Genomic DNA, 72089 nt, shown 5'->3' on the forward strand with positions numbered 1-72089 from the left:
TGCAACTCTCTAGCACAGTTTGCGTTACGCAGGCAGGTGAGTGAGCTGACTATGAAAAACATTTAGCCAAATTTATTGGCATAAGTTTGTTGGCATAATTCTGCCATTCATCTGATTTATGCATTTAAAGTAAACATGTACAGAATCCAGAAGATGAACATAGGATGGTTGTTGGGCCCCGGTTTATCCTTCAAACTAATTCAATGAATTATGAATAACTGATAATAGAAATAATCAACAACTAATTTAGAAAGGATCAGATGAGATACAGATTTAGATTTAATTTAAAATAAATCATTTGTGCTATAGAGTTCACACATTTTGCTTCTCAGTAGGTGTAACTAACCAGTGTTAATCCAAGACAATGAAGAACAATGATACATTGGAACAGTTAAATGATGAGTGGTTGTAAGAAAAGACAGTAAAGACTCTAGCACCTCTGACATGCTGCCTTTTGTTTTGTGATGGGGACAAAATAGAATGTAATCACTGAGAGTGTGTGCCCTTCGCTCTCTGAGAGTAAGTTCACTACACATCAGGGCAGAGGCCTCCTCGGAGCACATAATAGTGTTTCATTTTATTAAGACGTGGCTATCTGCACATGGCACGAGAGCTCACCTGTGACTGGGGCTGGGTTGGTTACTGGTTTCACTACGCTCAATACAACTAATGGAGTCCAGCTCAATATTTAATCTGTGTAATGCAGAGATGGGAACATATATCTTGTCACTGAGGATGAAATCGCTCAATCTCATTAGTGAATTAGGTTGAGAGGTTCAGTCCAATTAGACTTTAATGTAATGCTTTATTTATGATATCAAAGCGAGCCACTAAGAGGCCACTTTGCTGAGTAAATCCAAAGCTGCAAACCATTCACCAGTCTGCTTTTGTCTCAGAAATTAAGTCTCACATTTGCATATTCCCTTTCCTGTATGAACAGAGTCAGGGCTAAGGGAGCCTTGAGAATATAAAAGTCTGTATACATTTCTTAAAAGGATCACTGTCACTGCCAACCTGCTCACATTCATAAATCTGAACAAGTCTGGAAGTTAAAGCAGCATGATATATCATCAAAGAATATGTCAAAGAAATACTGTAATTGTGAAAACACACTTGAGGTTAGGCCAAGCAGGACCTAACCTCAGAATCTGTGACCCGACAAAAGGACCAAAGAGCCATAGTGCAGTGCAGACAGACACAGTATAGTGTGGTCTTTAGGAGACTTAGTGCAGTGGCCCTTGTAGACTGTACGTCCAGTGAAAACAGTGAGCTCACCGCCCAGTGCTGTTATCTGACTCCAGTCTGGAGTCTCAGGTACGGACCCATTTCACTGTGCCGTATCTTTGACCAAACATGCCACCTGCCAAGTCTGCCCCATGCACTTGCTCTGCACCACACATAGCCACACTATTTTATCTTTTCTGCAGATTGTAGGATTTAATTTTGTGTGACCATGAAACATCAGCGCTCTCTTTTATCACCACAAGTACACATCAAAGACAGAACAGGCCCAAAGCAGTGGAGTTTTAAAGAACTCAGCAGATCTGTCATCACAAGGTACAGCAATGGCAGCATTAAAAAAAGCCCCTTGGCTAATGAATTTTATAAGTTTCAGACCAAAATACAAGATTAACTATCCTATAAAAAGAAATGCAAAATGTTTCCAATAGTAAATATCACACAATACCACACCAATGTCAGTTAAGTGATAGTAAAAAGTGTTCTCCATGGATTTTTAGACACATCATATAATTTTAAAATAGTATATGCCTAGTGTATTGAAGAATGCAGTAAAACTAAAAACTTTGACAGCACCTACGATGGTAGTCAAATCAATACTGCACTTTTGACATACATCAATACAACAACATGTCGCCATCTAAACACACAACTAAGGGATTGTGGAAGTTTATGTCCAAAGAAAAAGGTCAACGCATCAACTATATCATTAAGTACAATGTGCTTGGTGCACTTAATATCACACTCTGACAATGATGCCTCAATGTCACAAGTGGAGCTGACTTGAACCTCTTTTCTCTACTCACACTGAAGTACAAGTCACTGTTTGCCAACACAGCAAACTCAACTAAAAACTCTGAAAAATCCTTTTGGGATTTTGGCCAGCTGTCAACAACAAAAGACGTCACTGGAACTGAATGAGGATAGTAACATTTCAAGGAGAAAAAGACAACGCTTCAGCAGCCAAGGCCACATCAGTATGTACAGAAGGGGATTGGAGCGTTTATCCTAATTGTAGATGCTGGAACAAATCTAAGGACATACTTGGCCTCCCTGTTAATGTGCTTTGCTCCGCAGGTCATCCGCTGATGTTGCCCCAAACAATTCAAATGACAGCTGGGCTACTCTGTTTCTGCTGGGTGACCTGACCCTGTAAATGCCCATAAGAAACAAAAAGCCGCATTTGAGCAACTTTGACTAGTAAATCATTTTAAAGGACTGAAGTGAAAGGAAATATTTCATCAGGGTGACTTCTGCTACAGCATCTGACAGGCATCTGTGAGTACACATAGAAGTGCATGCATAATCTATTACCCCACAGGAGCCGCATTCCCACTTGGAAACTGCAGCTTGAGAAGAGAGCTGTTACAAGCTTTTGCAGAGAGTATAGAAAACCTTCAGTTGATTGGGATATAATAGTGCATTTGAACAAAAAATAAACATACATTTTCAGAAATAAAATATATAATAATTTACAACTGTGCAATGTCTTCAAGTGTCACTGAAAGAAAATACTCCAATATTAATCTACATTAATTAAGTAATATTAACATAATTGTGACCATACTTGAGAATACCTAATCTCGAAAGCAAATACATTTTTAAGTGTTAAGTCTCTGTGTCCCCATGTATCATTTCAGAAATTGCATTATATCCTAGATAAATACATCTCACAAAACTTTGCATGCACAATTTTATTCAATTTGTGGATCTGGCTTTAAATTTTAAATTTCAATATTAATATAGGCAAATATTGCCAGCAAACCACACTGCAACACAACTATCAGATATGTCTCTGAAACAAACAAATATGACCACTCCCCAGTTCAAACCAATAATGTTCTGAGTGAAGATGAAATTGTAGAACCCCATAAATTGTGCGTTCTTCATTTATTATTATTATTTTTTTATTAATTTATCATTGCATTTATATAGCACCTTTCAAGACACCCAATTCATTCTATACTATAGTAGAAACTATAGTAGCCACAACTGCCCTGAGGCAGACTGATGGAAGCAAGGCTACCAATCTGCGCCATCAGCTCCACTGACTACCAACACTCCAGGTTCATACTAAACAATGTGAGTGAAGTGTCTTGCCTAAGGACACAACAACAGTTTTTGCCCCTGGCGCCTCATTGTGGCACCTGGAATTCCCACTGGTCTCCTGTGCAAGTACTACAGGCCCAGCCTTACTTAGCCTCTGAGATTTGAGGAGATCAGGCTTTGACAAGCCGGTATGGCCACTTTTGTTTTGCTTTTGTTTTACACTTATATTTGTGTTAATGATTGGATTACAATTAAATATACTGATATAGGAACACAAATTCAAACACTGAAAATACAAAAAGGCAGCATTCACAAGGTTTGGGCATTTAGGTTTTAAAAGCATATAATTCATTACACACACAAACACATCCACACTGGATAAACATTGCCAGGTTAATTAGGCAGTCTGCTATCTAAACACTACTTTCTGAACAGTAACTACAGCAAGGGGTGTTCTACTTCACTCAGTTTGACCATTGAATTCACAGTCACATGCTTATCTTTTTATTGTCTCTGAATGTGTGCTAAACTCCAGCTTCCTCCAGTGTCACCACTAAGACAAATCTCTATTTAATTTGTCTGTGAGAATGCATCCCTGTGCATGCACATTTATGGAATGCTTGTGGAAGCTACCAGCTACTCAAGAGAAACAGGCTGCTAAGACTGGACAATTTCAGAAAAATATCTAATTGCATTTTTTTTCTGAACAAGCACTGTGATTAGATTTGTAATATATGTTTTAATAATAGGATTCTGTTCAGAATAATGGACAAAAACGCAAATAATATGTATAATAGAAATACAAACTGATTAAGAACATTTATACAGATCTAAAATGCAGGGTTAGCAGTTTTTATCCAGAATGAGATATCATATTTTGTTGTTTGTGGAGAAAATTATGGTACTTGAAAAACTGCAGCCTTTGCGATTTGCTCATTATGTCCATTCACATTGCAATTTCAATTCAATTGTGATTAATTTTGCAGCCCTACAGCCTGCTGTACAAATAATAGTTTAAATGTCACTCTAACTAATACTAATGTTATATAATTATCAGATTACTGCAATAACTAGAAGAGGCGAACTCATCCATGTGTTGTAAATGCTTTAAGCAGTGCTTTTCTAAATCCACTCAACGCGTCAAGGAATCACCCATTCACACGTAGGCCTCTCTCAATAACACGTTTTGAAGTGCTACAGAAAATACCATGATAAAAAAATAATAGAACTATCTTGTGTATCTTGGATATATTATGTCTTCACAATAAACCGAAGATACACAAGCTAACCCTTTTCTAAATGTACAATATTTTTAAGAAAAACTTGAGCTGCAGTACATGAATAATAAAATGAAACAATTTAGTACAATGACTCCAATACTCTGACAACAAGTACCACCTAAGGAAATTTTGCTTTCCAAGTACTGTCAGATCAGTGATTAAACCAGACGTTGCCGGAACAAAACTTGGGGACTGGTGGCCATTTTATTTGTTTGAGCACATTTCTGTACATATGTTGTACTGGGATGTTCATTCATTCTGACTCAAGTCATAGATGGGCAACTGACTACCAACTGAGCCACTGTCACCAATAAGTTAGTTTTCCAGTAAAAGTATTATGTGAGTGAACTGTTTGTACAGGGTGACCAGACGTCCCTATTAACCCTGGACAGTCCCAGTTTTGAGCCCTGTGTCCCCTGTCCCAGCAGATTTCTCCAAAACCACTGATTTGTCCCAGTTTTATACAAAATATTTCCCAGTAGCCTTTTGTCATTTGTTAAGTAAAAATTTTGAAAACTGTAACTGAAAATTGTACAGACAGAAGTCAAGAATGGATAATTTTATGTGTTCTTTTCACAATTTTATTCACATCAACCATCCCAACCCGAGTGTGTCCCAGTTTTGAATTTTGAAAATCTTGTCACCCTATACTTGTATTCAGTTACGCTGTGTTTGCTATAAACTGGTTAAAATCACAAAGGTCTGGTTTAAAATGGGAGATTTTGTGCTTTCTAGATTACTTCATAAATCGGGTAAAGGGCCATAGTATGGAAGTGTGAAGTGAAGTGACAACGTTTGTCATGCCTGTATTCATTTTGGCCTGTTCTGTGTAAATCCCATCAAGAGGGGGCTATGTGGTGAAAAGTGCATTACCTTAATCAACTCTGAAGCCAACAGCAGTCTTAATAATGTTTTCTAGGTCAGCAAAAGGAAAGGAAACATCTTGGCAGTAAAGACAAAAGTAGCAGACTTGAAAAATGTTGAGGGATATTGATGTGACTGTCACTGGATCAAACAACAGCCTTCCTGAGGGCTGAATGTGCAGCTATTCACAGTTAAAAAAACAAAACAAAAAACAAGTCTACAATAGCTTATTTGAGCTCAAATTAGCATTCCACTTTCTACAAGAGGAAAGAGGCCAATGCTTTTACTAGTTCAAAAAGCACCCCTCTCCTTTGATAGTTGTTTTGTAAAACTAGGGAAATGTAACTGTAGCTGTGTGTAGTGATATTTACCAAAAATATGCATAAATCCAGGGGTGGAAAGAAACAAGCAAATGCTCATATTACTGTAATTGAAAAGATTCTTTTCAGATAATTGTACGTTTTTGAGCATATTTTTAAACAGGTACTTTTTATTTTTACTTAAGTACAAATTTGGCAGCAGTATTTGTAGATACTCTTTCCACTACTACATATATCACAACAGCAGAACAGTTTTAGAGTGAGTTAAGTAAGCTTCTTCTTTTTTTTTTTTTTTCATTATGAATCATGCACAAAAGAAAGGACATACTATGTCCCAAACCTCTAAGGCTCAAAGTGAGCATGTATATAGAGCACAGAATACTACATCACAAACAGGAACAGAAAACTTGATTTTGAAGGCATACCAAATTATTACAAGCTTCATTGTCATAAATTGCAAATTCATCATATCACAATTTTCCTAGAGTTAGATCACAGTTTTGATTTCTATCACAATTCATGTACACAGTCAGTATCTTCATAATGCCTTGAAAAGGTAATTAAAGTCATAATGTTCTTATTAAAGTAATTAATCACACTCAATTGTTATTGGTTAGATTAGGTCCCTGACCCAGAACATCACTGAGGCTGACCTATAGAAGTTGTGGGCGGGTCTTTGAGCACAAGACTTTGAGCACAGTGCTGCAATCAAGAGAAAATGAGTAAATCATGACATATATATATACAACTAAATGATAAATTACATTTGACATCATCACCCACCTCTAATTGCTCGCTATTAAGAACAATAATAATCTAGCCTAAGATAGATCTTCCCATTAACACAAAATGGAAATTTGCTTTCTTTGCAAGTTTTGAAAACATGCTGTGGAAATAGTTCTATATCAGGAAAGAATCTTTTCACCCTTTACAAACAAATACCAGTCTTATTTATCTGCCTAAAAAAATAAGTAAGTAGAATGAAACTGGGTGATTGGGATATGGTTGTGGTAAAAAGTAGTAAGACTGAATGAAAGTAGAATAAATATGATTTTGTGCAAAATTGTACTATGTGCTGTAATTTATCCAAGCTGTTGGAAGTGTCTGCAGGGGAATGAAATGGCTCCTATTTTGTGTTGAAATATGGTAATGGCGCTGGTATTTCGATCATCACTCATAAAGAAGGGTTTACAATGTGATATTTGAACAGGCCTGCAGGTTCGTACTGTTGGGCTGTTTAAATGACTGATCCTCTCTTGGGACGGAGTGCACCAATGAACCACTGCTACACTAAGGCTAATAGCTGGAATCTTATGGAATATTATGTATTAAGATGAAATAAGATTCTTACTGACTTATAACTAACTTAATTAAATACGAGGCTAGTCCTCTTTAAAAGAAAAATAAACCAAGACAGAAAAAAAGCCACTTAAACCGCTAACCAGTAGTTCCTAAATAGATACAACCTGAAACACAAGGCATAGTAGACTAAGGGTAAGCTCAGCTGGCCGCACAAGTGGAACAAGCACACATAACTCCATACAGTCATGTCTTGTCCATGGTAGGCATCAGTATTTGGGCCAGGTTCATACTTGATATTTAGATATTCTGTCCAAGTAAACAGCTTTATATGTGTCAGTGATCCAAGACACCACATAGAATCTGTTTGTACGTCTTTTAATGTTTATGAGACTGTCCTTATTACTTTGCTAAGTTGGATTCAGTGCCTAACTTAGTAGTAATTTATACAAAGGCCAAACTTTGTTTGATATATGAGAATCATATGGAAATAACTATCCAAGGTGGGTGTTTCTTTTATGGTTCAATGCTTCAACAGTTCACTGTCAAACATTTTAGAATTTAGTATAAGTCCTTTAAATTAGTGAATTAGTTAAAAGCATCTGTGGTTTCATGTACAAGGACGTATCTGCTGACTAAACAACTGCCTCAGCATTTTTTGGTCTAACATGTTCTTACATTTTTCAAAAATATATTCTAGGAACCATAAGTATGATTAAAGACAGCATCTGAGAGTGGCTGAAAAATACCAGAGATGTGTTTCTTTGCCCAGTGGATTTAATGAAGACATACAGATACATGAAGCCATTCTTGCAGCATACCAACCCAATATGATGTTAATTTATTAGTGGGTAAATAAAGAGAGGTGTGCTCAGAAACTGTAAGTACTACAATAATGCTTCAGGTCCAGGTTGCAAAACTGTGCTAGTGTATGGGCACATCTCACGGGAAATGGACAATCTATATTCAGCCCAATGGTAGTCACTAAATCTTATCAAAATCACACAATGAGCTGTATTGGACTTTGAAAAGACAATAAAGTGATATCTGCAGCTGTCAAAGTATCTCAGCTATGCACATTCAGAATCAAATAAATTTGCATTATATACAAGATGTCTACAAGGCAAAGGGAGCTCCCAGAGTCAGTGCAAAAACAGCATTTTGTTTTCTAGAAACAGAAACAGTTTTCCACCAAGAGGACAGATGGCATAATTAGTGACCTGCTGTTCCCTCTGTTCTAAGACATTACAATTTGTGGGGCTGCTTTATAGGGCCATTTCAAAAATATTATAAGAAGAAAAAAAACAAAAAACAAAAAAAAAAACAAAAAAACAGGCTAAACCAAAATCACAAAACTGCAAGGGCACTATTTCTTATGTTGTACTTTGTACCACTAGATGGAGTTATGAGCTACTGTATGACAGTCTTGCATTGCTAAACAGTTTTTGATCATTGTTGTTGATTGCCTGGTTTGTAGGAGAACACACAACAATATGGTTACATTTTTTTAGCTAATACCTAGCTGTTAACATAAACTGCATGATCAAATATTTCTCAACAAGCAGCCTCTGGTAGGTCAAGAGAATATATGCATTAGATGTTTAGCTGCTATAATCTGCTAATCAATACTTGGGCCAAAGGTATCAGTAGATGCTGAAAAATTGCATTTATTTCCTTAAAACATAAGGCACATAGGATATAACAAGACTGCATAATCTTTCCTATTTCAAAAATCCCACAATATTAGCACATAACTGAAACAAGACACAGTAATGTGAGTGTTGGCCCCAACTAATATCTTCTATGATTACTTAGATTCCATTTTGGTAGATAAGTAAACTTTGCTTTGCAATGTTATATCATTTATAAAAATTAATAACAAAAGCTATATTATGAAATAGAGATGCACCAGTCCGACTTTTCCAGTTCCAAGGCCAGTCAATACTTGGCCTGAATGTATATGCAGATACTGAACAATTGTATTTATTTCCTTAAAACACATTTCACATAGAATATAACAAGACTGATCCAACTGTCATGTAACTGTAATTTGTTCTTTAAGTAACTACTGAACCGTTTTTCACATATCAAACATTATGAAATGCATTGGATCAACATTGGCGAGACAAGCACAATGCCTGATACCAGTAATGGTACTGGTGCATCCCTAATATAATGCCCCAGTGGTTAACACAGGCCTAGTGGCTGACCACCTAATGTGTTCATGTGTATAGCTCACACAGGTAAACATGAAAAGAACAGGTTGAGTGTAGACCATTACCTGTATCTCCCTGGCGTGGTATATGATAATCAGCCCCAGGAGAATGATTGTAGAAAGGCTTATCAGGCATTTTAGGGCTAATGAATACAGGGACTCCTGGAAAAGAACAACAAACACTAAAGCAAGCGCCACAACAACAAAATACAATGTACCTTTAAAAGAACCTGGCATTAGAACAGTGACAAACACATGGTACATTAATAAAGTTGTAATAACTATTCTTGTTAGATGTAAATTCTAGCAATGTAGACAACTGTGTGTTTATAATGTAGTAGATGGCCAATTAAGTTCTTATTAACTATTAGGGCACGTGCTAGTAGGCCTATAATAACGCACATGCAGTGGTTCTGCACTCAGTGAGGGCGAGGCACGTGTGGTGGTGTGTGTAATGTAGTAGTTCTACCCTGGTCCTGTACTGGGACTGTGAGCCTTCATGCAGGACCCCGGCCTCTAAGGCTGTGTGGAGCTGTGGGGCACGCAGCTGCACCCTGTCTGACTCATTGTTCCTGACATTCGCGCATGAAGTTTCTCATTTAACATGCTCACCGAGACAAGTCCCTACATTCACTGTGACAGTGGAGCTTAGAGTCGATACGCACCTTTCCATAGGCTCCCCACGAGAGTTCAGTCTCTATTACCATAACTACGATCCCAAACATTCCAAAAATTAAAGCATAATCGCTGAGTCGTTTTCTTTTTTCAAACAAGGCCCTTCTGTGTCCAAGCTTTTCCCCAATGTTTTGGTTCTTCTTTTTGCCCGATTTGCCGCTGCTGTGGCCGCAGCCTCCCCCTCCGTCCCCCGCTCCGTATGGCATCAGAGTGCTCGAATTGTTCTCCGGCTTGGATCCCAGAGTGTCCGACGCATCTGCAGCTGAGATGGGCTGCAGCGGCTGCGACTCAGAATCAAACTCGTGTATGTTTCTACGGGACGAGCTCAAGTTGCTCAGCGGCCGCATCACGCCGCCGTTATATCTGCAGCTGCTCATAGCGATGTCATTGTAGGAGTTGGTGTCTTTGTGGCTACTGCCCAGGCTGCCCCGCTGCTGCTGCTGCTGCTGCTGCTGCTGGAGGAGGTGCTGGTGCTGGGGATGGTGGTGTCTGAATGAACTACCATGACTGGAAGGGGTGAACTCACACGCGCTGTACTGGCCGCCTTGTCTCGAGGACGTCTCTGAAGGCGTCCTCAGTAAAGTTCCAACAGTGGTCGGCGATGTCCCGCGACAAACGAGGCTTTTCCTGGCGTCACAGGTGCAGCTAATGCAGGTGCAGTGCTCGTGCGGCTTGCCGTAGTGCTGCTGGTACTTACAGTGCTGCTGGAAGTGGCGCTCTGCTGGAAACAAGTCGTTCTGCAGCTGCAATGGGGTTTCCATGTCAGGGGTGCCTTGTGCAATAGCAGTCGGGTAGCGCACAGCACCCGGCCAAGGGCGTCCTGCTTCTCACCGCAGGACGACACGCTGGCTGCATGAAGAGAGCCATGTCGGCTCCGATAGAATGACAGCTAGCCTCCGATTGGGCAGCCGGGACCACAACAACTGGACGTACGTCATGGTAAGGGTGCAACAACGGGACACGCTCAGCCCTACCGTGTCAGCACCTTCTGAGGCCATTAAAGGACGTTTTTATTTAAACGTAAATGCTGTATTTTTGGCCTGCTCAATTGGTTTAACTCAATTCAGGTAAATAATTCAGTCTATATTTTAGTGTATTATGTGTATATAATGTACCATATAACTTGGCAAACATGTTTAAGTCTACAGACTGAAGTTATATTTGAAACAAGTCAAAAACCACTAAGCCTGAATAGACATGCCATGTTCTTCACGGTCCGAAAAAGTCAGAGCTTCTCTTGCTGCAGTAGCCTGTACACACTGACTAGATGGGGGTTGATGTATCCCATTACACACATGTAATTACGTTCAATGCACCAACACACACACTGACTGGGACAACTTACACAGGAATGAGCTGCATATTGTTGTATAGCACACTTTTTGATTTCATGACCCTAGTGTAATTAGTCGCCATTTATTCAAAAGGGGGAGATGTGCTGACCACAGAAATAACACTATCTGCTATTGGAGTTATATTACTCATGAAATCTATAGGTACTTTTTATGCAAATTCGGGAGCGAAGTTGTTAGCTATTGATACTCTAGGTCCGAACAGCAAGAAATGAAACCTTTGGAATATCAAAACTGGAACATTATAACAACAATTAAACAATTATCATAGAAAGAAAATGGTCACGGCATGCAAACAATTGAGACAAGAACCCTTTATGTGAATATGCTCACAATGTAAACTCAAATGCATGGCCATTGCTCAAAAATAATTATTTTTCATGTATTGACTTCACTTGAAAGATGCATATTTTTCTGTCATAGCTTTATTTACTGTGGCCTGGTTGCACTGACCCTAATGACCACTATGCTGTGCAGCTGAGGCCTATAATGTACCTATAGAGAGGGGCTTTTCCTGTCGGCTGGCTGCCACCAAATGAACTGCCACTGGTGGCTGTCTAGTTAATGGACTTGAAGAGTTATGGCACTCTGAAGAGATGGTACAGCTGAAGATTGAGTCTGCACATGGACAGACATAAACCAAAGCCCCAGAACCAATCATCCCACCTCTTCTGGACATGCTGCAGTCTCCACATTCTTATGTTCGGGAGAAGAAAACTAATTCAGTTGCTGAGGTTGTGAAGACAGTCTTGATTATCAGGATCCCTGTGGGATTTCAGAAGTTTTCATTATATCATACTGAAAATGATTGTGCATTGTAAATATACATCTGAGAAGTAAAAGCATCCCAAGTGTAGGCCTATATGAGCTATACTGCAGGGTAAGCACACACTTTTGGGCATTTTTGGTAGGCTTTAACAAAGTATGCTTCTCAAGAATAGTGAAATATTTTAGCAATAAACATGTTTCGTGCCCATATACCTTCTTATACATTACTGTTTAACTGTCACCACAGTCTAGGTGCAGATAAAAGCGCTGCAAGAGGGTGACGCTGGGACCTTTGGTGAAGGCTCTACCACCATTGCCCTGTTGATGTTATCACTTTATTCAATTAGATGATAGCAATTAGGCCACAGGATAAATCTTGTGTTGGTGAACAAGACATATAGTCTAGCCTACAAATCTTTATTTTAACACCGAGAGATATAGTCTGTGTGATTATTTAAAGACACTGTTCCCATTGTCTATAGGCAATGTGAACCTGAAGCTGTGATCCCACCCTCACTCTAATCACTACAACAGTCACTGCACAGGATCGCAATGCACACTACCTCCTGATTGGCTGTGTTTGTTCACCACGTGGCGCCTCCCGCTGTCTAGTGGCGGAAGTACTCTCTCTCCATATGGTCGTGTGGATGGATGAATGGACCGATGCATAATTTTACAGACCGCTCGGCACAGTAACAGTGTGACTGGACCCATTGTGGAGCATAATCTGGAAACAGCTTTAATTCTAGCTGTGGTGCACTAAAGTTAAACTATAGTACACTATTGACTTAACCCGTGTTGCTGTAAACTGTCGTCCTGAGACAGTGTAAGCAGTTAGTATAGTTTAGTTTACAAATATTTGACATTTAGTCTTTATCTGGGCATGCAATGTATCAAATATGATATTTAATAGCCTATTATCCTTCTAATGATACAAAAAAAATCCAGTGGTTTATTCTGGTGAACAACATAAATGATGATGAACAGTGAGACCAAGAGAAGTTCTGTCATAAGACTCAGGTCAGATGGGCATTCATGTTAATGGCGTCAGTGGTGCCTTATAACTTGGGGTCATCTGCCCCATTAAGATGGATTTATTACGTAGTAGGCCTAGCCTATGCGAACAGCCAGAGGATATACACACATTGTATGATGTATGATGTATATAATGTGTGCTGTCTGCAATTCTGAAATTCGGGACATAAAGGGGATACACATACACACATGCGTCCATGACAGATGTGCACACATACGCCCACTTCCATAGTCAAAAAAGTCCTATTCGATATTGCTGTCATGGCATACAAACGTCTTCCGTTGTTGCCTTATTTTCCTTTTACATAGGCTACGTCAGGCCAATTTCATGCATAATTTCTTATCAGGTAATTTCATGACTCCATTGACACTGGCTCCAGTTGACTTTACATTGTAGAACTGTCTCTCTCTATCTGTAACTGCTACAGTGATCCTTGTCATTTTGGTATTAAAATGCTTGTATTAACCCGCTCTACATGATTCTGGTGTTTTTATTCCACTATTTTGTCCGTAAATAAATTCCTATTCTTAATTTGGAACTTCATTTCAACCATTTTGACCAAGTTAACTGAAAAAAACAAAACAAAAGAACAAACAAACAAAAAACGTTAATGGAGCTGGATGTGCGCCCATGTTTACTTATGTGGAGTGTGGTAGCTAGCTATGTCCATTTATATAGCTAAGGCCTATACAGACTATGCTGCTAGCCTTGTGACCTTCATTTGACTGGAACTGGATGCTATGGGTGACGTCACACTCCCATAGTTCACTTCTTTATACAGTGATGACCAAAATTATCAGTAACTATAATGATGAGTGTCACAGGGGTCTGCTGCTATGTAATGTTGCACTATGTGTTATGTGCTGAAAACAGAAGCAGTAGTACTTGTAAAACATGTAAGGACGAGGTAATAACACTGCATGAACAACAGAATTATAAAATATAATTTATTTAAAATAAGCCTCATTCTTCAACAAGAACACAAACACAATATGGTACACAGCAAAAACTGGAGGGTTAAAATTTCAGGGTGCAATATTGTTTTTTAGTACAAAAAGTGTTATTTTAACTATTTGAAAGTTAAATGGGGGTGTTAATATGGTTTTCGTTAATTCAATTTCCCTTGGTGTTAATTTGGCACCTCACACCCACCACTTCAAACTCCTGTGAGAGAAGACCAGTTTGAATCAGAAAAACCCTACAAAATGTTATCCATTTACTCTCAAAATGTTAAGATATCTTTAGATTTTAGGGTTAAACAGGAACTTTGGTCCAGTGTTACTTAATTAACATTTCCAAAAAATGTTAAATTAACTCTAGAACAGATTGGACTCATATAAACTCTGAGAAAATGTTAAAATTGATTCTGTGAGAGTCAGTTTTAACACTCCACTTTTTGCTGTGTACCAGGAGTAAACTGAGTAAGTTGAGCAAACAACCAAGAAGCTGAAATGGATTTATTTATTTTATTTTATTTTATTTATTTATTTTGCACATAAAACATGACAATAAAAAGAAACAGACTACATAAAAAGTAGGTGCCGGAAGAGGCAAAAAACCCAGTAGGGCTTATATTAAAGCCTCCACCTTATGAATACATTAAAAATTTTACATTATCACTGTGCATTAAATATATATATATATATATATATATATATATATATATATATATATATATATATATATATATATATATAGAGAGAGAGAGAGAGAGAGAGAGAGAGAGAGAGAGAGAGAGAGAGAGAGAGAGAGAGATTAAAAAATAAAAAAATTACATTAAAACACCATGGATTAAATTCTTTTGATTCAAACATGGATTAAAAAAAACTGAATGAAATAGTTTTTTAAAACAGCCAAAGAACTTGAAATTCAAGGTTAATATTGACAAAAATTGGCATGCCTCAGGCAGCAGTTTAACAGCCATGGAACTAGAAACAAAACCAGACATGAAGGAAGGTAGCACTTTTGCTAATTTTGGAAGGGCCACAGGCCACTGAAGTGTACAACATGTTTGTGTTTGAGCTGAAGCTGGACGTTGTTCTTGCAAAGTCTGAAGCATATTCAACAGTTTTCTGACAACGCTGCTTTTAAAGGCATAGTCCTGCGGCTTTGGGACATTGAAAGACTCGACAGTCAGGAACCAAATAATTTTCAGTGTCGAGGACAAAAAGTTAAGAGAGAGACTTCTTCACAAAACAGATTTGACTCTATATACCATGGGAAGAATAATCAGTGTTTCTACAAAAAGAACGAGTGAAAGAAAGGCAGAAATGTTGTGGATGACAGTCTTGACACAGATTTAATTGACAGATTCTTTGCTGGCCTTGTGAACTGTGAAAGTGACCAAGAAAAGGCTAACTGTTACAATGGGGACATTCATCTACAGGTAAATGGGACTATTGTTACTATGAGACTGGACAGTGGTGCAAAAGCTAATCTTATAAGCATGTCTGACATTAGAGAAATGCAGGCACAACCACAAATACACAAAAAAGAGCAGATCTGAAAGATTACAATGAGCAGCCAATAGAGTGCTGAGGCACTCGCAGCCTCTATTTTTCCTGGTCAATGCAGCGGTCTGGAGTAGTTTTCATGTCATTATACATGTGTTATCACTTGAATCCACGTGAAACCTTGTTGCTTTGGTTAAATATTCACCACAGTCATAGTTGGTGCAACAGGAAATCTGCAAGTAACCAGCCGTCAGATGGCAACAATTAGTCAACAACATGGTTAAAAGCTGATTTTTAACAAAAAAGTAGGCATACCATATACTACTATGCTGTATATCAAAACCTGCTTTAATAGGTGAGGGGTTTATTTTCAGCACATTTGAGCAAACAAGATACAAATAAAAGCGCCTAGAAAAATTAAGAAATAGACTGAAATGTTTCTGTGGAAAAAAAAAATCATCAAAATTGATTAAATAAATCAATGACAAGCACATGTGCACTGTAGATTTGTTTTCAGTTACCATGCTTTTTTAGTACTGAGAATTTGTTTAGTTAAATTTTGTTTCTTGATTGTTCTACCACTCGTGTTGTGAGTGTGATTAAAAGTAGACATGTGGCTGCCGCTGCCTTATACTATTTCTGAGTCAGCAGCTCTCTTGTGTATCCACTGGCCAGTGTTTTGATCATAGTGACATTAGGTGGAGACATGGGAGAGGCATACAAAAGTGTGTTATTTGCTTAGTAGACAGAAACAGTAACTGCACTTGTTTTCCAGTTTTGCCCCCAGGACATAGTGATTAGGAGGATTCATCCATGTTGCCATTTTTTGTACTGTGTTTTGTAGGGTTGGGTTTGGTGAATAATTTTGAAGTTTAAATAATAAGACCTGGGTTAAATTCCAAAGCCAGGATCAAGCTCTTAATATTCTGTATTTAAGTGTCTCGTCACTCATCACCCCTCCCATACCCCGGCACACAGGCTATGGCAGGGCAATCAGGTTTGTTTATATGGTTTGTTATTTCTCACATTTTCTGTAGAAAATAGACAGGTTTCATAATTGCTCTTAATCTCTTGTTCATAACAGTCAGCCTTAACCCACTCTGTCGAAGCAGACTGAACAACTGCCTAGGACCCCAAAGCCAGGAGGCCTCTATGAGCATGTAAGTGCAAAAGATATAAATTGTGGGGTTTAACTTTTCAAACACAGGGATATCTTGTTTGGCTCACAGCTGATCCATTCAAGTCCATACATCTTTTGGTGTGGAGCAGAAAGAATATTTTGAGACCAAAACCTTTTATTAGCTACTATGAAGATCAGGGTTCATTCAGCCAAGTTTTATTACTGAAGCCTGTAAATGGACGGGAGCCATTCCAGATTGATATCACAGAACTAACCTTATTGTGCTGAAATATTTATCTGGCTAACAAGTAGCATACATTATATATGTATATATATATATATATATATATATATATATATTATATATATATATATATATATATATATATATATATATATATATATATATATATATATATATATAAAATGTGTTTCTCACCTTCCACGGTGGTTGGTTTCTCTCACCCTCCTTCAGCTCGGGTTCTCTACCAGAGGCCTGGGAGCTTGAGAGTTCTGCGCAGTATCTTTGCTGTTCCCAGTACTGCACTTTTCTGGACTGAGATGTCCATTGTTTTTCCCGGTATCTGTTGAAGCCACTCTTCCAGTTTGGGGGTTACAGCCCCGAGTGCTCCGATCACCACAGGCACCACTGATGCCTTTACTTTCCAGGCTCTCTCCAGCTCCTCCTTGAGCCCCTGGTATTTCTCTACTTTCTCGTGTTCCTTTTTCCTGATATATTACCATCGCTTGGTATTGCGATGTCCACCACCACGGCTCTGCTCTGTTTCTTATCCACCACCACTATGTCTGGTTGGTTCGCCATCACCATTCTGTCAGTCTGTATCTGAAAGTCCCACAGGATCTTGGCTCGGTCATTCTCCACAACCTTTGGAGGTGTTTCCCACCTTGATCCTGGGGTTTCCAGCCCGTACTCTGCACAGATGTTTCTGTACACTATGCCCGCCACTTGGTTATGTCGCTCCATGTATGCTTTCCCTGCCAGCATCTTACACCCTGCAGTTATGGGTGGTACGCCCCATGTAGGGGTTTGTCCTGCCATGATGGTCCCTCCAGCACCTCTTCCTCTGGACCCCACTGTCTGAGACATTCTCTGAGCACCTCATCTGCCGGGGCCTTGTCCTTGATGTACTCAAGGAGCTTGGATGTTTCATCCTGGACAGTGGTTCCCACACTCACTAGTCCTCGGCCCCCTTCCTTCCGGCCTGCGTACAGTCTCAGGGTGCTGGATTTGGGATGGAACCCTCCATGCATGGTCAGGAGCTTTCGTGTCTTAACATCTGTGGTCTGTATCTCCTCCTTTGGCCAGCTTACAATCCCTGCAGGGTATCTGATCACTGGTAGGGTGTAGCTGTTGATTGCCTGCACCTTGTTCTTGCCATTGAGCTGGCTTCTAAGGACTTGCCTCACTCTTTGCAGGTATTTGGCCGTAGCCGCTTTCCTTGTTGCCTCTTCAAGGTTGCCATTTGCTTGTGGGATACCAAGGTACTTGTAACTGTCCTCAACGTCTGCTATTGTTCCCTCTGGGAGTGACACCCCCTCTGTGTGGACTACCTTCCCTCTTTTTGTCACCATCCTGCTACATTTCTCAAGCCCGAATGACATCCCAATGTCTGTGCTGTAGATCCTTGTGGTGTGGATCAGTGAGTCGATGTCTCGCTCACTCTTAGCGTACAGCTTGATGTCATCCATGTAGAGGAGGTGACTGATGGTGGCCCCGTTTCTGAGTCGGTATCCATAGCCAGTGCGGTCGATTATTTGGCTGAGGGGGTTCAGGCCTATGCAGAACAGTAGTGGGGACAGTGAGTCTCCTTGGTATATGCCACATTTGATGGACACATGTGCAAGTGGCTTCCCCTTGGCTTCAAGGGTGGTTTTCCACAACCGCATCGAGTTCGCAATGAACGCCCTTAGAGTCCTGTTGATATTGTACAGCTTCAAGCACTCAGTGATCCATGTGTGTGGCATTGAGTCGTAGGCTTTCTTGTAATCAATCCAGGCAGTGCACAGGTTGGTCTTACGGGTTCTGCAGTCGCGGGCGACTGTTCGGTCAACCAGGAGTTGGTGTTTGGCTCCCCTGGTGTTTTTGCCAATACCCTTCTGTGCTGCACTCATGTATTGATTCATGTGCCCACTTATCTTAGCTGCAATGATGCCTGACATGAGCTTCCATGTTGTGGAGAGACAGGTTATTGGCCGATAGTTGGATGGGACTGCACCCTTTGAGGGATCCTTTAGGATCAGGATCGTACGCCCTTGGGTTAACCATTCAGGGTGAGTCCCATCCCTTAGCAACTGGTTCATTTGTGCTGCCAGGCGCTCGTGGAGGGCAGTGAGCTTCTTTAGCCAGTACGCATGGATCATGTCAGGGCCCGGTGCGGTCCAGTTTTTTCATACCTGAGACTCTTCCCCTGGATGTCTGCCACTGTGATGGTGACTGGATTCTGTTCAGGGAGGTTGCTGTGGTCTTCTCTCAGATCCACCAGCCACTGTGCATCGGTGTTATGTGATGCCTCCCTTTCCCATATGCCTTTCCAGTACCTCTCAGTCTCCAGCCTTGGTGGGTCTGCTCTGGTGTTATTACCCTACCACTGAGCGTACACTTTTGCCGGTTGTGTTGCGAACAGCCGGTTTATTCGTCTGGCCTCATTATCTCGTGTGTACCTCTTTAGGCGGCTGGCCAAGGCTTGGAGCCTTTGTTTGGCAGTTTCGAGTGCTTCAGGTATGGGCAACTGGTTGTACCTCTTGGGCACTTGCTTTTTCATTGCACCTTTCTGGGCCTCTGACAGTTGGCTCACTTCTCTCCGCACCTCCTTGATTTTAGTCTCTAACCGTCTTTGCCATGGTGGGTATTGTATCGCATGGCTCCCATGGTTGCTCTTATAGCCCAACACATCTAGGATCACTGCTGCTGAAGTGTATATCAGCTCATTGGTTTCAGTGATTGTTGTGGTAGGGATCGCTCTCAGTGCTGCATTCACATCGTCTAGGAGACTTTCAGACGGTACTTCACTTAGCCTCTGTAACTGGCATCGGGGTTGCCTTGTGTTCATTCGGGCCATGATCTTATCTTTCAGGTCAGTCGCTGACTCGCTCAGCGTGATACTTATTGGGGCTTCGTACACAATCTCTGGTTGGGGAGTTGGTGTCAACTCCCCTCTGACCTGGCACACTGGTTCCCCCTTGCCGTGGCATTTGTGTTGTACCTCATCAATCTCTAGTTGTGATAGCAGTTGCCGTTTGTGGATGTTGGAACACTGAGCTACTAGTTGTTTGGCCGTTAGCTTGGACTGTGGGTATCGTAATAACCATTTCTCCCACATCCTGTTCATGTAACCCCTCTGCCTAGGGTTACTGTAGTAGTAGCATTCCAACAGAGCCTTGTTCTCGCATCTCGCCCATTTCCTCCGTGTTCCAGTAGCCCATTTTTCATCAAGGTGCCCTGGTTCCCCAGCACCTGATGCAGACCTTGTCTGAGCCGGCATGTCATACGTTTCTTTCTCCGGCATGTCATACGTTTCTTTCTCTCTCATATATATATATATATATATATATATATATATATATATATATATATATATATATATATATATATATATATATATATATATATATATAAAAAATAAAAATAATGTGTTTCTCACCTTCCACGGTGGTAGGTCTCTCTCACCCTCATTCAGCTCGGGTCCTCTACCAGAGGCCTGGGAGCTTGAGAGTTCTGCGCAGTATCTTTGCTGTTCCCAGTACTGCACTTTTCTGGACTGAGATGTCCATTGTTTTTCCCGGTATCTGTTGTAGCCACTCTTCCAGTTTGGGGGTTACAGCCCCGAGTGCTCCGATCACCACAGGCACCACTGATGCCTTTACTTTCCAGGCTCTCTCCAGCTCCTCCTTGAACCCCTGGTATTTCTCTACTTTCTCGTGTTCCTTTTTCCTGATATTACCATCGCTTGGTATTGCGATGTCCACCACCACGGCTCTGCTCTGTTTCTTATCCACCACCACTATGTCTGGTTGGTTCGCCATCACCATTCTGTCAGTCTGTATCTGGAAGTCCCACAGGATCTTGGCTCGGTCATTCTCCACAACCTTTGGAGGTGTTTCCCACCTTGATCCTGGGGTTTCCAGCCTGTACTCTGCACAGATGTTTCTGTACACTATGCCCGCCACTTGGTTATGTCGCTCCATGTATGCTTTCCCTGCTAGCATCTTACACCCTGCAGTTATGTGCTGGACTGTCTCAGGAGCCTCTTTGCACAGTCTACACCGTGGGTCTTGTCTGGTGTGGTAGATCTGGGCCTCTATTGCTCGAGTGCCCAGGGCCTGCTCCTGAGCAGCCAGGATCAGTGCCTCTGTGCTGTCCTTCAGACCAGCCCTCTCAAGCCATTGGTAGGATTTCTTGATATCAGCCACTTCAGTTATGTTCCGGTGGTTTGCCCCATGTAGGGGTTTGTCCTGCCATGATGGTCCCTCCAGCACCTCTTCCTCTAGACCCCACTGTCTGAGCACCTCATCTGCCGGGGCCTTGTCCTTGATGTACTCAAGGATTGTAAGCTGGCCAAAGGAGGAGATACAGACCACAGATATATATATATATATATATATATATATATATATATATATATATATATATATATATATATATATATATATATATATATATATATATATATATATATATATATACACATATATACACATATATACACACACACACACACACACACACACACATATATATATATATATATATATATATATATATATATATATATATATATATATATAGGCAATAAACCAAAAAAAAGCCTGCTTGTTTGGCTGCAGGACTGTCTCAGACCATGTTTGTTGGAGTGCCATAGCAAATGTACAAGAAGTGGTTGAGTTAAAAATATCCCCTTTGCTGAGTTATTTTTACTCAATGTACCATTCATCTTTTTTTTATGGTGTTTTATTCTGAAAACAACATTGGAATACTTTATGTGTTTAATATGACACTTTCAAAAGCATATATATTCTATTTAATATGTTTTAGGAACAGCCAGTCAGTTGTCTCTTCCCTGTCTTTTTTTCACAATCTTTGGACACTTATTTCACTTTTAGGATTTCACGGTTATATTGCGTTTCCTGATTTCCACACTTTTTATGTTCCCTCTGTTCTGTGAAGCATTTGGTTTTACATGTGTTGATGCAGAACCTTAAAAATATAGTTTGACTGATTGATATAGGAGAGTGATTATATTAAGTTAAATTAAATGAGATATACGAACTCCTGTCTTGGCTTTGATCTTGTCTTAAACAATGAGCTTCACCCACAAACAAAACAAAAAACTGTGCTATAAAACTGTGTATTCTTTAACTTAAGTTTTGGATTTTAGATTTACTGGTCACACAAAGTACCGCATTAATTATTAAAACATACCAAAGCACTACTGGTGAATGCTGACCCTTAACTTCTTCTTAAAGCTTAAAACAACCCATTTCAATTGTTAATTCATCAAACACCAAGTATATAAAATACAAGTGGTTAGAGATTGGATCATAAGAAGTAATTCTGTTTATTTCATTGTCGCTTAGTATCATATGAGCTTGTCCAAGTTATTTTACCGTATAAAAGTAAGTTATAAATAGAGGCAAGAGCTGTAGTCTTTTTGCATAAATTCTCAATCCATTGGCTGGCAAAACAGTGACTTTAAAAAAAAATCAAAGCATGTTGTCTAAGAGAAAAAAAGAAGCATGATTAATTTAACTGTGTCTCCAGTGGACACTGGATACCTGAGTAGTGTCAGACCTGCTCCTCAGCCACATCCGCCTCTTATTTTCATTACCATTGCTGCTCTAATCAGAGACATCTGAACACACCTGATGGCAAACGTGTCGCCATATTTTCTGGTGGCAATCTAGACCAAGTGCTCTGCTCAAGGGCGCAATGGTGCTAATGTGGAGAATTTGCCTGTTGGGTTTCAAGATGATTTCCACAGCTGTGCTGAATTACTATGGCTGTGATTGTTCATTTGTACGTTGTTCAGCGGTCAACAGAATCTAGGAATTGCTTATATGAAGTGAGATGTTTCTTTTAATTTCACACTTTGAGACAAAATCTGTCAAATTATTTCTAAATAGATTTTAAGATAGTTTTTGTAACATTCTGTGTAGAGTGATCATTTGAGTAATAATTTTTAACAAATATAAAAATTGGCAAACAATGCCACCTGAGACAGACCATTATTGAAGCACGCAAGTTAATTGTTGAGTAGACAGAGGCAAGATTTAAAGGTGCTCCTCCACACACACACACACACCCCTCCCTCTACACAACACACACACACACACACACACACACACACACACACACACACACACACACACACACACACACACACACACACACACACACACACACACACACACACACACACACACACACACACACACACACACACGTACATATATTTCATTTACCTGCCATGTAAATGGTTACTTATGTCCATTTATATATAGTCTATAGTCAAAGTTTGATTTAAAAGTCCTGAAGTAATAATATAAAAGTCTATGCTCAGTCAGGACCATTTTGATCAGAAAGTGCCTGAGGAAAGTCTGTCCCATTGACCCTCAGCTGATGTCACCCCCTGCCTCTCTCATCTGCTTCTCTTTCCTGTCCTCTGTGGGTGGGACTCGCCCATTTCCTTCAGAACTGGGAAGAGGAATCAAGGTGAAGGAGGCAAGTAAAGAGAAGTGCATCTGGCCTTTGTGGTGCCACCCTACCATTATCCTAGTATAAGATACTTTTTACTTCACATGAATCATATATTTAATTAAGTTTTAAAGCATATATATTTGCAACTAACCAGCAATTAAAATTTCATTGATGTTATTTATTTACATTTTTGGCTATGTACTTTGAAAAATTTTACCTTTAACACAAAAAATATTTAGATCACTATGGTACTTTTTACCTTTCGCTGAAAACAACGTATTAACATGTTTTCTAAGTTTCACTTTCGTTTTTGACGCTCTGAGTCTCCCCTCCCTTTGCTTCCTCCTCCTTCAGAGTGCTATCACAACACAATGAGCATCCCACTAATTAAACTACTGCAATTCACAGCAGGTTTGTGATGTGGCTGTGAACAGTTTTGTATAATGTTTTTGCATATTTATGTAGAATTGTTGGGAGCATGGACAACATAGGCTTGTGGGCTGAACATTGCACAGAATTGTTGAAGAAGAAAAATTCCATGTTCATATGTGGTTTGCTGTAGTGGTGTCTTTATTGGATGGAAGTTGCATGTTGTAAGCAGGCAGATGGTGAGCTTCTGACACGCATAGTGTCTCTGGAGCAAGCTGACCACGAGCAAAGGTATAGCAAGCATTTTATACACAAGAGGTGGGTAAAGTATGCAGATTAACATTTGGCACAATTTCACAGCAATAACAAAGAACCCTCATAAACCCCCTTTTGGTAAAACAGTGTCATTGTTTCAAAAGATTAGCATTTCAAGTACAGCTGAGATGAGGAAGGACAGCAGCAGGGGGCAACAGGTGAAGACACCAGGGGCCTTTGATGGTGTCATGGGTAAAATCTTTAAGTGTAAAACACATCACATGTATTCGTTAACCAGAATGAAAACTAAAACCAGAGAATAATTACTTTTCTTCCACAGAATCTTACAGATACGTAAGTGCAAGAAGGGTTTGAATAAGGCCCTGGAGAGATCTCTAAAATATTCTAACACGCATGACATCAAAAACCTCTTCACCCCTTCAGTTATGTTTATGATGTAGGAACAAGATTATAACATGGTAGAATGCTAAAAAGTAATCAAATTTGTATAATAGCCCCTCTTTAATATACAGCTGGGGCGATGTCGCTAAAAGTCCATTGTTTGGTTGCAGCTGACACATGATGTGAACATATGTCTTGACTGTGGAAGGCTGAACAGCTCCTTGTAAAGTGAACCTGTGATCCATGTATAATTGATGACAATCGAGCGTTGCCATGACTGTCCTTTGACTTGGGAGGACCTCAGTGCTTTGGCACAGCTCCTCCAGTGTGCTTATACTTAGCCTCTCCTTCATCATTCATCCTTATATCTTCTGAGCTTCTACCACCTCAGAGCCCATAGTCAAGTAGGATAAATACTATTTTGTCCTTGTTTGTTTTCCAAAAGACCGTAAAAGTCAGACAACTTCTCTACACTATTGGTTGATATTTTCCATTCCAACTTTACTTGTGAATTTCTTACTGAATTGTGGCAGGTTTTCCCAAATGAACATACTGATGATGCAATGTTCCCACTGGGAAAGTTCTTATTCTGGCTAAATTGTATGCAGGTATTCAACTTGGATGAATGTTTAATGGAAATCATTATCAAAATTTTGAACTATAAACAACTGGAGAGCATGTGTATGTATGGTTGGAGAATGGGCCTTTCTTTTGGTTGTTTTCATCATACAATTAAGACATTTTATTGTTTTATGAAAGAAAGAGGGCCTAGTTGCCACCATTCTCAGTTTGAAAACAGACTGTAATCTGCTGAACAACAATGTAAAAGTTTGGACACACTTGAGCAGCTGGTGGACACAATCATTTGGCACAGGCAAGATTTTGACAGCAGCAATGTAGTTAGAAAAGACACAAAGACACAATTTCATGTAGCCAGTCCAAAGATAAAACAAAAAAAAAAAATTATAAAAAAAAACACTAATCAGTTGTCCAGGAAATACCCTTCACAAAGATGTCTCCCACTCCCTGAAACAACTTTGAAAATAAGTAGCTAGATACCTCTAATCTTTTATCCAAGGTGGCTGTATAAAGAGATGCTTGTTGATGTGCTGGGCTACCATTGCTCTTTTGTGATCCAATTTCAGGCTTTTCCTTTTGCTCTCTTTGCTCTAAGTGGTTATAAAATCAGCCATCCCTCTCCTGTGCATTTGTCAGGTGTAGCGTTTTCCCGGATCCCATTTATAATCAGTGCAGTCCTCACTTTCCCTCAAATACACTCAAGCACATCTCTATATTTCTCTCTCTGCCCTCCACACCCCTTTTCATTTTTTTCCTTCTGCTTTTATATCTGTCTCTGATCCATCAGTATAGCATTGCCATCTTGCTATACCCCTTTTTAGTGTGCCTCATCCCAAACTTTATCCTTCTAAAACAAGTGAAAACAGACAATGGCTGTAACACACTGGATTATAGTCCAGCAAATTCCTACCAAGTGTCATGCCCAAGACACAATAGTATGCACTATAGTCATTGTTCAACTCTGGCACCAATGGCCTCCTATATCAGTACAAACCAGCCTCAACCCTAACCCTAAGATCAGATCAGACTAGGACAGACCTTCTCAAAGTGGTATGGCTATAATGATTGTTATTCAGTGGACACCAGTGTCATCTGTTGTGCAATTGATCTAATTCAAATTGTCATTGTCAAACATTTGTCATTTGTCAGCAGGGATTACCTATAAAATCTTGCAGATCTGTCAATAACCACACACACGCACTTTTGGCTGCATTTTACTTTTTTCAAAGGACTACTAGGGGCCAGTCCCTGCCAAATTGTTGTTAACCATATCCAACACATTACACAAATATAAGAAAACACTATTTGAATAATTTTAGGCCTAAAATGGTCAAATGAAGTAGAAGCCTTTATGGGAGTCTTAATATACACTACCAGTCAAAACGTTTTGACACACTTTTCATTTATGCTTTGTCTTATTTATGATTCTTTAGATTGTCACTGAAAGCATCAGAACTATGAATGAACACATATAAAATGCATTAAACAAAAATTTACTCAAAATAACTCAGATTTTAGATTTAGAAAAATAGTTACCCTTTGCTTTTATCACTGCTTTTGACAATTTGCATTTCAAAGCATTTTGTCTACTTCAAGGAATTTTAATCTAAAATTTAAAAAAAATAAAAAATCTTGTTTTTTCTTGCTTCATATATTTGATGTCTTCTTTATGTGTATAAAATGTAGAGAGTAGTAAAAATAAAGACAAAAACATTGAATGAGAGGGTGTGTCCAAACTTAGTGTACTAATTTTTCACTTTAGTGTGGAACATATGATTAATTACATTCATGCAGTTGGCTTAATTGCGAATACAAATTAAAACTGCTGCCTAGCACTAAATATTTTTAATTGTGAAATGACTTTTTGTATCAAGACAATGACTTGACACTTTCTTTGTCTGTCCAAAGTCTCTTGTTAGGTCAACAAAAACGAAAATCTGCATATAGCTCCTCATTCAGTCTGCTTTGTCATTGTCATCTTTAAAAGTTAATAATTGGACTTTGTGCAAACCTGTAACATGGAAAATTTGAAACTAGATTGAGTACAGAGATGACACACAGACGACTTCAGCTATGTCCCTGAATGATCGACTTTTAGTAAGTTTTTCTTTTTCCCTTAGATATATATTTTGTGTGTGCTCTGTTGTTTGTTTGTTTTGAACTAAAATGGCATTTTGTTGTTTTCAAAGAAATATATTATTTACAGATATAACAAAGTACTTTAGAATAGCATACCTGAAGTTTAACGCAGTTCTGTGTGTTTAGCTTGAGTGTCCCCTGCTTATTGCTGCCATTTTCATCTGTGGCATTGGAGGGGCCTATCAATATGGAGTCAGTATATCCTCAATGACCTCTCCCTCTTTAGTGAGTCTAAGTTATGGATCAGTTTAAATACAAAAAAAAAAACTATACCAAACCCTTTAAGAATGTATGAATGTAAAATAATAATATTGTAACTTTGTTGCAGTTCATCCAGGAGCTAGTGAACATTACCTGTATAGAAAGATATGGTGTTAACCTGGAACAGTGGCAGATTTCTCTGATCTGGTCTTTTATTGTGTCCATTTTCTGTATTGGAGCATTACTGTCTGCACTGTTGGCTAATTCTATCATGTCAAAATTTGGGAGGTAAATAAACAGATATAAACATACTTTAAATTGCTGTTATTGAACCCTTAAATCTCTCTTTTTTGGCCAACAGAAAAAAATGTCTTTTATTAAACAGTATTCCAGCTCTAATTGCAGCTGTGTTGATGCTCCTAAGTAAGACAGCCATGTCTTTCGAGATGATAATGGTGGCACGCTTTCTCTATGGCATGAATGCAGGTAAAATGTCTTTTGTTTGCCCTATTAACTCTAGCAATATGGATTTTGATTGATGCATGCACAATTTATATCCTGGAATTGACTAGTTCATTTGTCATTGTACTGATATTGATCTCTATTGACTATTTATAATGCATCTTGTTGAGGACTCGGGCTCATAGCTCATATCATATACCTGGTGGAGTGTGCCCCCAAAAGGCTGCGCGGGGCAGTGGGGGTCACAGTGGCCTCCTTTATTTCTTTGGGGAAATTCAGTGGTCAGCTCCTGGGAATCAGGTGAGAGCAACACAGCCACAGACACTGAAGACAGAACTGAAGTGGGTCAGAGGGCTGGCTTCTAATAACAATAGAGACTGGCAAAATTAGAGGTAGCCTACAAGGAGCACAACAAAAATAAATCTCAATTTCAAAATTTTTAGGAATGTTGACTTCTCCCATATAGGTTTCTTAGGTTATCTTATGCCATGACAATGTCAAAAGAATGCACCTGTGTGTAAGTTATTGTGTCCTCACTATGTTAAAAGATCCTACCTCCCTTTCAGAATATTAATATTTTTGACGCACTTATTGGCAATAAAAGTATTGATACAGGGAAGTGTACTTGAGTCATTATAATTGCTCAATTTATACACTTAAATGACTGCTCACTACAGCATTAAGGATGAATCTGTTGAGCTTGACTTATTCATAAGTCAATTGTGCTTGGATATTAATACCCTTATGGACATGTGGACCCTTGGCATAGCTATTAATACTGTAACTCAAAATATAATATAATTTGAATGGTGAAAAGTCCTTCTTGGGGCTGTTACTATGTTGAAATAACCTATGGAAGCAAGCTGGGCAACTGAGGAATTACACAGACACTGTCACTATGTGAAAGATATTGTCCTCATTATGTGTAAATCTCCACAGTGATTTGCTTGGCACCAGGGAGAGGTGGCCCTGGCTGCTTAGTTTCACTGGTTTGACATCACTTGTTCAGCTGCTCACTTTGCCGCTGCTGCCAGAGTCTCCCAGCTTCCTGCTGCTGGCTACAGGAGACCGACCGGCCTGTGAGCAAGGTGGGAACATTAGGGACACTCAACATTGCAAAGAGGGGTAGGATGAAACTGTCTCTGAGATTCTTTACATTTGTCAGTGGTCTAACCTCCAGACCTATAGAGATCACACTGAACCAAACTAATGCAAACCATGACTTGATCCCTTGTGGTTAGCTCTGAAGAGGTTGTGGGGGGACGGGGACTACCACTTGGAGATGGAGGAGATTTTGAAGGAGAAGGTGGTGCAGCAGAACGCAGGGACACGGACAGTACTGCAGCTGTTCAGAAACCAGGACATCCGCTGGCAACTCATCTCAGTCATAGTCATATTCACCACCCTGCAGCTCTGTGGCATCAATGCTGTAAGTCACAATGTGCTTCTCAAACATGGCATTTACACAGTACACTCAGCTTTTAAAGGCTCCCATGCTCTGCATTCAATTTAAGGATCAGGTTGTGTTTGGGCCATCAGTCAATGCATGGCTTTTTGCAGTGACTTCACATAGCAGACATTTTCAGAGTTTGAAAACTCACCACAAAACACAAAACAAATAATACAAAAGTTATTTTAACTATTTTATTTAGTTAAATGTATTTAATTTAAACATTTCAGGAGCCAACTAATTCCATCTAAGTCAGTTCTTTCTGGCCAGATTATATTAAAACAAAACTCTATTATATTCTCACTTGAGTAACTGGGTTACATCACATTGATATCACTTGAAAGGCTAAAGAGCATGTGACAGGTTTTTCAGGTTTTCATATTAGTACTTGATGGAAATAAATGTCATAACTTTACATACACTATGTGGAAAAAACTTGAAAAGAAAAATTTTTTACATCTACATCATCAGCACAGATAATTCCATCCAAAATGTAAGTACAACACACAAACAAGAAAGGCATTTGTCAGTCAGTTTAAATATCCATTTCACTGTAGCCACTGTAGTGGCTGTAGCCACTCTTCCAGTTTGGGGGTTACGGCCCCAAGTGCTCTGATCACCACGGGCACCACTGATGCTTTCACTTTCCAGGCTTTAGTCTACCCTGTCATACACACCTTGTCTGGAAATTTAATTAAACAATAATATCATTAATCCAAAAAGAACGAATTTTCCAAACTTGTCCTAACTTGTGTGTTTATTATAAAATAGCAAACAGTAATACAGAATAAATCACATAATAGATAGCAATTTATTTAAAAGAGCCCTTGTCATTTTCAGTCCTTATCATTATTGCGAAATGCAGATTACTTAATATCGACGGCCCCATCCCACAGTGTGAGTCTGCCAACTATATTCATCGTTGCATCTGCAAGATTAAAATTAGGCTGACATTGTATACGCCTGGTATAGAAGTGAGCTAAACTATTGGTTCATAAGACCGCCACACATTTATAGAATACATTCCTCACATTGAGCAGCACTCTATGCACCTCTCATACCGTGTCCATTCTCGTTTGTGCGGTAGGTTTACTTTTACTCATATGAAGTCTTCCGTCAAGTGGGAATCGGTGAGAAGGACCTCCGTTACGCTGCGCTGGGAACCGGTTTGTGCGAGCTGTCCGCCTCTTTATCCCTGGTGAGTCGTACACCGGCATGCCTCAATGCTGCTCGGTATGTAACTCAACGACTGTGACCTTTCAAAGCCATTACATGTGCTCTTACGATGCTGGATGTGTCCCACTGCCTCACCACTGTGTCACTGCAGCGCCCCCCTGTGGTACATTTGCATGCCTGGATATTATAATGGGGTTTTTTCCCACTTTTGCTCTGTTCCAGTTTTTCATAGCCCAGTATTCAGGCAAAAAGATGATGCTTTTCAGAGGGTATGCGCTGATGTCGGTGATGCTGGTTCTCCTCACCATCACCATGTGTCTGCAGGTGACCACCTATACAATATCAGTTTAAGTTATGTATTCATTGGTTCACTGGTAGTAGAGGTGCATAGTAGATTGTAAAAAAAAAAAAGAAAAAAAAAAAAGTATTTTTTGAAAATAAAAATGTCACCACTCTTTTTCTTGTGGGTTTTGTCACATTGTTTTTCTTTGACCACCACTCCTGAAGTATAATATATTCACATGTACATATTTTTTCCTTATAGACACATCTCTCATGGATGCCTTATTGCAGCATGGTCCTGATTTTTCTTTTTATATTCTCTTTTGCTAGTGGACCATGTAAGTCTCTCATTTATAATTCATTCATTAATTGTAATTAGTATATTTTATTGATTTGTTGATATTACATTATAAATAAGAATAATAATTCACAGTTCACTATGTTGCATAGTTACATTACAGTCTTTCCAGTGATTCCTTCATTCTTTGCAGCTGGCGCCTCCGCTCCTGTTCCTGGGGAGCTTTTCACACAAGCGTACAGGTCTGCAGCCTTCACTGTTGGAACCTCTCTCAACTGGGCTGGACTCTTTTGTGTGGGAATGCTCTTTCCCGTCTTAGTTGTAAGAAGTATTTTATATTTTATTGACTTGCAATATTTGACATTAATTTTTTTCTTTTGCAGGAAAAAATGGCTCACTTTTGTTTCCTAATATTTCTGATTTTCTGTGTGTCTACTTGTTTGTATGTGAGGTTTTGCTTTCCTGAGACCAATAATCGTTCACCTCTGGAGATTGCTGCAGAGTTTAAGAAAATACACAAATCTGTAAAAACACCTTCCAATGAGCTAACAAAAAACTATGGTACACTATGTGAAACAAAGTTCTGACAATATTTGTTTCAAAAAGTACAACTCAAACTATGTCTTCTATGGATTAACAATAAAGGTTTTATGATTTTACAACCTTAATGCTTTTTTGTAAGGATATTGCTATCACTCAGATTTAGATGACCAATGGATACTTAGCAATGACATTATGCTGGGGGTATTCTGCATGTATCTGTAATGGTGGAATGTTTAAGAGTTACACATTAGCAAACAGCATCAAAAAAGTTTTAAGATTACAATAAATAAATAAATGGAGCCTGTGATCAGTACAAGTGTTCATGCTTCTAGGTGTTGGCTAATGTGTATATGACTTGTTTAACAGCACAAATAAGATTACCTATGTTAAAATAAAGCATAAATTAAAGTCTGATGAAGCACCAATTACACCCACATGGAAAATTCATGAAATCACTCGCAAAGTATCAATACTTACCTCCAAAATACAAATTGGGATTATACAAATGGGTCAATACATTTTCAAAAGGATCAGAAGATTTGATCCTACCATCATGTGACTACATGTTGTAGCACGTTAAGTGCAGTAATATATATATATTTTTTATTAAATTATTATTAAATGTAATATATTTTACTTCAGCATCTCCCACCACAGTGAACACTGCAAATAGCAGTCATTAAACATAATATGCAGCAAATCAGCATCATCCTAAATGAAAAAAATCCATAACATTTCAGTAGTTACACTTACAGAGAGACTGGCCACTAATTAATAGGAATTACAATAAAATCTGTATTGGAAAGAAGATAATTTAAAACTTATATTAGAGTGGCAATTAAATGTATTTAATTAATGATCAACAGACAAATATCCACTGATTTCAGTGGAGTGCAGCAATTTTTCATTTAATTTTTAATTACATTTATTTTATTTGAGCAAATTGTTACACAGTGTAACAAGGTTTACAATGTGAGACCAGAGATGAACTCCTAATGCTTACGCAGACGTGCAGCCTTGTCACATGTGTGTGTCTCTGATAACACAATCTCCTCACATTTAAAATCCCTTGAACAGTTATGACGTGCAGGGTGTCCCCCAGTCCTTACCACGAGGACCAAAGGGAGGAGCCTGAAACAGCAACCAATATAGAAAAAACAGACGCTCCTTAACACAAGAGCATGTTTTTGGAAATAAAAGCATCAGTAATGACTAATAGCACTCTTTAGACCAAGGCTAACAGGTTGCTCACGATGGCCACAGCAGACACTGATGTCAGCCAGTCTCCTGAGGAGCCCAGGACCAAGAGAGGCTACCAGCAAAAGTGAGTCCTTTCCATGCAGCCAAGTGAATATAGAGGAACAGCTTTGATAAACAAAGTAGCTGTTATCACTGTATTGTTTTGTGGCAGGTTTTAACCCAGACCTGGGCATTGTAAAGCTCCGGGACCACATACGGCCCTTTGGTTGACTCTGACCAACCCGTTTAAGCTAATTTGGAATTATAAAATAAACATATTTTATAATTTGACCTCATGCATGGACTAAAGCTGCATTGGTCTTATTTTAGGTGTTTTTAAATGACATTTTTTGTAAGGCAACCTCTTTTTTTCATTGCTTAGTCATTACTTAAACTCTTACCAGTCTTACCAGCTTGTCAAAAACAATGCTATTTACTGCTTTTTATAAAGAAATACAATTAATATTATGCAGAATTGAGAGTTTTGGCCTAGTCCTCCACAATATTTTCTGTTTCTCATGTGGCCCCACGCAAAAAAGAATTGCCCACCCCTATTTTAACCTATCAATAACATGGATCCTAAAAGTACATGTTCTTGTTTATAGTGTAGAGAGCCGTACCAGTTTTGTTGTCTTAAAACCCTCCTTTAAAACAAAATCCATCTTATATTGACAGCAAATCAAGAGCACATAGGTGAATTATTTACTGTAATTGTGTGAGTGGATATAGGTGTGACACTGACACTGTATATAGTTACACCAATGACACTGGCATGCAGTTAACCGGCACATGCCAGCTGCTTTTAAAAAAGTCATAACAGCCAATGTAAAAAGTGGAGAGGCTGAAAAAGCTAGACACATGATAACATCTCAGCCTCCACCCAGAAACACTCTCAAGGACAGCTGAGAAACTACAGCTAAATGATGCTGAAAGCAAAAAAATCTACAAATTTTAAAGTCCATCCATTTCTTCTTTCTGTAAGTGTTTCCAGAAGGATGGGGGATTGATGCTTTATGTGCTGGAACACATTTTTTCATTACCCTATGATCAATCACCAAGTATATTTAATTCGATTTAAATAAGATGACAAAAGAAGTTCCTGGTCAGTTAGGCAGTGTTAGCTGTGACATTTCTCTGTTGAACAACCCACCCATCAGAAGAGGATTTTTTAAGTATATCTCTTTGGTCAGCTGGTGTTTGACCCCTGTGCAACCTTAACATCCATCATTGCAATGAAGAAAAAAAACAACGTACAAAACATCTGCTCGGGGGATTCCTCATTATGTCAAAACATCCAGGATACTGAAACTGGAATTCTTTCTTACCAGAGAATCAACACTTTTCAGCACAACACTTTCAAATGGGGAGGAGCTTTGGTATTGATGTCTGGAATCCCTTCTGTGGCAGGTGAAGTTTAGGGACATGGGTTGCACTCACAGCATCAGTGAGAGCCTTAATGTCAACACAGACAACCCTCTAGTGATTATTGTCAGCCACTTGACCATTTCCTAAGTCTCTGGTTGATTTGTTAAAAATTTTTAACTAAAATAAACAGTCTAACTGCACCCAATTTCAGCAGCAATGGCTTGTTGGATTAATATCTGCTTCTGTAACTCTGCAACACTCAAAAACAATTACATCTTGGATATTTCTGTGAATATCTGAAAGAAAACACCATGACAGGCAAAATTCAGCACACATTCTGACTTTTAGAGGCTATGGTATTGATTAACTGCTGTTACAAACTCTTGCTTGCTGCAAATACATGGTGTGTGTTGTAATGTGTGATTGGTCACAGGATCTTTGTGAACAGAAGCCTGACACTAGAAAACATCAAATGCTATGGGTTTGATATGGACTACACATTGGCAAGTATGCAAAATAAAGCAAAAGTATACTATTGTATTTTAATACCACTTGTATGGGTTGTAATAAATGTTTTCGCTTCAACAGTTTACAAATCACCTGACTTTGAGAACATGTGCTTTGAGATGATCAGAGACCGACTGGTTTGTATGGGTTACCCTCATGATCTACTGCGCTACACCTATGACCCCAGCTTTCCCACAAGGTACTTTGCAATCTCACAAACACAAACACTGGAGTACTGCAAGATGTTTTTTTTTTTTTTTTTTTTTTTTTTAATACAACTGATAATTAGGTCTTATAATTATTGTTTTTTCCACCAGAGGTTTGGTGATTGACACAACATTTGGCAATCTCCTCAAGGTGGATTCAAATGGGAATATTCTGGTCAGCTCTCATGGCTTCTACTTTCTCAAAGGGTAAATGAGCATATCACAGTTTTAAAATGGTTGCATTGTATTTTTATACAAATTAGTGTAATGTAAACTAAGGAAATCTGGGTATGGTTGGTACTTGGAAGGAAGACCACTGGGAATACCAGGTGCCACAGTGAGCCAGCAGTTTTAGTGCTCTAATGGAAACTCTTGTTGTCTTGGGTCTTGCAAGACACTGGAATGAATGTGGAGTGTTGTCGTAGGGGTCAATAGCGCTGATTGGCAGCCTGTCTATGGCAGGACAGCTGTGGCTCCAACAGTATCTTAAAACTATCAAGTGTGGACTGAATGAGCAATGCACTGTTAAGGCTCTATTGTGTACAATAAATGCTATAATAATAATAATAATAATAATAATAATAATGTTTTCCAGGTATGACATTAAAAAATATTATCCCAACAAGTTTATTCAGAGGCATGACACTGATCGCTTCTACAATCTCAGCACTCTCTTCAATCTGTCTGGTAAACTCCAAATTATTTCACAATTTTTATTTTCTTTGCAAATTTGATCCACACTTTTAAAAGTCTGATTGTAATTTGTCTTTAACAAAACATGACTTGATTTTTGACCTTCCATGTAAGAAACTTTCAAATTGAAAAATGAAAATAGAACAAAAGGCTGTTTAAAGTCATAACTCATTTGCTGATAATTGCTCTTACAATAAAATGGTATATTGTATCTAAAATGTTATGGGTCAGCAGTTCAAAAATTGAGTCTCATGTGAATGGCCTGTCCTTAACTCTCCAGAGACTTACATCTACTCCTGCCTCGTGGACTTCTTCACAAGATGCACACGATACGAAAAGTCAGTGAGCTGCTTTTATCTTTGCCTCTTTACACATTGTAAGAAACATAAGTTGTGAATAATGGACCAAACACCCTGTCTGTCTGTTTTTGGACTGGTGTGAACTGCAGCCTAACCACAGGTTTCCAACATGGTGACCTGATGATGACCTTCAGAAGTATGTATCAGGATGTCCGAGCCGCCATGGATTACATTCATGACAAAGTGATTTTGTACTCTTTATTTTAGAAAGAAAATGAGGGTAAAATATTTCAGCTCTTATGAACAAACAAAACTTATATGATGATGCAATTAACTGAATTTCAGGGTGTCCTTAAGGACAAAAACCATTAGGAATTTGGAGAAGTACGTAGAAAAGGATGTGAGTAACTTGTAATTATATCTTAGACATATTTTTCAAGTAGTTTATTTATTTTATTTTATTTTTTTTCAGCCTAATCTGCCATACTTTTTAACAAGAATTAAAGAGGTGGCCAAAGTGTTTCTGGCAACAAACAGTGACTACTGTTACACAGAAGTGAGTTTTCTTTATAAAAGCTGAAATCCATTCTATTTCGAAGTGCTATCTAACCTCCAATGTATGTTCAGGCTATAATGAAATACCTACTAGAAACCACAGTTAAGGTGAGACAATTACAATAATAAGTACCAGTGTTTGATGATAAGCCAACTGCATATTTTGATATTTCTCTTAGCCTGGCAGTCCCATAAAACCTTGGCGCTCCTACTTTGATCTCATTGTTGTGGACACCAGGAAGCCCCAGTTCTTTGGAGATGGGACAGTTCTGAGACAAGTGGACACGGTGTGAAAACAGTTAAATCTATATTAAATATCTGACAAAAGGAATAAATATGATGTTTAATGTGTTCACACAGGACACAGGAAAACTGCGTATTGGAACCTACATAGGGGACCTCCAGCATGGGACTGTGTATTCCGGAGGTACTAAGGGCCATGACTGGATGTATATTGACAATGATTAAAACTAACTTTATTTTACTTCAGTTTGTATCACTCTGTAAAGCAAGTACAGCTGAACTTTTGACTTGTGCCTTTAGGTTCCTCCGACGTAATTTGTGATCTGCTAAATGTCCAGGGGAAGGACATCCTGTATGTTGGAGACCATATCTTTGGAGATATCCTCAGATCCAAGAAGAGACAGGGCTGGAAAACGTTTCTGGTGGTACCTGAGCTGAGTAAGGAGCTGGAGGTGTGGGAGAAGAACAGAGGTAAAAAGGGAACTAAAACTAGAGGATAGCATATTTCTAAATGTAACGTGTGTGTGTGCGTGTGTGTGTGTTAGGTCTGTTTGAGGAGCTCAAGCGCCTGGACATCTTCTTAGCAGAGCTTCACAAGTGAGATTATGAACACTCTAATTAGTTATTTATCCACTTTCTTGTTTAATTGTTACCATTCCACATAATATTGCATTGGTTTCAGAGTGATGAAAGAGTGAATACTGTATTCAGCACAGGATAGCACAACATGATGCCATACTCTAATGTGCTCTTTTTTCTTCATTTAAAGAAACGTGGACAGCACAGATCCAGAGATTCATGCTATTCAGTACAGAATGAAGGTCAGTTTTTTCAGCTTTGACACAAAAAATAGATTTGAAGAATGACTGAAACAACAATACAACTGAAAGCTTTCAAATCCTTTTTGATGCCTGAACACTGTGAACCGGAATTCTGAACGTGTTTCTTGTGTGGTTTACTTGGTGATCTCAGGTGCTGACCTACAGAATGGACATAGCCTACAGTCAGATGGGCAGCCTTCTGCGGAGTGGAGCCAGACAGACCCTCTTTGCCAGTCAACTAATAAGATATGCTGATCTCTACTCTACCAGCTGTATCAACCTACTCTTCTACCCACTCAATTACCTTTTCTTGGCCCCTCCAGTCCTGGTGAGTGCCCCCACCCCGAAGCACACACAGCTCAATCAAAGTACTTAACTTTTCATCACAGTTCTTCTACTCTTAGATGGCCCATGAAATGACCTCTGCAGACAACCCTCCCGACTATTCAGAGCTCTGACCTATATCTTCTCTCTGAGACATCTTGACTCACAGCAACCTACAACATAAACAGAAGAGTCTATTTTATATATATAAAAACAATCAGTCAGCTTAATACAATTACCTCTTGTTCATCAGTGGCATAAAGGTTAACAATGTCTTTGATGCTATTATCCCATTAGTTCAGATGCTAGTAGCTTGAAAGCAGCTCCCTCTGCTGGACATGGGCTCCCATCCAAAACGCACATAGACAATTCAAAGTGACATTTTTTTATTCATTTTAAAGTGGTTTAAATATGACTATTATAATATGTTAAATGTGCTTGCTTAAGATTGATTTACAGATACAATATATTAATATAGAAAACTGGCAAGTAAAGAAATTATTTAATTCGCTTTTAATATTTGTGTTTATTTGTGTTAAAGTCTGTATTAGCCCTTGTACTGCGGTTTGTGTCTTGCCCACCAGATGGCAGTGTATCCCACCAGGGACAATATTCTGCGCTCCAGTGCGAAATGCATGTAAATGTTTCGTTTATAATGCCTCACATACGTTTCTATAAGATGTGTACCGTGTTGAAACATTCTTGTTGTTTTCTCTTGTTGGGCTGTGGGACAGACCCCTGTGCTATCTCCTGTGCCTCAGACAGCCCTGCTCCCTGAGACTAAACTTTATCAGGTCACAGTGCACAGGAATTTGCTGTTTCTAAATCTCTGCCTGCACTCTTCATGGAAAAAAGCATCGTCAGACTAGCAGAGCAGCAAAAAATCAACTATATCAATTTATTATCACTGTCAGTGGAAATCGAAAACTGATTTGGAAGAAAAGTTTAAAGTGTTGATTGCCTCCATACTAGAACTGCACCATTCATTAAAGTGATATTTTGGTCAAATATTTGAGGAAGTAAACTACTGTGTACATGCGGGTGTGTAAATCTGATGCGTGGATGAATGCAGGTCAGGCTGAAAGGATGTACCCCTTCCATACACTGCCACCTCCTCCGGTTTCCAGGATGATTTCATTTCCTCAATTAAGACTATTTTAGCCCTTCTCTCACTGTGTTGTTCACCTGGATTAATCGTTGCTAGTTTCTTGTCTAATTTTTAAGAGTAGCTCCACCTTAGGAACTGAGTGATGGACCAATGTTGGAAATGCTGGTGGCTGCTTGCTATGTTTTATCAGCTGCTTTAATAATAATAATTTCATTCACAATGAACAGTCTCTATTTCTCTGAACTTTTCTCTGACCTTGTACATAAAGTCTCCTGTACCTGCAGTGCTCTTTAAAAAGGAGCTATTAAAGTTCTATACCATTGTACAATAACTGCTAAAATATGGTCTTATTATTTTAAAATCAAAAGCCATTTTATTTTGCAGTTTGCTTTAATGTCTAGACCTACTTAAAAGCATGTATTAAAGCTCTTCCTCTCATCTACACAACCAGATAGGTAGAAACACCATAAAGTCTTCTTTTGTTTAATTTGACAACTAAACAAATTTGGTTGGGCCTTTGCACAGGCCCAGGTTTAACTGTTCAAATTAGGGGTCAGGAATGATTCTATATTGATTTTATGATTATATCTGCTGTATTCCTGGAACTATGTTGTGGTAGCCTGTATCATGATTAGATATGTAACTCTGGGGGAATATTCAAATGGATATTTACACATATTTACGTTTCCAAAGTAATTTGCAATTGTTGCAAGTTTAACACATGTACAAACAAGTGATTTTCTCCAATGTCTTTATTTGTATAGCCTATATATATATATATATATATATATATATATATATATATATATATATATATATATATATATATATATATATATATATATATATATAAAGGAAAAAAAAGACAGCATTATTTTACAGTAATGCCTACAGACCTAGTAGTAGTTATCCTATCAGTACTATGTTTGCCTGAGGTGTGCTCCTGAGGCCACAGTGCAGGCCTGGGCCATAGTACAGTGGAGTTGTGGTTGTAATGTGCTGCAGATGTCACTGTGCATCCCTCACATGAAACGTTGGTGTGAGGCACCGCTGACATGTTGGCTCTGCACTGCTCTCTGCGCTCAGATAACCGGCCCCCATTCCACACATTCCACCATTTCCCAGCAAGCATTGCAAGCAAGCCTAAACAAGTCACGTTCTTTAGCCGGGCTGAATTTCACACAAGTCAAGTGACTTAGCTACTTACAAAACTTCTGTTAAGTCAACTTTTACACACTTTGAAAGATCTTTATTAGAGCCAGGCAGGAGTCAGATCACCTGAACAGCTGCAAGGAGTCCGCTTCACTTCCTGTCCTGTTTTTAATAATTACTTAAGTGTAACTGCAACTGGACTTTGGTTAAACATTTGCACCAACAAAGCTTCACTGGTGCCCATAAAGACAAACAGGAGTGAGTTTGTTGAAGGTTGACACTTAATGGAACAGAGGGAAAAGATGGGAAGAAAGCAGAGAGGCCTGTTCCTACATTCCTTCCTGAGGTCCCCTCCCCCCTCGACCTGCTTCAGCCCCCCCACCTGTGTGTTTTTTGATGACAAAACACACAGGTGAAGACACAGGAGAATGCACTGACACTGTCTTCACAAGAGACATACAGGACTGTCATGCTTGAAGACTTTTTTTTAAAACCTAGATTAATTGTGCAAATAAAGAAAGACATCTACAGATTTGATTATTCTATGAAAACTACCATAAATTCATCTATCTTAACAATTCTACTGATTATATATATATATATATATATATATATACATGTTTAAAAGCTGCATGCCCTTTACTAACAATTTGTCTCACCATGCTTATGCTTTTAGGTCTTAATTCCTCCAGTCAATAAGGCCAATATAACTTACATTTTTTATTCACTGAAAAGTAAAAGGACACCCAGTCCTGTACCTATACAGCTAAAATTGTAACTTGAGACACACTAGATATGGACCTGTTTTGACTTTTTCTATTCTTGGTGTGTGCCGGAGGACTACTAGCAATGTAGGTTGAAAAATGTCAGCAATGTGGTATGTAGCTCATAAAGGTGCATCACTTTAAATTTGAGTGAGCAAAGTGGACAAAGTGTCTTCTGTAAATACAGGCCTAAGTAAACAGTGCAGGAGGCTCTGCTGTGTGCCACCAGCTGCTATCAGTCATCAGTCACTAGTAGTGGCTCATTAGAAAACTTTCACTCTTTTGATAAAATAAGATCAGAGAGAGCTCAGGCCAAATGCTATGACAATACTATTGCACTGCTAGAATGGATGGTACAGTAGTGCAACATTGTCAAAGCAGCTGACCTCAGCATGTGTCAGCACGTGGACGCAGGGACGGCCATTCCTCACTGACAAAGTCAAATTACACCTAAATAAGCCACAAAGCTGTTTACCAAAAAACAAAATTACACCTTACTAAACGCTTTTTATTAAAAGTTGCTTTCAATTAAAACATAAAGTAAAACCTTAATAGGTATGATGAGATGTTGATGGGTTAAAGGCAGTCATTTAGTCTCTGTTTGATCAGCCAATGCCCTTTTAATATTGCACTGCTCACCCAAATGTTCAGTAGTGCAACAGAAAAAGGGCGCTGGACAACAACACTGCATCTCCACTGCCTCTGTACCCAATAGAAGTAGTCATCTTTTTCCACAAGAATACTTTTCTAAGAAGTCCTTTAGCTGGAAGTCAGAGAACCTATTTTACAAAGACTTGACAAATGCCACTGTCCTGCCTACTGGAGTTAAATAAACTTCCTAAATTAAACAGCGTTGGTTACTCTCACCCTGGGAGAATGGGAATTTCCCAGCATGTGGGCCCATACCATTCTCTACAGTGAATGACATGCATTCTAATTTGGGGGGAAATGGGAGGCTGGGCGTAGGGAGGGGGGTTGAGACAGAGCTAAAGGCTGTCCACACCTAAAGCAGCAAAACCAGTAAAGACAAAAACACATAATTGTCGTTATACAAGTGTTTTCCTGCATCAAACTTTGGTAAAGTTACTTTGGTACTGATAAGTCACAGTTAAATATAAAAAAACCGTTTGAATCATAGTGTTCGTTTGCAAGTTTGCACAGTTACTGCGCTGTTACACAACCTACACAATCTATACCATTAGAGCAGGAAAAACGCAGCAGGCTAAGGTTTCCGGAGCACTCTTCGGATGTTTTTTCTGAACTAATTCTACGTACTTGAGCCTTAAAATAGCATCAATGCAATGTATAATGTACACAATGTACCTGTTCTTCACATTTTGTCTCCCCCATACGTTATTGACAGGCCTCTAGGCCTTTTACGCTCTGCTCTACCACTTCAGACTACAATACTGACGACTTGTTAGATTGCACAACAGCTTAGGAACAACATGTAGCTGTTCGAATGAAGATACAGAAACGCAATGCACGGTGCAAAAGAGAACATAGAAAATATACGAGGCAATGAGGTGCGTAAGGTGTCCACAATGCATGCACCGTGTCCCCGTCAAGTTTTGTAGCGAGCTTCCAACCTCAACTCTCGTTGGTGTGGTAATAAGCACTCGATCCTTGTGCAACTTCCAAGTTTGCTTCTGGCAGCGGAGCTCGAGCAGGCTACAAGTGGAGCGGGCAGACCCCCTCTCTCTCCACCAGCACGAATAGTATGTGGCCAAGGGAGGGACGATCCGTTACAAGCACAAGAGCAAAAGGAAAAAGTTGTCCATAAAACAAAGAAAAGCTGCGTTACGCACAAACCGCACCAAGCGCAGCGCTGGTTCATAGCTTCTCTGCGCTACAGCTCCGAGAGAGCTTGCCAATCGAAGCTGAAAGGAACCGCCGCCTGAATAGCTAGGAGAAGGCTTGCAGTGCTCCACACGGCCTCCAGATCCGGACTCCATCTTTGACTACTTGACATTCTGCCGGAGCGGATTCCTCGTTTGCATGCCTCCCGCTGATTGGCCTCTCCCTGCGCTAGTCTTTGCTATTTGACCATCCATTGGTTTGTGAGCGGCGTGTTGGACGTTCACTGCGGCGCACAGATTGGCTGGATGCGAGCGACACGTCACGGCGCGCAGCGAATACTTGATTAACTGTGTCCCATTCACAAATTTCTCTGAACTCAGACCCTGTAACAAACTAATTATTACACTGGACAGTGCTGGGGAGAAGCCGTACTACTAAAACAGATTTTATATGCTAAATGTAGGAGAGCAATTAAAGCGCGTGATATCAGGTAGCCTATCTCAATCCAGGATGAAGTAAATATAAGATATTGCCAGCTGTTCCATTTAAAATTGCCTTTTATTTAAGGAAAACGCCACTAAGCTGCTTCAAATTGTTATAATAGTAGAGGGTTTTTGTGTGCGTTTTGTTTAGTTCCTCTTTAGATTCTTAGGAATATACCTGTTAAATTTATTTGGCCTACTTTTGTATTAAATACATCTGATAGATTGTCATGGGACTTTCATCCCAATAAGTATAGGCTACTATTATTCATGTACACTATAAATTAGTTAATTTTTTTAAAGAATATTTAGGAATTAAATGTACTAAACTTGTCTTAAGTTTTAATTATTAAGCCAAATTAGAGGTGCTAAATGCTGATTATGAGTTTGTCAAAATGTATAATTTTGAAAGTCCTCACAGTTTCTCTTTCCTCTTAACCCTTTCCTCCTTTAAGGTCGACTGGGTGCTTTTTTTAAGGTTGGAGAGGTGGCTGCACCCTCGGATGGTGGCCCTGGGTCCAGAGTACGCCTCGGAGCTTTGATTGACACCGAGTAGAATGTAGCGGCCTGTGAAATCTGGCATTCCTGGCCAGAGGAGCTGAAGTAATGGCATTATCCAGTGGGACAGGGCCCACCACTCCCCACTCTGAAGGATCTGATTGTGCAGCCAGTCGCAAAGAAAGCTGTTTGATGTGGGGGCGGGGTCTACCGGTCCCGTTTGGGACACGCCAGAGTTTCACACACAGTTCAGCTCAGAGATCAGAGACATTTACTCATCTAATTATACAGCGTCATCAGCCGGCCAACACTATTGCACACCTCTCCTGCTGTCACCCTCCTGTCCCAGTCTGGTAAGAGCAGTGTAATAAGAGGAAGGCTACAGTTTACTTAATAAAGCTTTTCATCAGGACACTCAAACTGTCAGAGAGTCTTATTCTAGATAGAAATATTTTGACTTCAATTTTTTTTAAGCAAATCTAACTGTGGAGACACTAAATAATAAATTATTAACATCAAGATATTCTGATCAAATGTAAACATTTAAAACAAATGCAAATAATTAGAAATACTTAATATTTAGTACTTAAAACATTTAATTTCATTAAAATGGTCTTACATGCTATTTAATTCGTTTCCGTAATTATATGGGCTTTATAAAATAAGAACTTTGTAGAATACTTTGCATAAATAAATAAAAACTAATATGTAGTTTAAAAAAAATAACTACTTTGTCATTTGTCTATGTGAAATCTGTTGGTTGCTGTAACTTCATCAATTAATTTCCAATAGTTATAAACTATGAAAAAAGTTTTATTTATTTTCAAGTTGCAGATGTTTGGAATCAAAAGTATATAATTATGTCTCCACAATTCTATATGATCATCTCAATAATTAGTTTTGGAATGGTGAGAATCAGACAATTTGTAAAGGGTAAGGACACGTACAAAATACACTAAAAGTGAAGAAATATAGTTATAAAACTTATAAAACTATAAAAACTTCTAACAAAAAAATTTGGAAGTTTGAATCTCTCTATAAAAACGTTTGAGCTAAAAACAGTGACTGTTGATAAATCCTTTTGCAGTATCAGTAGGGGAGAGCTGAGGTGTTGGGCAGGAGTCAAACTCTTGATACTATTTGTGGTTGGTGAGGGGTCCCACACGGCCCCCGCTCTGATTGCAGGGGCCCTCTGCTGCTCCTGCCTGTGGGACGTCCCGGGGGCTGCTCCAAAAAGCCTTTTAAACATGGGCCGTATTGTTCCCTCTCCTCTCTCTTTTTTTCTGCAAACCTCCCATCCTCCGAAAATGTACCTCCTTTCTTCCTGTGGCCTTTAACCTCTCCCCCAACCCCCACCACTCCATCTTGCATCTATATGTGCACACTGCCCCTCCCCTTTACCCTTTTGAACAGTTACACACAGGACGGCCCAGGACGGATACTGCAGCACACTATAAGAGACAATATCAACTTATACTTTCTCATTTCTGCTCTTGTGTTTATGCATTTAAAGATACAACCGTGGTTTAAGCAAAGGACCCCACGGGGTGCAAGGAGAGAGCCCCAGTCTTCTGTCTCTCCTGCCCCTCCCCCCGCGCCCCCCTCTTGAAACAGACTCTATGGATTGCATGCATGACATTCCAGCTGTGTGGGTGGCATGGCTCTTTTTTTTTACAGCTCTGTCTCCAAAAGCACACACAGCTCTCCTATAGCAACAGCAGAGGACCCTCACCTTTGTGGCCGCCATCCCCTCCATGCTCAGGTACAGGGTCCAGGTCAGTCCTCTGCTCTGAGACGTCCCAACTGCAGAGTCTGTAACAGAAAACTATGGAGGTTAATAGGGCAACAGTAACATCTCACACAATTGTTGGATCACTGTAACTACTTTCCTAATTTTGTTAGAGAGCGGTCCCTAATAATCAACTCAAAAAGTGATGATACGATCCAGATGTGAGGCTCCAGGTCTGAAAGCTCCTGAGTAACATGGTGTAAAACAAAACACGGGCAGTTTGTCAGCTAAATTTTCTAAAAGATCTAAAAAGTTTAGATTTTTTTTCAACTGTGCAAAACATTTATTGTCACACACTTTAGTACAATATTTGTAAAAAGTAATATGTAATTAGAAGGTTTAAAAAAGAGTTAGGAAGTTAGGAAAACAGGCTAAAGAAAACCATATTGTGTTTTCATAAAAAAAATACAGCAAGGTTAGATTTAAGTTAAACGTCTTACATTTTTGAAAATCTTTAAAGGCAAAATGTTAAAGATTATAGCTACTGCACTTTTTTTTTTGAAACATCCTACTAGGCCTGTCTATATTTGTATGCATTTTAGACTTCAGTAATTTCATAATAAATACAAATCTCATAGTTTGGTCAAGTCACCCCCATAGGCACTAGAAAGTGTCTTTATTGCGTCGAATAGTCACATGGCCATTTAGCCCACTACAAAATGTGGTTTTCATGCTATCAGTACAGAGAAATACATGCAGCATTTGGCCTTATTGTTAGGCCTACTGTAATTCTGGGAGAGCAATTTTCATTTGTTAAAGTCATGACGGATAGTCTATCTTCGCAAATCTCTCCTCACTAAAGGCCAAGTGTTGTACAATGGTAATACAAGATTTGATAACATAGTAATAAACCATTTAATACATGAGGTGTCTAAAAATCACTGGCTGTATTTAAAAACGCAGGTATCTCCATCGCTCTTCGATTCTCTTTGAAAGGCTGCCCGTTCCCTGCCTGTTTGGAAAGGAGAGATGGACCCCATGACGCGCTGCAAAAGTAGCCTTCATGACACATTTTGCATCGCCTATTAGAAATATTGCCATCATTTTGGACTTCCCCTCCCCATGCCCTTTCGTTATTTGTGCGTCTGGGTTTCATTACGCATCGCTGTGGCGGCAGTTCAAGAAGTGTAGGCTACTTCCTCCACCTCTCCACACATCCACTGCTTCACATCCGCCATTAAATCAATTAGTCATGATCCCAGAGGATTCATTGAAGGAGGCAATTGAAGCCGCGCACCCTCATCCTCTCCAGCGAGACATTGATTTTTAACCAACCAGTGCTAAACAACAAATCTTATCAGGCAGGAGCTACGCATATAGTGCCTTTTCTGTTGATCATACAGCGGCTCTCGAGAGCAAGAGTCCAAAACATGAAAAACTTACCGCCATTAAGTGAAGTTCAGAAGAATTCCTCACTTTACATACGGAATGCACTAGGGTCGAAGGGCAAAGGGCCAGAGGGGATCCACTCGCGCCCAGGCAGTACAGGGCCTTACTTAAACAAGCCCGGGACGCCTGGTTGGCTGCAGCACAGAGAGGAGGGCAGGAGAAGAAGGAACCGCTCTCCTGCTATTAACATGAGAAGGGGCCACCGCCAATAAATACCAGCACTTTCCAAATGACCCGCGCTGCGCATCGTGCACCGACCGACTCCCTGCCAACCACTCTAAATCCAATGCTGCTGGGCGAATAGTGCAGGTAAAAAACAGGCCATTACATAAATTTAACACCAGCAAGGTCTCAGGAAAAATCTGAGGTCAATACCTGATTAAAGAAGAGAGGAAGACAATCAATCAAGGCCAGTCCCCCACACATCCTTTTAATTTAAAGACTGAACGACCCCCAAACATTTAGACAGCAGGGTAAGTTTTATTATGAAGTCCAAACAGTTTAAACACGTCACACATTAAACACAGAAAAAAAAATGGATGATATAAAATTTAGACAAAATAACAAATAGATAAATATTAAGCATAGAAGTTAACAATTTTATTTATAAATTAGCTGAAAATAACATTTGTATGTAGTTTGGAGAAACAGAAAAGCCAAAGAGATAATATTAGGGCCTATGCTCAGGTTTGCAGTTTTAAGATTTAATATAAAACTTGTCCAAAAATGCAGGCAAAATGATTAACCTATTTGATCAGATGAATTAAATAAAAATTGGACAGAACTATATCTATGTTGGTCCAAGAAATGTTGAAATAAATGAATACACGTCCAACAAAAAACAGTATACAAGTATCTCAAGTGCTAAAAATATAGAACTTATCTAGAACTTATCAATGGTTTTGAATAGACTTTCCAAATAATGTAGCCATAACCTATTCCAAAACACCATCCTCTGGTTTGGTCCTTACTGCCTACTACTCTTAACTATAGTTTGCTAATTTTGCTACTACTAGGCCTATAATGACAAAGCCATAATCCTTGGCACTCTTGTGTAGGCTACTCCATCTTGAACATATACTTCATGTAATACGTATAATATATAATTTCCTATAAAGTTAATAAAAAATAAGACATTTTGTGGACCTAATGCTTTATTTATAAGAAAACACAAAAGGAATGGGTGGACAAGACTGTGTGAGGCATTTGGAGAACTGCTGGTTCTGTGGGATGGTGAGCTTGCATATGCAATGCAGCTCAACCACTGAGCCACACAGAAGAAAGTGAGTTATATTTTATCATGCTTTCCTCATGTGGAACATGTTTTTAAAAAACAACATAAGAAACAGTCAAATTATTGGTAGGAACTTGGCAAACATGATTGATTTTACCCTAAAGTAATTTGCCCTGCATATGTATAATGTATATAATCACTGAGGCACAGGGCAACAAAGAAAAGACAATGTAAAGACACATAGAACCACACTGTAAAAAAAAACAAAAAAACAAGCAAATATAAAATAACCCATATACTTACAAAAATCTACATTTACAACAATCACTGCCACTCTGTCACTATTTTATAATGGATCCTTCATATTTTATTTACTTAGTGTGACACCATAATAGTTGCCGTAATTTTTTTTTTAGCTGTGTTTGTATAGCCTACTGTTCTATTGTTGTTTGAGTGCAAAAATATTTCAAGTTTTGGTGACATGTTTATGTAGTATAAGTATAACTTTATTTCTAGTTCCTGTTTTGTCACTGTTTAACTTAATTTTCAAGATGATACCTGCTTTTAACTGTGCACATACTCAAATATATTTTCCTCTCAATAGTAAGCCCTAACATGGCTCCTTGCTGTCCTGAGGGTCAATGGAGGCTGCCCTGTCACCTGCCTGTCTGTAATCTCACTATCAGCCCACGCTGGACACAAAAGCCTGCATTCCCAGTACCAGTCAGCCTCTCCATTTTTAGGACCATCTTGCCAAAAATGTCTTCCAAACGATGTGCTACAATCCCCATGTCCCTGGTGGAATCTGTGCACCTCTGGGCTTCAAAGCAGTGAGCGGCTCATCAGCGGCACCAACCAATAGGTGATGAGGGGTGGGCCCTGGTTGCCTTGACCCTTGCGACCTGTCACAACCCCCCACCTCCCACTCTACCAGCAGCAGACCACCAAGTCAACGTAACCCCCCCATACAGTCTGTAAGTCAGGTTATCCGTTCTTTTGGACTTCAAACAAAGCTTCAAAACACACAGAAAAATGAAAACCCCACGTCACAACTACTATGGCACTGTGTAAATAAAATCTAGAATAGTTTGCAAATGTTGTGCTATATATTCAATTCAAATATTAAAACAAAGTAACAAATATATTTGTATTTCCTTCTCCATCTAGCAACTAAAACTTGTCTTGTCTTTTTATGTATTTAAGCAGGTTATAACACAGACATATTTTAGTTTAGCTTGATGTTAATTAATTTTGAGATAGGTTGTTGAAATGGCAAAGAATTCCCAAAAATTGTTAAATATCTATACCAGTGTTTAATCAGTAGGCTATGGAAAAACTCAGAGGACATATGTTAAAAGAGACATCTTGTTACCAACCCTTAGGCCCCAACTGTGTGTTCGGTAAACACTGCTCTTCTCAACAGTTAATCCTGCCTCATGAATATATTTTGTCAAATGCCATGTACTTTATTCGGGACCCAGGAACATTGTCTGTCCATTGATCTGTTATCACTGAGGAACTACAGAGGCTCAGGCAGACAAAAGACTTCATAGTGAGGCACAAAACTCTGCGTTTCTCCCATACACTATGGTTTCTGTATGTTTTCTCTAAACTCTTGACTCAGCGCCTTTGCTCTGTCATTGAGGCGGCCATTTTCCCATGAAGCTTTTCTTTCTTGTGCCCTGCAGGAACCAATTACCTTCCACTTTGATGGGAGCACGCTTTTTCTCTCAGTGAACTGCCTCATCAAACAACACCCATTTTTCTTTTTATTGATGCAGTTGTGAAATGGCTCACTTTTAATCACCAAATTCAAAATCCACTAGCGCTGGGTAGTCAGTGTTTTGGGGTTTAATTTAACTCATGCTGTTGGGTAAATCCTAATGATGGCTTCATATTGTTTCTGCTTTTCATCCATGAAGATAGAAACACATAAAGCAGCAGTTTGTCATTAAAACCAGAAACCGCATCAGGGGCCCCACATCAGACTTTCACTGTGGCGCTCTAAATGTGTCATCTGTCGCCACCTGCTGGTATAAGCTAAAGTCACACCCAAATGCAAATAAATCATGACAAATTAATTGGCTGCTTCTACGGCCAAAACAATTATAACATTGACATGAAATGTGAGCTTTTTTCTTGTAATGTTTTTCTGTGGTTTTCTTTTTGATGAGTAATTTCTTGGTGTATGCTCAATGCCAAGCAATGACAGAAACATTTTCTATAGAAATCTTTTATGAACACCATTGATGGCAGAATGGAGAAAGCATAAAGCAATCCAAAATGTAAGGAAATATATGCCAATTTACATTTGATGGTCAGATGTGTTATTCTAATTATTATATTTTCAACATTTTGTACACAGAAGAGGCTTGCACAAATGTAGCCATAGAAGACATAAAAGTAGGCTGACCCAGAAGCCATGGTACAGTTAAGAGTCATGTTTATTTACAGCAGAATCCTGAACAAGGATAAAGAGGACAGGGCACAGGGAGATGGTGTCCGAGATCAAGCGCTTCAGGATTCATGTTTCACTACACATTTCTTAATTTATTTATTCACCATTTGTCTATACAGAATCCATTCAGCCTTAATATCAATGCATCAACAGAGTAAGGTCCTCAGCTGGATGGGGAAAATAAAAAAAAATCTAAAGCACTAATGCAAAGAAAACCTTTACAAACAATAGGGTAAAAACACATTTTCAATTTTCTAAAAAAAAAAAAAAAAAAAACAGAACTCCATTTATTTTTATCACCATATCATATCCCATAAATGTATTTATGCACATATAAACTTGCTTTTTTACAGTAAATATGTGTATACATACATGTATATAAAATGTAATTTCTAGCCATAAAGAAGTGAGGGTTTGGTGGTTTGGTGTTGCGGTTCCATAGTGAGTTTAGACTGCGTGGGTTGGACGTCCCAACCGGATTCACTGTCATTATACTGGGCATTTGAGATCAGCGCTGGCCAGAGGCAGTCCTTCTGACCTCAAGTCACATGGTGCCAACCTGCTGTAGTCCTGTAGGTGCAGTCTAAGAAATCATACACTGTACACTTGTCATGCACGGTCAGTTAGCTTAGAAAAGTTAAAAAAAAAAAAAAAAAAAAAAGAAAGAAAGAAAAATTGTTCACACATTAACTTCCTGCCCACCATTTTTTCTAGTATGTATTAGCTATCGTTTTGCAAGCACCACAAAAAACAGTGGAGGGACAGAGACAGACTTTGGAAACAATTGATGACAGTCAAATACATCCATCTGGTTATCACAGAATAGAACAATGTCATGATTTAGATGACCAAGTAACTGTCTCCCCTTTTCTAGACAGACTTTGTGAACATTATTTGATCAGGCACACCAAACACACGCACGCTCAGTGAACACAATTTGTAACTTTGAACCTAACCACAGTAAACTGCATGTGAATCCAAAAACTCACAATAGTCAGGCCTTCATCAGCTGAGGTGAAACACTGACATTTTCCAAGTTCAGATAAGATGCACTGAGCTGTCCATTATGGAACAATGGGTTTGATCTCATCACACACAATTTGTAATAAGTCTCTAAAATAAGAGGCTTTTAGTGTTTTCATTATAGGTTGTGCAGTAAAACAGTACAAAACTCGCCATGATGAAACGTGACATATAAAACCTTAAAATGAACATTCATTTATTTCCAAAAAACACTGTTTATAAGTCCATCTGTCCAGAAAAAGACTGGTATAAAACTGGCCATTGAAAGCATAATCATTAGGTTTTGACATTTGGCATGTCTCATGTTCAACTACATACTCAGGTGTATGGAAACCTGACTATTGTCACTGTTTCAAGCAAGATAATGATTTCAAATTAAAACCAATAAAAGAACTATCTTCACCCTTGTGTCACTCTCTCACACTCAAGGACACTCAACACAAGAGCAGGAAACTATCAACCAGTGTAGTTTTTCTCCATAAAAGGGCAGCGACTGATTTAGGAAAAAACACCCTCTAATCGCAGATTGTTTTCAGTCAAAATGGAGCAGGATTGATCTGCTGGCTGGCATTAGTTTCCTGTCCTAATCGTCATGCACCCAAACACAAAAACTCAAAAAAAGTATTGCAAATACATGTGTACAGATATATACAAATAAAGGCGGCCCCGTCAACACTGGGGGCTGCTTAACAATTTATAATGCATCATTTCTGTATATGCCAAGAATAAAACTTTTCTAAATAAAATACATAGTTATTTGTGAGGGCTGGGAATGGGCAGCAGATGAAGGGTGAGGAGCTCGGTGCATTGTCTGATGAAACACAGGGGCAAAGGAGGACACACTCAAGGGCCATCCCACCCCTGCACTGTCCTATACAACAGCAACAATCCATTCGGCTGTGTGCGTCTCTTTAAATTGTTCCATAATATTAATCATTAATAATCATTAATATTAATAATAAGGACAATGACAATGCAAAAAAATACAGAAACCCCAGACTGGTCTCACAACTCAAAGTCTACAAAAAGGGGGGAGGACCGTAGAGGTTTTCTGAGTGGTTAACTGATGCAGCAAATATTAAAAAAATTGAGAATGGGGCCTTTTAAATGAGATGATACGTGATAGAAATCCTGTACAACTAAATGCTTTTGACCAAAGTGGAGGCTACAAACAAAATGAGAAATAAGCAACAATAAGGAAAGTTGGGCAAAGTCTGGGTCCGAGGAGTTCTGGTCCGCACTGGTGCTCAGAGGGTTTCACAGGAGACTGGCAGAAAGCATGAGTGATGACCATGGCCTCACTGTGTGTGCCCTCTCCGTCTACACCAAAGAGAAGGGTCCACTCGCCGCACTTGTCCCGCACTCGTCTCTGCTCCCAGAGAGCATCATACCTCCAGGAAACGTGAGCTGGTCTTTGGGTGGAAGGGCTCCGACCACATGCGCCGCAGGTCTCCCTGTAAAAAGAGAAAAGACAACAACTTTTTAAAACATACACAAAATAAAGATCAAAGAATAGAAGTCTATTGTACATGATATACAGACAATGGATATTCACATCAGTAGAAGAGTGACCACAAGAACACAAGCAATGGTTAAAATGTGAGGCATGTGAAAAACTCAGTGGTCACTCTTGTTCTTCAGTTTTCATTCAACATTTGCATTCTCAATATTCTCAAAGTCTCTGGAGCATACCTTCAGGTAAGCCATGGTAAGCAGAGGCAGCAGGGTGAAGGGCACCAGGTAGAGCAGAGCGGGCTGAGCAGCGCGGTGAATCCTAGAGGCCACAGTGGCTGTCAGCAGACCTACAATTAACACACAGCATTATTACATATTACAGTTACTGTATGTATTTTAATCAACACATCATTCTAATGCCAGTACAATGAGTCATTTATTGCTTACCCACAAAGTAACCAATGAGAGTGCAGTGGAAATAGGAGACTCGCTGCATCCTCCCTGACATATTGGCGGGCCCTGGCACCTCTCCATTTGCCTGTTTCTTGTAGTTGTCGTATCGCAGGACAAAACACAGTAGTAGTCCTGGCATCACGATGTCACCAATCCCCAGCATTGAGAAGTGACTTCCTGTGGAACTGTACAACAAGATACATTCAGTTTGTCACCAGTACACTTATATATGTATATATTTTAGTATAGTAGTTATAAAAAGTTCTTATATTAAGTTATTTATAACTTTAAAAGCTATAAAAAGTTACTTTTTGCTGATTATTTGAGAGTAATTCTTGGCCTTTCAGTATTCATTTCAATATGTATTTACTAGCAGTGCGTTTGGCTAATAAAGACTTGGGATTAGTCACTTTGCCTTAGCCCTAGCGTGGTTTGTAGTGGGGTGTCATGGTACACATGGGTGTATTGTTTTGGTACAGGACATTTGATTCAGTCCATATTTCAAAATATGTGACAAAATAAAATAAAACGCAAAAAAAAAAAATGCTTAAATTGTATAATATAGTGATGTCTGTTAAACCATTTTCTCACTGCTCGACTAATTGCACATTTGATTATGAGATTGAATGTGCTGTCTGTGCAGTGGGGCAGGTAAAGTATTCCTGATTGTCTGGGTGGATCACGTCCACCCATGGATATAATGGACATGTGATATATCAGCCAACATATATCTGAATGGACATATAAAAATGTCTTTACAAACAAAATTACCTTAGAAATACCCCTATGTCCTTTATATTTGGTCAACGTTGCTGCTTCAAATTTCTGATTTCTTTATATATTTCCAAAAGTTTATATCCAAAGCCTGGCACAATCACATATGAACACGAACTAGACTGATGACACCATGAGCACTGGTGCTCCGCAGGCCTGTTGCAATAATTCGGTTGAACTTGAAGTAGAAAATCTATTATACATTTGAAATGTTAAAATATTTAATAGATAATTTAATTAAATAAGTGTGGCCCTGACCCAGGTTTATGCAGGGTTCAGCGAGCCAAATTTAATGCTTTTAAATTACTTTTTAATTCCACAGTTCAGTATTTTTAATGCCATTAATAGATGCAGAAAGAAAGATATTTAAAGGTGCATTGTGTAACTTTTCTGATGGAGGATCAGTCAAATGCTTTTCTCCAGGGAGATGTTATTACTTTCTTTGGAACATTTCACAGTATGGTAATACACTTTTCTATCTTCATGGAAACGAAACCAGACCAAGTTACAGGTCAGATCTGTGGAGAGCTCACAGATCTGAAATGAGCTCACAATCAGAATGCCTGTTTTTTGAGGTATTTTTGAGCTATAACCACCTGTAATTTAATTTAATTTAATAAATGTAAGTTAGAGCTGTTTATTGTCATACTGTGGAACATTCCAGGCAGAGCAATGACATGTCCATAAAAACAAGCAGGTCACACACTCTCCACCAGAAAACTTGCACAGCACACCTTTAAGCTTTCATCTCGCAAAAGTGACCGTTTTGTGACCATTCAGCAGAAGGACAAGAACGTATAGATAGTTATTATAATACAAAACATTTATAAAGCTTATTTACTGCAATATAATTGGGTGTTTTGAACCTAGTTTCACCAAATAGCTTTTGTATTAGGTATCTGTGCATTTATTGAAAATGTTTCCAGCCAAAACTCACTGCCCCAAACTCACTATGTATGGCTTCATTTGATTCTTGTGTATCTCCCAGCAACATTCAGCCTGTGTGAACTACCCATAAATGAAGGATTCCTCTTGGAGCAGTCAGTCTGAAACCTTTTGTAATCACAGACTTTTGATGACTAGTCATCAAATACCCCTACTGTGACTCTACAAATATTCTTACTATTAGAGATTATATAATGTTTTCAGTTATATTAAAGCATGTGCAGTTTTGGATTTTTGGGGGGGCAGATCAGGAGAGTCAAATTATTCAAAAGCTTATCGAATTAAAACAAGGGCCCAGTCATACCACTCCAAATGTGCAAAATGCACATATAGTCTTAGACCTGGTGCATTATGGGAGTGCAGGAATTAGACGGTCTTTGCATAGACTAGCCTACATCTGTTATGCATTATACGACAATGCATCTAAAGTTGTGCACACTTTAGGTGCAACAGTCTGTCTTATGTGGCCACTGTAGCTGAATGTAAACAGCATACACATCTAAAGAAACAGGGAAATGAAATGCCAAAACCTCTTGGCAGCTCCTTCATCCACACGAGTTTAACAGTAAACACTATCGGAGCCTGATCTGGGGCACTTGGTTCTGTGACGTGAGCAACCTGCCAAATTCTGAGTGAGGGGATGCGGGACATGCTCTGCATCAGAGCAGCAGCTTTTCTGCTGCAATCCCGAGGTTTCACAAGTGTGCCCCCATATAGGACCACAATACAGATGTCCACCGCTCTCTCTGCCCCCGGCTCGGGGCGCTCTCTCTGCCCCCGGCTCGGGGCGCTCTCTCTGCCCCCGGCTCGGGGCGCTCTCTCTGCCCCCGGCTCGGGGCGCTCTCTCTGCCCCCGGCTCGGGGCGCTCTCTCTGCCCCCGGCTCGGGGCGCTCTGGGCGCTCTCTCTGCTCTCTGCCCCCGGCTCGGGAGACTCTCTTCGCCAGAGTCGGCACACTGTCTACCTAGCACAAGGCACTCTCTTTGACTGACTTGGGGAGCTCTGTCTACTCGGCTCAAGTGCTCTCTTTGCTCGGCTTAGGGCGTTCTCTCTGGGCGTAGCTCCGGGGCGTGAAGTTACGTAGCTCCGGGGCATGAAGTTAGCCTCTCTAATCAGCAATAAACCTGGAGACAATTACCTGCCAGTGGGAATAAACATCTGGCGGTTCAGCGTATATGCCGTATATACGTTCCAGGTCATGGTACGCACAACATGCAGGCTATATTAACTTTATCTGGAATGTATTATTAACTTCCTTGAATGTATTGTAATAAATATTAGCTAGATACAAGAAAGACTTTTAGAACATCTACCAATATTTTTTTACTGCTGCTTGAAATGAAATGTAATGCTTTTTAAGGCCTTAATTTTGACAGAATGCATTTAATGTCTGTTCGCAGAGTCCTCCAGACTAACAAGTGACCACACCCTAAGACTTCTGAGAATTATCACCTTCAGGAGTCTTACCTGGGAAAGACCAGTTTTCCTGGTAAAGAAAGGCGAGGGACATCCCGGCTCATCCCTGGAAAATGAAGCTTCCGGGACAGGACGTCTATGGGATTTTCAGCAGGCTGGGTGGCCACTTTAACCATCACATTACTATTGAAGATATAGGCTGAAAAGAACACCTGGTGCATAAACAAAAAGGGGAGGCTCAGTATTGCCACTACAAAAAGAAACAAACAAAATCAGCAGACACTAGTGTGTATGTAAATATAAAGATTATAGGTGTATCAATTGACTATAACCTGAAATATACAACGTTTCACAACCCCATTTTTTAGCTCAAGACAAAAGAAGGTTTGATGTGTGTTTATTTTGAATATTTGCACTAAAACTTGTTCTTTTACATTATTGATGTGTTTTGCAATATGGTTATATCGCAACCATCTTGTTAACCATGTGGTTATATAAATAACAATAGCATGGGTATCTTTGTAAATGAAAACAATCATTAGGTCATCTAGAGTATACAGTATAGATGTGCTGCTGAGGTAAGAAGGAGAGAGTGTCATACCCAGAACACGTCATAGATGAGCAGACCCGACAGCAGCAGACAGGATACCTTCAGACTGGGCAGTCGCACAAAGGCAATCATGGCAACACACAACCCCATGGCTAAAGCTGATGGGAATGCAAACAGAACTCTGTTATTCTCATTTCAAGTGCAGCATTTAGATCTTCACTGGACTTGCATTGTGAAAACTAGAATTTTAAGCTTGTAATCTCATCAAAAGGAGTTGCATTTTCATGTGTACACGTTTCAGTACTCCTGCATGTTTTCTCAATCTCCTTCTCCAGAGCTCAAAACGCCATGCTTCCCTTCATGCCATACAAGTCAATCTCCATTAAGTTCCTATTCTATTTAAAGTCTAGAGTAGTGATGGTTACCCATGGGTTTGGCCAAGAAAATAGAATTTCATATGAGGAGGGGTTGGAGCAAATTGGGGGTAGAAGTCATGAAAACTGACCACCGCATTGTATCTTTACAGTCCACATGTATCTCTGCATTTAGGCACATCCATTTTCATTTCCTCATTAGGCTCTGATCTACCTGCTCTCAGTGCTGGCCCCAGCTCTTTTGGCATCCAAGGACAGATTTCTCATGGCACCCACTGCCTCCACAACAGCCTCATATTGGGTACTTTTGCCATGACTATTGAATATATTATCTTAAATATGGGCCTCAAAAAATTAATTATGATTAGATCTTCTGTCCATTTTAAACAAAATAGATGAAATTGCTTTAGGGTATTTTAGATCATCCTAGGTACAGTATGTATCTTTCTGGAGGTGGCACATTCACCTGCATGATTCCATGGAAAGGCAAAGTTAAAACCATATGTTGAATAGATTTACAACTTTCCGAAATACTGAGCAACAGGCTCTATTCACTCTTAAGTCATAAACCAGTAAGGCAGTTGAAAAGATGCAATGACAACTTCCAGCGGGCTCCGTTTGCGGTACTAAGTCTGACAAAATCTAGGAAAAATTAGAAAATGACCCAGTTTTCTTCATCTATATGTCATTGTAATGTTCTGTTACGTTCAGCTAATCAACTTTTACAACCATACCTCAGTTTTCATAATTTCCCCACTGACACACAACTCCGAGCTCACTGGGTACATGCAATTAGAAGAGATGAGGGTGCCAAATTCAAGATTATTCCAAACAGCACATATGTATAGAGTCTTCATTTTACCGCTGATCACATTTACTGCAATGGGTTTTTGTCAGAGTCAGTCGGCGAGCCCAGTGACAGTAAGTACACCGGAAGTTGTAACTGCATCTGTCCAAAATGTCTTCCTGGTTTGTGACGTAAGCATGAATAGAGCCTACATTATAGCCAAAGGATCAACATTTCTATGGAAACAAGTAGGAGGAGGCCCTCTCAGGACGAAGTAAAAGTCAGGTTTGTGAAGATGCAAGCCCACTTAGAGTAAGGACACATATTTTTCTATGAATTTCAGTGCAATAAACACATGAAACACAAAAAAACAAGCTTTTATTTTTAACTATTTTTGAGCTAAAATGTTACATACTGTGGCTTTAAACTTAACAATTGCACTTCTGTCTAAGATCTAACTGGGGCAAATCTTTATTATAAAAACTCATAGCTGTTCTTGTGTCATAGTTTGGGTTAGCCTGTGTTAGTGGTGCCCTCTGCTGGCTCCCTGTGCTTGCTCTCTAGCTCCAGAGCACACTGAGCTGCAGCCTCACACAGCACTATGGACACAAATACTAAAACCTGCAAACTTTTGTCAACAATCCTGACCTTTTATATTGCTTTAATTTGGGTTAGTAGGATTGTGCATGGATGAAGCTGCAGGTATTCTCTAGAGCCCGACCGATATATCGGCTGGCCGATATTATTGGCCTATATGGGCACCTGGAGACATATCGGCTATCGGCCGATATGCTTGCTGATACGGGCCGATATTTCACGTGGGCATGTTATACCTCGTTATAAAGCTTAGACTCTCTACATTATGTTCATTTAATCCAATTTACAGACAGATAAATGTCCTAATATGTGGCTCCACATCAGTATTTATCTGCGGAGTCATTTGTGTGTGTCCGTACTGTCCTTGAACACACCCCCAGAGTCACGTCACTTTACTCACGTGCTATTGTTTACACCCGCAGCGGTGCGCAGCACTGAGATTATATTCTTTTTACGGACAATCGGTTTGAGTCTGTATTAAAAGGACTTTTATTAGTGCAGACTTGTGATGTGAGGAGGAGCCTGTGTGAGCGATGAGTGTTGGAAATACATCGACTTTGAAGCTAGTTTTGGCTATTTGTTATTAGCGATTAGCTGCTGTAGCTCCCGCACATAAACAGGCTGTTTTCTATTGGTCTATTGTAAAGTGACTATATTGGCCGTATATTTGCTACTGGACCAGCATTGATATGTAAATGAGCTGTGAATAGACGTGTGAATGATTCCACATTTATGCATATAATTAATTACCGCGGCGCGCACATTTTTACGGCTAAAGGCTAATAGCGATTGTTTATTTACTAGCTAGGAGTTATGGGTCGGTCGCGATCGAAGCGGCTCTTTGAAGCGAACAACAGGAGCATGTTTCTTATTGGGAGCCGTGTTTTCTCTTTTTCTCACTTTTTCTCTTCAAGCCGCTTGTAGAGCCGTAGTTTGACAGCAGCAGCGGCTGAAAACGAAACTTTCAGAAATCTGCGTGTGCATAGGATTAAAAAAAAACTGCATATTTGGCTGCAGTTCAGCATAAAATGAATAAACCAGGACTAATCTTGGGCTTGAATGAGGGAGAGACCGAGTCCCGACACTCAGTCCTGGTTCAGTTCTGGTTTAGTCCTGTTTTACACATGGCTTAAATCTGTTTTAGTCCTGGTTTAATCATTTTTCAGTCCTGGTTCAGTTTTGGTTTAGTACTGCTTGCAACAAAACAATCTCAAGAGTCGCTTGGGAGCCGAAAGAGCCAGTTGCTTTAGTGAGCCGAGCCAAAAGAGCCGGTTCTCCAAAAAAAAAAAAACTGGAATACCCATCACTAGTAGCTAGAATGTGATGCAAAAATGCCATTAGCCCAATCTACTGTATGTAAATATGACATAAAGAGTCAGAATAACAATAAATGTTGCCTAAATAAACCCAATTTAGAATCCACTAGAGCCAAACCTAAGTTTTTTAAACAATTCAAGATTTACAGTGAATTTTTACATCACTAAATATATCGGCGATTATATCGGCTATCGGCAGCGACAACTTCCATTATATCGGTTTCATATCGGCCACAACAAAATCCATATCGGTCGGGCTCTAGTATTCTCTACACAGAAATAATTATAATATGCACTAAAGGAAAAGCCAAGGTAAAGGTGTGGTATATAATAAACTCCAAAACGCATAATATAGGCATTTAAGAGTCACTTACCATCCATGAGAAGCCAGTGTCCAGTCAGCACCCAAATGAGCACCAACATCACGGACAGGGAAAAGGACAGCAGCTCTGCCAGTGTGAAGCGCCCACAGCATCCAAAGGAAATTCTGGAGGAAACACAGAGATGTAATGTTACAAGCTGTATAGACTGACATGAAGAAAACTACTTAAGAAAAGTGGAACAAAATCAAGGCCAGTACTTTTACACAAGGCTGTGTTGTATAATTTGGCACAAAAATGGAACACTTGGTGCGCCCACAATATAAGACTATGTTTCAATGTGGATACTATGTTTTTTTGTGAGGCACTGCATAAACCTAACAATATAACCTGGCACTTTGCAATATCAGGTTCAAACACCTTCAACAGTAAATTAAAATCAGTGTGATTTAGTACTATAATTGAAACTTGAATAGCCTCAAATAGCAAACTGCAAACACTACACCTATGTAGGTAGTATTATGTCCACAGAAATATCCAGTCTCATTGTAAATTGCAAATCTAATACTTGTGGGAAAGTGGCAATTAGATATTTTCACAAAATGTTCAGCAGTAGTGTCTTTATCACAGCAGACAATGTTTGTGGAGTGTCTTGCTCAAGGGTCCTCCATATCCAATAAAGAAATGGGATTCAACCTGCACACCTTTCGGTAGGTGGCCAAGCGGCTACAGCCGCCCTACATTATTAGTCATTGTTAAGACAATAAAGGCTGTGAAAAGTGATAGGCTTGCAACAAAAGATATTTTCATATCCAATAGATGATGGGTGGGTTACTCTGGTGTTAATTTCAGATGCGTTAATAATGATTAAGTTTAAGTTTTTGGTCTAAAATACAGTGTTTAATCAAGTATGTAATGGTGGGCAAAATGTGTTCCCAATTGTAAAAAATTGCTTCCAAAGCTGCTATTGTTTAAAAGTGATGGTACATCTTAAAGAACTACCAATATTGTCACAACTGAACTCAAAAGAGAATTATAAATTAAAAAAACACTACAAGAAGTGGGAAAAATAAAAGGTTACTATGAATATGAATGAATAAAATGCAAATTAGTCCATTGTGTATTTATGTCATTTTGTATGAATGGCTTTGTCAAAGCAATAACTTTATTGAGGTGTGTGGGTTTGAGACCAAAAAAGCAAACAAGGAAGTGCACACCAATTCTAAGTAACAAACATGTCCTTTTAAGACTTACTTGTTTTGTGGGGCACAGGGTCTAGTCAGATACTGGCACATTGGCAACAGGAGGAATGCAAATGCAATTGTTGCAAGAACTGTGGACAAGCACAAAGCACACCAATAATAAACACTTGTATCATTTAGAGTGATCAAGATAATGACCTTTATAACATAGGAATATTAAAGAACCAAAGAGGCTTGTCTCTGTGTGCAGCCACTTAACAGAAACGAGCAGGCTCATAACACTAAATTGATGCTTAGCGCTCTTCAGTAATGGTTGACATCAGTAGTTACCTGCAGTGCAGATGGTGAACACCACCTGTACCGAGTCAAAGAAGAAGAACATGACGAGCAAAGACACAGACGCTCCGATTGGCAGGAACAGGGCCTGTGTTGAATCTATGGTCTGAATACCTGTAAACAGATGCAAAGATGCATAAGGCATAATACCAAACTCCACAACAAGATGCTTTCAAGAGTCGCCATGGTAGCATCAGGGTTGCCACTCTACTAAAGTTTCAAACTGTCTTGGCCCATTCAGTTTCATAATAAATAAAACATCCATTTCCATGCAGTTGTTTTGGTATATTTTTATTGTTCTCTAGGAAAAAGTAAATGGTTTCCCATGTACAGCACTGTGTCTCTCTTAATCTAAAGATCAATGATATGTTTGGGTCTTTTTTGCCATGAGGTCCACAGCCAATGCAGTCAGAAAAACTGATATGTGAATGCAATTTTGTGTTAAATTGTAATGACTTAATGTCTGAATGTGAATGTATCTGTTTATGCTCAGGAACGTAATATTGAAAGCCATTTTAATTCATTTTTTTAAACAGTGGTCAATCAATGAGTACACAAAATGTTCAGGTATGGTAATCTACAAGGTATTTTTACAGTACCACTAATCATGACAAAGTAAATTCATAATAATGCTAACACCAAAATCTGACATTATACTATCCTTTGACGAGAGGCAGACTGTGGCCATAGCCAAAGCAGAGCCTATTTAGTGATAAGTGGCTTTAAGCATGAAACTCACTGTTGTTTGTGTTGCTGTTGTTGAAAGACCCTGTTGTGGTGGGGTTCCCATCTTTATCCTTCTCCTGGTTCTCACAGTCCATATTTAATGATCTGATAAGAGGGAGAAGAGAGACACTTCAGTGATCAAAACAGGAGGAGTTTGTTGTCAAAAACCTTGACTGGCATTCATAGTCACTACATTTATGTAGTGAAAAAAAATTCACACTATTATTATAATTTAGTACATTTTTGGCAAAGCAGTTGCATACTATAGCTTTAATTTACTACATAAATTGTACTGCATTTTATGACAATTTGTGCAGATAAGATGAAATCTAAAAACATACCTGAAGCTGCCATAGACGATGAGGAGGATGGAGATGAGGAAGGTAGACACCTGGCTGGAGTCCACTAGGGAGTATGCCCTGAGAGACACAAAACACAAAGACATACAGGCGTCGTACTTTCTATTTACAATCCCCCTGATACAATATAACACAAGACTATCAACAATGGACATAGGTGCACAGTTACTTTATCCCAAAAGAGTTATCTAAATGTTGCTACAAAAGGCGTAATGCCATCTGCCATTTATTGACTTCATTTCCAACAGTGTAATTTACAGCTACACTCAGTGTAAGACGGGGGTGTGTTTGTGAATGTGTTTCGAAATTCTCAGGTTATTTGGAATGTTGAGCTCACAAAATTGATTCTTGTGAGCTTTGAGCCATGTTAAGAATGTTGCTATCTCATCAAAACATACCTGGAGTTGTGTTTTATTTCATTCACACATATTGAGTAACCCCTTATTTGTAGTCTGTCCACATCTCCAAAACTCAAAATGCTCTGTTCCACCTCATGGTGTCATGTAGAGGTAGATTTCAAACAGCTACCAATTACCTTTTGTTCAGAAGAGATTAAAAATAAAAAAATAATTCCAATTCTGAAATTATCCAAATGATTCTAGTGAAGGTGTACGGAGTTTCAAAACACTGGAGCACTTCCTGTATTACCACATTACATCACGAGGTGTTTGGAGTGTTTTCTGTTTGAGAGAAGAACAGTTTACATATGCAGAGTTTGTGTGCTTAAAATGTATGGGAAAAAAACACAACTCAGGATGTATTTGATGAGGAAACAACATTAAGATCAGAAAATAGCATAATAGGGGCCCTTTAAAACATTGGGAAAGAACAGGACTGGAAATGGATGACCACAAACAAATTGTTCTGAATTTAAATTGTTCATACAATGCAGAGAAAGCTAGCATATTTGTAATGTTTTTCTATGTGGGGCTTGCTAATTTGGTCATTTGCTACAACAATGGTTTAACAGACTCCAAGGTACCGTAACGAAATACATGAATGAAAATGCTTCAATGCAAAGTGAGTTAATTAGGCAAATGTGATTCTCCAATAAGCATTTAACTAGTTTGGTTTGGGAGAATTTCACATATAATACATTTTACTATATTTTAAAAATTCTAGAATGATACCAATGTAGATGTAGCTTTCGTAATGTATGTTGTATTGGTTTACAATTTGCAGTAAATTATGACTCTGAATTCTAGTGCAAGGACAAACAATAATAGATTGATACAGCGAGTTACAGTATATGACCTTCCTCTGGGCATTACTGACAGGACATTGTATGTGCTCACAAAAAAGTCTCTGCCTTACATTAGTCAAGCAACTTCATGAGCAATCTTGAACTAGACATTCAAATGTACTGAAAACGTTTCACCCACTGAAAATGTGTGCCATGTAAACCACAACTGGAAATCAAAAAGGCTTTGGTGACATTATCAAACAGGCCCCTCTGGAAAGACAATTGTTAGGAATTCCAAGAAATGACATAAATATGAATGAAAAGGTCCTTGTCGGTCAGCCTGAAATGAATACCTCAGTACTTTGCAGTACTGAGACCTGTTCTAATATGATATTGGTTTTCTTCTAAGTATGGTTAGTGAGCTGGTTTCAGAGAATGAAAAAAAATCTCCTATTGATATTTCATGTTCTCATATGGCCATCCACAGGGTTTTGGGAGCGGGCACATAAAATAGTCTGCTGTCTTGCTCTTCCATTCAACAGTATAATTACCAACAGACTTTTTAGGATAGAAGGGATGACATGTGGCTTGCTGTGGAAACTAGACACCAAGTTGCTTTAGCATCAGTCTCTAGCTTTTTTTTTTTTTTTTTAAATATACCTATGTAACAGGTGCACAAGATCTTTAAACTTTTCGACACATCCTAAGTATACATTCAGTGATTTCATTTGTAAAAAGGTGAAGAGCCTGCCAAATAGCTCCAAGCTTTAAAAAAAATTGACCTTGTTCTCAGTACACACATAGTTGCTAATGATGTCAGAGCCACTGTCAACTGCACAGGGTGAGAGATAGCTTCAATCCGCCGCCCGCCACACAGCTAATTCATATTCTAGCACCGAACGGGTTGGTCAGAATTCTCTGCACAGAAGCCTGGAGAACATGGGTGCTATAGATGAATGGAACATTTAAAAACAAAATACAATCCCGGACTGTTGAAGCCTGGATGGCGGCCCAAAGCGCCATAAGACGCCCTTGTTCACTGACAGACTAGGTTTTCAATAACACAATTCCAATAGCGACCTCCATCATCCAGTTGAATGCATGACCTGACCACTAAGGCCCAGGTCACCAGGCAACAATAAGAACTTCTCTTTTTTGCTATGGAAGAGCGCATGTCAAAAATAACATCTCACTCCAGTCTTTCCTAACACACTTTGAGTGAGATGGTGACTCACAGGCTTTGATCACTGGTGCTTGTATTTACAGCAGCTTACAGTAGGCACTGGGTGGGCACCTCCGCCTGGGAATTAACTTTTATCTGCCTCCACTTTCTGATCCAATTATGGACATAGTACCATGGACTGCTTCATAGCCAAGGACATAATTTGCAATGAGACCCTGTGCTGTATATGAATATAGCTAAAGAACTGCAGGCTCTAATTTGTAACGCTATACTTTAGTAGGATTTACTCACAGTAAAAAAAAAAAAAAAAAAAAAAAAAAAAAAGCTGCACCCCCACCTGGTGCAATCTTGCCAACTCTGTCATTTTGTGTTTCAAAATACAGAGAAACTTATGCATATACATCAAAGTTTACACACAAATATTAACAGCTATACTTCAAAGTCTTATCCCTGCAAAAGTAGTACATAAAATCAACTACGCCTTATAAGATCACAGGCTTATGTTAAGTGATGGCTTTGCTCTGGGCACAAGCAACAGGTGCTTCAGTAATCCATCAGTTTCAAACGGCTCAATGTGATGCTCTAAAGCAGCTGAAGCAAGTAAAGGGCAATGGTGATCATTGAATACATATACACATAAATGATCTGTATGAAATTGTTATCAAGCATTTCATTTGTGTAGAAAATAGTTGTCCTGTTTAAGATACAAATATTAATGAAATAAAATACTGTAGCAAAACGAAGATGTCTCAGTCAGTGAAATGTACTGACTGAGTACTGTATCTTGTATGAATTTTGTGTGGATGTTGTCTATTTTCATTGTGCCCCTGATGTCCAAGTCTTGGACAATTAAGATCAGTTACAGCATGTGGTTTCCTATTTTTGTGCATGCAGTAGATTGCCAACAAAAGCGGTCAAATTTGCATTAATATCTCCATCCTGAAATGCCATCTTTGGACTCAATTTGTCAATGTGATTACAGTTTTCAAGCACAATGGAAAGTGCTCCATTCTCACAGCGAACTTACACAATATGAGCTTTTACAAGCGGCTAGTAAAGTTTAAGAAAGGAAGAGAAAATAGGGGAAAACAACTTGACAAGACTAACAGATGGTGACATGCATCCACCTACCACAGCACAGAAATCAGGGACAATCCAAACTGCAGAACTTAAGACATCACAAACCTTCTAGCAAAGTACTCAGTAGGACAAAAAGTTAGCTTTAAACCATGTCTAGGCTGCTCTTTCATCAGGTTTCTGTTTGTAGACCTGTGATTGATGCAATTGTTAATTTAATAGGCACACTTTATATTATTCAGTCACTCTACGTTCTGTGTTGGTAAGTTACAGCCACAGTTGCAGCTGCCCAGGGACAGAAGCTGTGCCATAGGCATCTACAACCACCATCAATCAACCACACACAAGGTGGTGAAGTGTCTTGCCCAAGGACAATATGACAGAATGTTCTGGCTAGAGCGGGGATTGAACCACCAACCTTTGGCCTTAGTTTTTATTACCACATTAAAAGTAAAATCCATCAACTGATCAAGCAAGTATGACTACATACCAAAGGAATAATTCTAACAATAATATGGCAGTACAAACTAGGACAAACCCACACCCTTGTCGACTAAGATGAACTTGAATCCTAATAATGGTAACAGGTTGACTGTTATCATAAGACACATCAAATGTCAATCAGCAGCAGCCTACTAAACATTCTGCCCTTTTTGTTTTTTTGTGACATACTAATTAAAATATATGTCTACATGGTTTTTAGTTACTGTCCTGTCTTTTGAGGTTTAAAAACACATCAATTTAAACTATGGCATGTAAGCAACAGAATGCTGTCCTGGGTTTGCAAATGTCCCCTAGCCCTCTAATTAACTTCAGACAAGACTTAAATGTTTCATCAATTTTGTTTAGTACCCAAGAGACAGATCACCTTTATTTTAATCATTATTAGTAAAAATATGCCTCACAACTTTTCACTGATGGGCACAACAGTGCAGCTGTGCGTTTTTGTCGCATTTCCATCTAATAGCCCACTGCCATCTATAGGAATAAGCCATAAAAGTCAACCTTCATAATGCAGACACAGGGACTGACATTTCAATTATGTAAAGTCCGTTTCATCCAAACATATTACAGTTATTGTACAGTTGCAGCTTTGTTTTGTATGCTGCGGGTTAACGAGAATTGCCACCACTAGCTTTGTCATAAAGGAAAATGTGTTACTTTGTCTGTCCAAACCAATAAGCGAAACCTAGATGCATGCTTATTTTTCTTTACTAAACCTCTTTTGCGTATTTGGGCCATTCCTAGAGTGACCATACACTTTAGCTTTTGTATCCCGTTAGCATGTTAACTAGCTCAATAGCATTTTGCCACAAAAGCCCCACTTCAGTAGACCAGACGGTAGCTAGATAACGTTAGCATCAGCTGTTGCGTCTGATTAGCCTCTGTTAGCCTAAGCTGTTAGCATTACAAACGCTGCAGGAAATCTTATTTAACTCGGTTGTCATTTGGTTTTGTCATTAAATCAAACTATTTAGTAAGCGTTCTAAGCATTGTTTTTGTAAATCAGCATATCTACTAATGTAATAAGCAAGCCCTGTCCGCTAGGTTCACCAGTAGCCGCTGCTAGTGCTGTGCAGCTACTCCACAGCAGCACCAGCCCCGTGCGCACTCACCAAGATGAGTAGCCCTGCTCCGCCATATCGCCGAAAACAGGCTCCGCGACTGTGTCTAACACAGATTCCGGTCCCAGTGACAACCCGCTGGGATCAAGGAAAGGTTTTTGCTTTTCCTACACACTCCGTCTTCCTAGTAGGCAGTTTTAGGTAGTAACATGATGATACATCCCGGCTGCAGCTAGTAGTAATCACTAGCTGTGTTGCGATTGAAACGGGAACGATGGTTTGCTATCGGTAGGTGGACAAGACAAAGCACCCCGAGAAAAAACACTGGTGTTATTTTCGTCGGTTCGCTAATGTCCTGTCGTCACCCCAGCCTAGAGGGCTTGATTTCCAACAACGCTACGCCCGTTGTAAATCCATATTCAGTCTTTAATGGCCTGGATAGATGTCGCGTAGTCCTCAGTCTGCACCCCTCGCTATTATGGAAGACGTTCAGCTTTGTTTTCTATGGCGAGAGCGTCACGGGAGCGCGCACAGTCACCCTGCTGTAGGTTTACAAGTAGAACGTGCACTGAAAACGCCTGAATTTGTTTCTTTTTTAGCTGGCAGTGTAGTGCATTCAAAACATTTAGCCAATTGTTAGTGGTGTGAAAGAAGAATAACTGCACGCGAGATTAATATGGTATCCTTCATACTTAAAGGCACGCTTAAGTATCCAGCATTTGGAGATTGATGCTTTATTTTCACAAGATCTGTTGAACATTTAGAATTATTTTTCAAATTAGCTACAGACTTCTGAACGGTAATTTTATTGCTTTGCAACGAATATTCTACAGTATGACATGAAACAAGTAATCGTTATGTAGACTCCAGAAAACTTCAGAGTGCACCTTTAACACTAGAAATATATGCATAATATGAGAATGCCATAGTATAATCTGCGCATATACATTAAAAAAGAAACTGCTGATCTGTTCATTTAAAACCAAAACCTATTAAACTGACATTATTGATGAAACTTGAACAAAGACATTTGATATATAGGCCTACACTACATGCAGAACCATGCTCTTTTTTAGGGTGCCAATGGGGTTTAAAAGGATGTTGGGATTTCCACTACTCGTATTATGAAAGTGTGTGGGGATTATAGAAGTCTGCAATGAGCTGCTATTCTTACAGATTATGCACAATCTGTTTTTAGCCACTAGGAGGACACACTTTCAAACACAAGCAGTCCAGCAAGTGTTCAGAAAAACAAGCATTTAAAAATAAAATGGCATTACAATTAAAATGTGACTCAGATCAGTTTCATGGGTGACCATTGAAGAGTGCCGAAGGGGACATGACAAAATATTGTCTTATTATGACACAGAATTCACCTGTTAAATAGTTATATATTAGTCAGCTTTGTTTCCCTAAATACCTTTATTACATTTGTAAAATATGTGTCTTCAAGAGGAAAAAGGAATACATATCTGTTACATTTAAATGCTGAAAAGGTCAGATAATTATGAATGTGTTCCCTCCATAGCCTATGGGTCTATCAAAGACCAGATTCATTTCTGATATCACATTGGCTGTTCCATAGATTGTATATACAAATGGGCTGTTCACACCATCATGAAAAAATGTAGTTCAGATCACATACAAGCAAAGTCAGATTTGGGCCATTTTTGACCTGAAGAGTCAAGCGAGCCTTGAGCCATCTGTTGTGAGACAGGCAGTATGTGAATTGGGGCTTGTAATAATATGTATCACACAATAATATTTACATTTACATATATCTATATACATATAGATAGACAATTCAACATTAAGATGGTCTATTTAAGGAAGTATATACATTCTTGTGTTCTATGTATTCAGTGTTTACAAGTAAAAAGTATTTATTTGCAACTAAAACTGCATGAAACATAGCTTCTAGCTCGCTACAGTTTGAAACCAATAACTCCCAGTTTAAGTGCTCATAGGTGTGTGAACAAGCAACACTGAATAAACAATGAACTGCAAAATGTTAAGTAGCTTTGGGAAAACAGCCACAATTATGACAAACCCATGTCAATTTAGCTTCTATGGACAATTCATTTAGCTATAATTTAGCTAACACCTAGTGTAAGTGATCACCGGGAGTGGATTTCAGTTGGTTTCTTCACAAGTTGTTGTTATACAAACATGGAGAGGTCATGTAGTGTGCAAATCATCTGACATGACTCTAAAAAGGCCAACAAATAATATAATGTTATGGAACTCCATAAACTGCAGTCCATGTAGATGTCTGTGTAATCCCTCCGCCATACTTGCAATGTAATCAATTTAGTAACAAAATCATTGAGTTGCATAATATTTTAATACAAACAAAATAGGCTATTGGTAAACAAACCAGGTGTAAATTTCTCCAGGGATTTCCAAACTATTGTTGGTGGACAAATATGACCATTTTTGTTTGGTCTCAGACTTCCTGCTGAATTGCTGAATTCCTTTTAAACATAAAATTTAAGTTATTCTACTAAAACCTCTATAACAAACATTGCATTGTTTATAATACATACACTGGCTGAAGATATACCCATCTGAAGGACACACTAAGGTCTGCAGCCATCTGTTTAGTGAAAAAGAGTTTGGACACTGCTGGTCAAAGTACCCTTCTTCACATCATTTATTTAAACTATTAAGTTTGACCTCTAGGACCAAGACTTAACCGATTGACCGTACAAGTATTTATTAAACTAATGTAATACCTTTATGTAATCACTAGATGGCAATGCTTCCTCATGGTGGTGGCGTATTCAACACTACCGCTGTAAAGACACCAGGCTATAAAACTTATAAAAGTTCCTATGAGATTCTAACTGATTATTTGAGGAGTTAAAAAAAAACAAACATTGAGCTATTATGCTGTGAAGACCCTATCTTTGTAATTTGGGTATTTATTTAAAATGTAATTACAGACTTAGTAGACTAGTTAACAAATATTACACACTAAAATAAAATTTTTCATGTTTCCTCCATTTCCTGAAAAGCTGGATCATGTCTCACTGGTCAGTGTGCTTACACACAGACATACTGACATGCAGTTGCTCACTCTCATGTTGATTTACCCATCAGTGTCTTTGATTACCAGTCAACTAAGAAAATGCCAAAAGGCAAATGATTGGAGGGTCAACAAAAAATGGAATATGGTAGGAAATGAAGTTACAGCTCCAAAATGACAATGCTGGATGATGATCATATTTCATTAGAGAATTATGAAATTACTGGTAAGAGTAAACCCCCCCACATGCAGAGTCAGGGGCACATGGTCGTTTGAAGCCTTCCCCCAGGGCACCAGGGTTCTGTGGGATCCGGGTGTGCTGACACTGTTAGCACGGCTGATATGAGAGCCTGATCAAAGCTAGCTCATTCTGCCTGACTGATTTCCACAGGATTAGGGATTAAGGAGACAGGAAACTGGGAGAGGCACAGAGACAATTGCAGAAAGACACAAAACATATGAAACTTATAAAGAGGAACTGGGACACAGAGCAGAGAGACTGTTTGATATCTTGAAAGAGACAAATCAGATGCCAATCAGCAACAATCATCATCTGCTACAGTTTTCCACATGACATTGTTTTAGTAATAATAGGATGTCTTTACTTCATAAACTTGTTTACATTATCATCAGCATTTCTCTCAATTTAACCAGAAAGTAAACAGTCAATCAAGGGCCATTTGTATCATCACCTCTGTACATTTATTATACTGAAGCAACTAAACTAAACTAAATGATGTGACATTTAACATTCAGCTCTCATCCATATAATTTGTAAGTGGCAAACATGTCACAATAATCTGCTAGATATAAAGCATTTTACTCCCTGTTCTGTATCGTCGCATACCATCCTAAACTACCAACTTCCAACAATCGTAGAGTAAACACAAAATTACTTTCAATGTCATAATTATGAATTAAGCAAAAGATGTGGAAATCTACAGTAGCAGATGCG

At 39.1% G+C, this 72089-nt stretch overlaps 4 protein-coding genes across 4 annotated transcripts in view; 2 read left to right on the forward strand and 2 right to left on the reverse strand.

Moving 5' to 3' along the window:
- The window catches only part of kcnn2 (potassium calcium-activated channel subfamily N member 2), a 23126-nt gene extending 12424 nt beyond the window's left edge, over positions 1-10702 (reverse strand). The window contains exons 1-2 of the mRNA XM_055153817.1: positions 9932-10702; positions 9333-9428 (exon numbers count right to left, since the gene is read on the reverse strand). Coding sequence (XP_055009792.1) covers positions 9333-9428; positions 9932-10702 — 867 coding nt within the window. The remainder of the gene's footprint in view (positions 1-9332; positions 9429-9931) is intronic.
- A 16309-nt stretch (positions 10703-27011) lies between these two features.
- Positions 27012-31835, forward strand: slc2a11l (solute carrier family 2 member 11, like). The gene is made up of 12 exons (XM_020940231.2): positions 27012-27087; positions 27256-27354; positions 27458-27618; positions 27692-27816; positions 27963-28092; positions 28732-28880; positions 29034-29221; positions 30330-30440; positions 30641-30742; positions 30963-31038; positions 31192-31319; positions 31382-31835. The coding sequence occupies exons 1-12, from the start codon at positions 27064-27066 to the stop codon at positions 31583-31585; spliced, it is 1497 nt and encodes a 498-aa protein (XP_020795890.2). The 5' UTR covers positions 27012-27063; the 3' UTR covers positions 31586-31835.
- An 830-nt stretch (positions 31836-32665) lies between these two features.
- nt5c2l1 (5'-nucleotidase, cytosolic II, like 1) lies at positions 32666-38250 on the forward strand. The gene is made up of 17 exons (XM_055154058.1): positions 32666-32865; positions 34579-34652; positions 34734-34851; positions 34970-35065; positions 35454-35545; positions 35832-35889; positions 36000-36101; positions 36196-36250; positions 36323-36406; positions 36478-36513; positions 36585-36692; positions 36766-36832; positions 36949-37119; positions 37194-37245; positions 37418-37469; positions 37621-37797; positions 37874-38250. The coding sequence occupies exons 1-17, from the start codon at positions 32795-32797 to the stop codon at positions 37925-37927; spliced, it is 1467 nt and encodes a 488-aa protein (XP_055010033.1). The 5' UTR covers positions 32666-32794; the 3' UTR covers positions 37928-38250.
- Positions 38251-50435: 12185 nt separating this feature from the next.
- Positions 50436-68621, reverse strand: sppl3 (signal peptide peptidase 3). The gene is made up of 11 exons (XM_020940198.2): positions 68158-68621; positions 63081-63158; positions 62753-62844; positions 62008-62127; positions 61730-61808; positions 60530-60642; positions 57133-57239; positions 56583-56743; positions 53393-53583; positions 53183-53292; positions 50436-52944 (listed from the first exon to the last, which is right to left on the reverse strand). Exons 1-11 carry the CDS (start codon positions 68181-68183, stop codon positions 52876-52878), a joined length of 1146 nt encoding a protein of 381 aa, XP_020795857.1. The 5' UTR covers positions 68184-68621; the 3' UTR covers positions 50436-52875.
- Positions 68622-72089: the final 3468 nt, after the last annotated feature.

The sequence above is a fragment of the Boleophthalmus pectinirostris genome, unplaced genomic scaffold (assembly GCF_026225935.1).
Source record: "Boleophthalmus pectinirostris isolate CB_2022bp ecotype Guang Dong unplaced genomic scaffold, ASM2622593v1 HiC_scaffold_18, whole genome shotgun sequence".
Classification (NCBI taxonomy): domain Eukaryota; kingdom Metazoa; phylum Chordata; class Actinopteri; order Gobiiformes; family Gobiidae; genus Boleophthalmus; species Boleophthalmus pectinirostris.

Bases quoted from the DNA above. Each gene is read 5' to 3' on its own strand.
- sppl3 (XM_020940198.2), bottom strand. From the start codon at position 68,183: ATGGCGGAGCAGGGCTACTCATCTTG. The intron at 53,293-53,392 runs GTAAGCAATAAA...TGTTAATTGTAG, and splicing joins TCTCATTGGTTACTTTGTGG to GTCTGCTGACAGCCACTGTG. The intron at 52,945-53,182 runs GTATGCTCCAGA...CTCTTTTTACAG, and splicing joins TTACCATGGCTTACCTGAAG to GGAGACCTGCGGCGCATGTG.
- slc2a11l (XM_020940231.2), top strand. From the start codon at position 27,064: ATGTCCCTGAATGATCGACTTTTA. The intron at 27,088-27,255 runs GTAAGTTTTTCT...CTGTGTGTTTAG, and splicing joins CCCTGAATGATCGACTTTTA to CTTGAGTGTCCCCTGCTTAT. The intron at 31,039-31,191 runs GTAAGTCTCTCA...CATTCTTTGCAG, and splicing joins CTCTTTTGCTAGTGGACCAT to CTGGCGCCTCCGCTCCTGTT.
- nt5c2l1 (XM_055154058.1), top strand. From the start codon at position 32,795: ATGGCCACAGCAGACACTGATGTCAGCCAGTCTCCTGAGGAGCCCAGG. The intron at 32,866-34,578 runs GTGAGTCCTTTC...GATTGGTCACAG, and splicing joins AAGAGAGGCTACCAGCAAAA to GATCTTTGTGAACAGAAGCC. The intron at 36,833-36,948 runs GTACTAAGGGCC...TTGTGCCTTTAG, and splicing joins TGGGACTGTGTATTCCGGAG to GTTCCTCCGACGTAATTTGT.